This window comes from Lytechinus variegatus, chromosome 11 (genome assembly GCF_018143015.1).
Source record: "Lytechinus variegatus isolate NC3 chromosome 11, Lvar_3.0, whole genome shotgun sequence".
Lineage (NCBI taxonomy): Eukaryota > Metazoa > Echinodermata > Echinoidea > Temnopleuroida > Toxopneustidae > Lytechinus > Lytechinus variegatus.
In genome coordinates, this window is record NC_054750.1 from 296,188 (window position 1) to 368,276 (window position 72,089).

The 72,089-nt window shown below is 35.4% G+C and overlaps 1 protein-coding gene across 1 annotated transcript; it reads left to right on the top strand.

The window, feature by feature from the left end:
* Positions 1–1,521: 1,521 nt before the first annotated feature.
* LOC121423426 (ergothioneine biosynthesis protein 1-like) lies at positions 1,522–51,506 on the top strand. Its single transcript, XM_041618763.1, is given in 20 exon segments — positions 1,522–1,772; positions 7,674–7,793; positions 10,225–10,289; positions 10,739–10,851; positions 17,109–17,177; positions 22,155–22,295; positions 23,216–23,342; positions 24,303–24,420; positions 31,927–32,090; positions 35,084–35,165; positions 35,918–36,065; positions 36,929–37,021; positions 38,062–38,226; positions 40,212–40,374; positions 40,604–40,608; positions 41,409–41,666; positions 42,237–42,434; positions 43,076–43,154; positions 48,407–48,512; positions 50,678–51,506. Coding segments are annotated over 19 exon segments (2,310 nt in total). The 5' UTR covers positions 1,522–1,772; positions 7,674–7,701; the 3' UTR covers positions 50,802–51,506.
* Positions 51,507–72,089: the final 20,583 nt, after the last annotated feature.

Sequence of the window (72,089 nt, forward strand, 5' to 3'; positions counted from 1 at the left end):
TGGAGGAACATTGGTTGATCAAAGTTCCAATGAGGGTCTGTGCCTGCAGACTAGGATGTATGGGCGTGGCCAAACCATAGAGAACAATCGTACCGTACCAGTTTCTCCAAGGCACCCGTTTGATGCGTGGTTTGCAGTGGTATAAAGACCAGTCAAGACCAGACGAAGTTACATATCTCTTTATCTTCATGGATCTTCATTCATCTTTCAGACAGTCATGCAGGGTCTGGTATCATTTAAATTTTCGGCCAAAATAGAAGTCAATCCCGGAAGTTAATATAGGAATTACTTTCAAGAAAATAAATACATTTGATTTCAGGTTAAGATTTTATTTGAGCTTCTCATTATTCCCTGTTTCATCTTGCAACACGCGTACCCATCGTAGGACCTATAGAGCTAATAGCTCTATGATCTGATCATATGGATCCTACTAGTTCTAGTAGGATCCATGATCTGATCAAGTTCGTAGGTGATACTCCGTGATAGGGGATCTCATTGATCTATGCAGTATTCCCACTTTTTACCGGGCTTATTTTATTACCTGATCAAATAGGCCAACATTAAATGTTTTGGCTGTTATTGATGACATAGACATACGAACGTTTAATGTATGTATGAATAAATAAAGTGGATTCAAAATGATTAGGAATAGTCAGTGCCCGGGGGGGGGGGCACTTCCATTCACGAGTGGATACCATGCGCGACCAAGGGGTCTCGAAAAGCACCCTAAACACGTAATTTCCATATTCTGAAAATGTACCCCTTAACAAGTATTGGCGTGTGAATTACCCTATCCTTAACAAGTATTGGAAGCAAAACGATACTCTTGGCAAATATTCCCTGAATGAACCCCTAAACAAGTACAGGAATGTTTATTGTTAGGGGTCCTTCGGTCGTCAGCTTTACGTTATTTGGTTAAGTACGACCCTAGTCTGCTATGCAGACTCTGAATGGCTCATGAGGTGGGATCTGCTACTGGTTTGCGAAGCAAACCAGCCTGAAAGGGCGAGCGTAGCGAGCCATTTCAGACTTCTGCAGCCTCTGTAGACCTAGTCTGCTATGCAGACTCGTTGAATCAGCTAAGGTACACACACTGCAGATGTGGGTCTACATTTGTAGACTAGTACGACCCCACCTTCTACACCTCGCGCAAATCGGACTCTAAACACGAAGTGTTGGGGCAAAAAGGACATCCGGCTTTATAAAACATTTTAATTTTGTTTTATCATCCCCGCAAATTCGACCCTAAACACGTAATTTTCCTAGCGAAATATACCCTTTTTTCATTATTTTTGTGTTTTTGACACCCTTATCACGTTACGTACGTAACGTGCCCTATCGTGAAAAAGACATCCTTTTTACGTGTTTGTTTGGTCGCGCATGGTATCCACTCGTCAATGTAAGTGGCCCCCCGCGCCCCCGGGAGTCGGTGAAATGCACTTCGCCCCCAAACAAACAAAAAACCCTTAATCATTGTTGTTGGGGGATCGCCAAGGGTGGTGTGAAGGCTTGGGAAAATTCCACGCCTCTGATTGGTTGACCAGGATAAAGCGCACGTGCACCGGTACAGCTGGGCCGGTGGATGAACTGCACATAATGCATGCACTGCATAATTGGCGGCGCTGGTATTGCAGTTTCTCGGTGGTTGGGGGAAAACGAAGAGAGGAGCTAACGTATAATTATTTACATGGATTTTGGTCTTTTCTTCATGTTTTGATAATCAAGATTCTGTCCAGCCCTGCTACAGTTCTTCCTATTGTCTTTCATCTGTGGTATGTGTTATTGCTCAGCTCTCTCCGTTAATAATAATAGGTGATGCATAAATGCACATTAAATTAGTTTCCCCTTCCCAGTAATGTCTAGTACCGTAGTCTAGTTTATCGACGTCTGTTAACTGTAAACTTGGTATTAGGACTGCATAAGAGATATATTCTAAGGACTGTGTCATGACTGTGATATATGCAGTGGTTATACTTACCTAACAATATTCGTGTGGTTGTAATTGCCACTAACTTGATTACAAGACAATGCTGTTATAAATGTTAAATTACAATTTAACTTTGGTTTAGACCCTTATATAGCTTCGACATCAGGGAGGAGGCCAGAGGAGGGGGGGGGGGGGATATCAGCAGTGATGGGTGAGTTATTCCTAATGATGTCTCCTTTTCAGTTTTAAGAAGAATTGATTTTTTAGTCGCAAAATTATTAATGTTATGCCATTCAATTTCTTGACTTGATTACTTTGTAATGTATTTTATGAACAAGCAAAATCTTTGACAGTTGCTCCACTCCCTCAGTTCATTACTTCTGACTGTCATGTCCATATTAATTTGAACATGATTTGGCCAAACAAATTCCCGTATGGGGCCTTGTTGCAAAGGTTATCTGTACAAAATGAGTATTTACTAGATGTAAATCAGTCAATGAATTTTTACAAATTAATGTAGAATTTACTTTACCCAAGATTCTGGAAGAATGCTGATGGTGTATGGATCATTTATTTTAGAAAATCTTTATTAGTACAATTGTAGTCCTCATTTTATAATTCGAAATATTTTATCCAGACATGCTATCATGTTCAGAACTTACTGGCCAACTCCCAGCTTTTAATGTACCAAAAGCCTTGTTGCATTCTAAGCAACATTCCATTCAAACTATTTAAGGAAAATCAATATTCATATAAATGTAAATCAATAGAACAAAGTATAACTGAATATTCAAATATACAAACAAAGGATACATTGACTATTCAAACTATATACAAAATCAATCCCTACACAATCATAACATTCATATTCATCTTCATAATTAAAATTGAGTCTGGCATGAGTGATTTATCATTCTCACAACTACCAGTTACATAGTAGTTCACATTATTACTTTAATTAATTACTGAATCTGACATGTAGCATGGAAGTCTAACATCAAACATTAAGGTCTGGGGATGAGGGTGTATGCGTACAGATCTTCAACAGCCATGAATACGGGACTAGTTACGACATTGTAACATTGGCCCGTATTCTGAAGTCAGGTTTAACTTAGACCACGGTCTAACTCTACAAAAATTATGGGAAGCCAAGAAATCAAAAATTAAGTTTATATTTTATATTTCTTATGTGTAATATTTTGTTTCCGTTTGCTTTCATAATGAAGAAAAAACTTCAGTTATCATTCCCAGACAATTGTGATTAATTTGGGTGTCATATGACTGAATGTTTACAGTTAGGGATTTATGCTCCAATTGGCTCTCCATACTTAAACCACAACTTTAAACCTGAGTTTAAGTTGAATCCGACTTCAGAATACGGGCCATTGAGTTGACTAACGTTACATGTAATATCACGACATATTAATCGCTGACTACCTCTTTTATAAGCAAAAAACTCATTATGCAGACTGCAGAGCAGGCAAGGTCTAATCCCACCGCTGCCACCAAAATATATTAATGAGCTAATATAGATAATGTAGTTTATTTAGCCAACTGCATGCTTAGAAAATAATGATCTGGTACTTTAAGAGTTAAATTAACAGGTATTCTGGTGATTGCATTTTTGTCTGAATATAGTCTGAAGTAGTGAGACTGTGACTGGGTCTACACAGAGTTTGGACAGACCCACTCATTCAATGAACAAGGTTACATAGTATGATATCTCAATGTGTGGCAAAGTAAGGGTGGCAATTTTGGCTTATTTTCTTCGTTTCTATGGGACAAATCCTTGATTTTCTTACACTGTCAGTTTCCAATACAGCTATTCATCATACAACTCGGCTCTTATGTAAATTTGATTCTTTAAATTATTTTTTCTTGATTAAGATTAGAGATTGAAAAATTAAAATTTTCTTGCCATATTACTTTCCACCAATAGAGGGCGTACACAAAAATATGCCCAAAATTCAAGTTTTTGAGCGCTCTGGTGAATATAAAAATTATTCCCAAGTTACTAATGAAAAATAAATTGCAACTGTATGGAAATTAGTAATTCTGGTCACAAAAGTGATATTTTAATGATTTTTAAGATTGTGTGCTATGTGCAGCACTGGCATACCATAGTCCGACCTGTAGATTCACCACAGGCAGGGTGGTAGCAGTGAAGTGGACAGACATAGGCCGTGTTTATGCTTCCACTTTTCATGCCAGAATCACGGTTGCGTCCATGCTTACTTTCATTTAAACGCTGTTTCAAAACACCGATCGTAAACTCACAAAAAGGTGCGTTTGTAAACGTTGTTTGACCAGAATCAGGTTTTCTGGGGAAGTATAAACAGAACCACGATCGTAAACATGTTTAAATGACGTCATTTGATACATGCTTCCGGTGAGATGAAAATCCGCGGGCAAATACAGTCGTATTGCTCCATGTTATCTCCACGTAATAACAACAATCGGAAAAAAACTTTCGAAAAAAGGCGCGCCCAATTTGACCTCGCTTTAAGATGCGAAGCCAGCTGGAGATCATGATTTGCTCTGAAAAGTTAAGCATAAACAGCACTCCCAGAACCACGTTTACGATCGGCGTTTTGAATCAACGTTTGAACTCGCTGATTCTGTCCTTGCAATGGAAGCATAAACACATCCATAGTCTTCACTCAAAATATGATATTGGTTGAAGTGTGAAATTTGAGTGTGCTTAATACAGACTAGTCTGAATATGTAACAAATCAATGAAGGTACTTTGAATGACAATAACCTGGATTTTCTGCTAGACTCTAGGCACTGGTATAATCAATGTATGATGTAAGGACTTACATGTGCAAATGATACACCATTTGCCATGGTTTGTTGATAATTTATCCTAGAATTGAATTCATCTTTGGTAATTAGTCTTACTAAAGATTCTGAAGTTTGAAAAACAGGAGCAGAAATATCCACTGTGCATATATATACATGTACATCTCTTATGTAACATCTTTTGTCCTAGTCACACACAAAGAATCTAAATAGAGCTACATGTACATGTATTTGCTTTTTTTCTTCACCGACTCTCTGTTTCAATATGACCGGGCGACTGTGCCAAAAAGAAGATACATGTATATTTCTTTGAAATTTAGAAGTGTCAAGATCAAAGAAGATGTCACCAAATAATGTGATAGACATTTATGACTGCAAATTATTGTAAAGAAATTATTGTGCATTGAGTTTGATTACATCAAGGAGCTTCTGCTCCTTGATTACATGAGGGAATGTTGAAACGCGATCATATGTTAAATATTTCTCTGAAAGTAAATTTGGTAGAATTGATTTTGAATTCTAATCTTTTTCATCATTCACTATTTTTTTTAAAAGTAGTCTAGTGTCTCTTTGAGGTGAATTAACCAACAAAATGATGATTTTTTTTTGGTTTGTCCTTTTCAAATGGTGGTTTACTCTGTATGCCTACTAAATGAATAATCTGATAACATATACAAGAAGCTCTATAAAACAGTGACTTTTTATAAATAGGAATTGAAGAGGCTGTATAATGATCTATTAGTTATTTCTGTCTTGAACCCATAGACATAGTACATGTACTGTATGTTGTATGATTAACTTACAATGTAAAGAGTTGTTATATGACAAAAGTACAAATATTTTGAAAATGGCAGGAAATCATTTGATTTTATGATATTATCTGTTGACTGTTGTTGTTTGTTTCATTGTATTTGTATGGCACACTTTCTTGGGGTTTGTGTTGAGGCTACATGTATGGTTTTCTTGGAGTACATCATATATACCCACTGTCAGGTGCATATGCTGAATGGCACTATATATTGCATAATGGTATCTGTACTCACTGTGTTTTTCTTAAATTTATATTCACATATTGAATAATAAATGATGTTTTTGTGGAATTACATATTGATTTATTATGAAAAGAATAATGGATTTTTCCTTATTCATGCCAGTAATCTGTGACTGACGGAAGCTTTTCAACAATCATTAGAATCAAACCATTGAATATTAGTTCATGGGGAAACCCCATGGTACAATGACGTATCCTGTTTAACTAGAAAGAGAATGATTTGTCTTTTTCTTTCCTGTAAATTCAATGAAATGAGCCTTCTTTTTTTCCATTGACTTGAGAAAAGGGATATATCTTCTGTACTTACATACATATTGACATCATTGCATTGGAAAAGAGAACAGCCTTAAGACACTGTGGTTTTATTATTAATCTGAGGCAGTTACTGAATGATAAAATTGCCGTCATGCATCCAGTCATATGCTTTTTAAACATCCGAGTTCTTTGTTCACCTGCATTGTGTGACTGTCTGCTCCATTTCACATGCATTGTTGAATGTTATACAGATGAACACCTCCCGATCATATATTGAGAGAAAGTAACACCTCTGTAGGAACATTGATTTGTATTTCTAGGAGCAAGTTGAGATAGGGTTGAATTCAGTGATGGGTCCAGTATTTTGAAACGGAGGGGGTGCAAAGAGCAAAGCAAATTTGAATATTGAGAGTCAGAGTGCCTGTCACTTCCAGGCTTGCACCAATGCCTGTCCCTAGTCTGCAGGCACAGACCCTGATTGAAAATTTGAGGCTGTTCTCATTACGCTTTCTAAAACTAGTTTACTAGAAGCTGATTCAGGAAACCACTTTGGAAGATTGCTTTGCTAGCATTCCAACTTGATCACACAAAAGTGGTTTTCAAATTCACTTCACGTTATGGAAACGGTCTCAGTGGGGTGACACGCTTCGCGCGAAATTTGAAACCGCAGCATAGGCATTCTTCACCTGTCATGTGGAGTAGCGTGCTCAAAATGTGCAAAGATCGCTTCCCGAAGAACGGTTGTGTCCTCACGCTAAAACCAGTTTAACGAGGCAAAGCAGTCTTGAAAACTACATCGCGAGGTGGTTTTCCAAACTGGTTTGGAAGATCGCTTCCAAGACCTCTTTGACCGTTCTCACTACACGTTAAACTGGTTTCCACTAAACTAGTTTTCAGTAAACTAGTTTTAGGAACGTAGAGAGAACAGCCTCTTTGATCAACAAGTGTGTCTCCACTCTCCAAGCATAGACTAGCACAACTGAGTGAGAGGCCCTTCAGTACACAAGGCATGAGTAGGCTGCAATTCATACCCTTAACTAATCTTTGCTCTGCCGAAATAATGGTAAACAAAGCAATTGAAAATTGTAATGACACTGTGATTTAAGTTTTTTATTAGTCATTTGTTTTTACTCTTGATCTATTTCTCTTTTTAAATTATATGGTGAAGTAATGAAGCTAATCATTCATTCAGTTTGAGTTCAGCAGCTAGAATGTTTTTATAATCAATATTGAAATAAGTTGCAATAGTTTGGATCGTTGATTCATATTTTCCCAGAATTTACTCAATGGTGATCTATCTTATTTTTATATAGGAAACTAAAACTGGACTTAAGTCAAAACCTAGTGAACTTCCATTTCTATATTTATTCATTACACATTTAATATGGAATCAGTCCTTTGCCTATGTCTTTTAAAAACTGTTTTCTCAACTAGTCCTTGAACATACATCTACATAAATCTTGTAATAATGGCATTCAGAAGTCACTGGGTGTCAAGAAAGTCTGTTGATTTATACACTGTCTTCTAGCTATTGTGTATGATCGATGTTGGGTTGGGCAGAGGATGTGGTGATTTTTTGCACCATCATTGTAGATGAGTCATTCTGTCTTTATTCTCTCTTTATTTTTTTCATTCCAGACACATTCTGTGTATATAACAAGTAACCATGGCAACTGAACTAAGGCTTGAAGATATCCTCTCTGGTCCTTACACCTGGAAATCAATGCGACCTTGTGACCTCTCCAATTGCACCAAAGAGTAAGAGAATCCTATTCAAATGTTATGAAAATTAAACATTGTTTATGAATGAAAATCAATGTGAGATCTACATGTAGAAAATGTAGCATGGAGGTAGAAAGTATAGGCTACCGTACATGTACATCACTCATGAACATGAATTATTTAGGTCTGTTTCTTTCTACCTCCATCAATTAATTCACAGTTCAACTGCACATGAATGACATACTGTCACCTTGTACCACACAACATCTTTCTGATTTTTGGGCATTCAATAGATGTGTGTGCACATTATGTGGTATACATGTATGTGGATATATGATGCACCACGCCGTACACCGGGGTACCGTAGTACCCCGGGGTACGGCGTTGTGCAGCGCCATCTCGTGTTGTAATAGTGTACAGTTACATTGTTGTCATGGTGATCACGGTCGTACGATCAGTGCGACAATCATGACAATGAATGGGGACAATGATCACAACGCCTATTTCCTTTCTTTGATACAATCTAATGCCAATAATACGATCCAATTTCATTCAAATATTCAACTAAATAATTGAATTGAATTGAATTCAAAGACATAAGATCAATAATGACAATTACAGGTATCATTATTGAACAGTGAAGATTAGAACAGAACATGAAAATTAGAATAAAGTTATCATTTGCATGCATTAATTGTTACATAAGATCACTAAAAAGGAAAAAAAAATCTGTACAAAACATTAAAATATACTTGTACACATGTTTTGGTAACCCAGGGTACAGCGCAAAAAATAAAATAAATAATTCAACAAAATGGCAGATTATTATTTGGTACCCCAGGGTACCAAATACTGCATCATATACTGTACTACACATTTTTTGTAGTATGCTGTGTGGGGGATCATGATGGAGATCATACGGGAGAAATATAAAGGGTGATGAGTCATCATCTCAGTATTTTTAATTTTTAAAGGGATGGTCCAGAGTGGAGATATAATATATATATTTCAATAGAGTAAAATTTACAGAGCAAAATGCTGAAAATTTGATCAAAATCGGATAACAAATAAAGTTATTGAATTCTAAAAATTTGCATTATTTTGGTGAAACAGTCCTGCATGTAAATAAATATTTTCTGCTTGCGCTTTGCGCTCACATTATTAATGTAAGGAAGATCTTCAATTATTCATCCTTTTCATGATTTACAAAACATGAATAGAGTCTCGTTTGGTTGGTCTAAAGAAAGGCCTTTATCTAGCAGTGAGGTTATGTTGTGATTTTACACAGACCTTGGCCTTCTCTTTGAAATGTACCGTATTAATTGTAATACACAGCCTGCACGAACAGACCCTTTGTTTTCGCAATTTGCAAAGTGCCTATAGATTGAAGTAGATTCTGTATTGTGGCTGGCTCTTACTTGACACAGACAGAGCCCTTTGGCACACCAGTCTTTATTGCAGACCTACATGTATTATTGTGTCAAATATGAGGCTGTGCTTTATACATTCTAGTGTAATACAGGAAGTGTGATATGAATTTTCGTTCTGAATAATGATACTCTCCTCAACAGAGGCACTAGCCAGAATAAGGAAGTAATCAGTATTACCCAAAAATGATTCTAATACTTGAAGGTCAAGTCCACCTCAGAAAAATGTTGAATTGAATAAAATGAGAAAAAATCAGACAAGCATAATGCTGAAAATTTCATCGAAATTAGATGTAAAATAAGAAAGTTATAGCATTTAAAAGTTTTGCTTATTTTTACAAAATAGATATATGCACAATTTAGTCACATGCAAATGAGAGAATCGATGATGTCACTCATTATTTCTTTTGTTTTATATTGTTTGAATAATACAATATATCAATTTTTACCGATTTGACAATATAGACCACATTGACTGAACCATAAAATGTTAGAAAATAGTAATTCCTTATGTTCAGGGTGAAATAAAACTTTGTTTTGACACAGGACAATGAGGAGAATATCAGAATATTTCATGTCTCATATAATAAAATACAAAAGAAATAGTGAGTGAGTGATGTCATCACTTCCCTCATTTGCATACGGACTGTGATGTGCATACATGTATAACTATTTTGTGAAGTCAAGTGTTCAAAACTTAGAATTGTCATAATTTTCTTATTTGACATCTGACTTTGATAAAATTTTCGGTGTTGTGCTTGTTGGACTTTTCTCTTTCTATTGGAATAAACCTATTGTTGGGATGGACTTATCCTTTAATGATACAGTAAATGATGCTGAAGGGGGGGGGGGAGGGGGCTCATTGAATCATATTTCCCATTGACACATGAATTACATGAACCTGTCGTGAAAGACCATCCTCTCATGAATAAAGAAATACTTTTCTTGTATCCCTTGGGCAGTCTTTATATGTTTTGGCAAACATATTGCATGTACATATATGTTTTAATTTATCTTGATTATTTTATGTGTCATTACAGGGAAATCTTAGCTTATTTTGAGAATAGTTACAGTTTGAATGAGAGCATCTTTGCTGCTTTGAGAAGTAAGTATCAGATTTTGTAGATTTTTTCTATAACAATATAATGAGAAGAATAACAGAAAATTACTTCAGAAAAAAATGTTTGTCTATAAAAAACATTTTAAGCACTTTAATTGTTCAGCTGAATGATTTATTGCTGATGCAAAGAAGAACCATAATATATTAATTCTTCCAAATGATAAATTTTGGGTGAACAGTATGGTTTGTTTTATCTATCTATCTCCCTACATGTTTAATATCCTTTTGACTTGTAATATGGATCTTTTTTTAAAGATAAATTTATTATGCAGGGGTAAAAGCATGTTTACACTTGATTGATTGATTCCATTAAAACAAAGACAAATCAATATAACATCAATTGTGGGGATCGTAAATTGTGCAAGTAATTGTTTTTATAATAATGCTCAGGACTATCTATTCTAGCATTTATTTATCTCTCCTCTATTCATCAGCAAAAGATGCTTTCTACAGAGCACCAGATAGACTTCGCCTTCCACTCATCTTTTACTTTGCCCATACTGCCACAGTGTACATCAACAAGCTTATGTTGGCTGGACTTATTGAGGTATGAAGCGCTAAATCTCTTTGGGGGTGGGGGGGAGGGGATGTGGCGAGGTGTATTTGGTACTTACTTTTTCTTAACTTACTTGCAAAAAGTAGCATAAAGGGCCGTCTGCACCATCCCGAGTTTTCAAATTAGCACGCTATTTCTGATCTGGCAAATTATCCCGATCTGAACAATCTCGAGATTATTTGCAATGCAGACGCAATTATCGCGCTATTTCGTAGGATTAATCTCAAAATTGCAATCCCAAGTCAACTTGGGATTATTTGCAAAATAGCGCGCTATTTCACGAATTATCGCGCTAATTCGTAGGTGCAGACGCACTCGGGATTATTTATACACGGCAATGCATCGATGCCTCGCTCGAGCAGGAATTGCTCTTCTTGCGATGGTGTAGACGGGGTTTCTTGAATCTCGAGATTAATCGCGAAGAGGGCCGATCGGGGTAAAATCTTGAGATTGGGCAAACTCGGGATGGTGCAGCACCGCCTTAAGAGAGATGGATGGGTCTTTGTGGATTGTGTTCTGTATTCTAGCATGCATGACACAGCAGGTTTTAAATTATTTTTGTATGATTCACAAAGTTTGAATATATCACTCTGTCAATATTTATATGAATCATGAGCAAATGTTATCCCGTATTTTAAAACAGTTTGTTATTACATACTTGTCAACTATGTCAAAGTTTGGCAGGTTCTTTTTTTGCCAGGTTGTCAGTGTAAGGTGCTGGGTCATCTTGATTGGTCTTACTTACATTCAACAATCTGTTGCAAGCTTTGTTATACCTGCATATCATAACAGAAAAAGTGGTCCTGTATTTACCAAATCCTCACAATAAAGACAGGCAGCTCTGTCTACATCCCCCAGAGCAAGGTTTGATTATCATTATGATGTTTAAAAGATCTTGCCATCCATAGTAACTCCAGTTATTGATAGAGTCTTGTCTGCAATACAAGCCTCTGAGTAAACCATCCAAGCAAATATTATGCAACTCTTACTTTGTTGAATAGGAGTGACCTTTTTTCATATTCTGTGCTGGTTGCCTAGTGCACTGTCCTGTTATTTACTCCTGGTAATTATCTCACTTTCTTACAGGTGGCAAATGAATGAAAAAAAATAAGTTTCAGAATTCTAAGTAGCTAGATTTCATTAGAATTCACAAACTGTGTACTATGATTTTAGTGATTTCAGGGCTTTTGTCTTACATTTTGCTCTTGTTAATAATAATACATGTATCTGCACACATGAGCATTGATTCCAATGAGCTAAAATTTGTCTCTACTTCTTCTCCTCCCTCATCAACAATTTTATTTTTAATGCTATAATATTTTATAGAACTAGACTAATGTGTGGAAGTAATTGCTTCATGAGTATCTCCAGTCAGTTTGATGCAATTTATTTAATGTGGTTTATATGAATGTTTGTGTCCTGAGAGAAAGTAATTTCTACCTCCTATCCTCTGGTTTCCACTTTCCACATACTGTAATTCTGCTAGTTTGGCGGTCCCATGACATTTGCACAGATAACAATTGCTCTGCTGTACATAATGGAATGACCAACTTCAACACTGGGTTTAACACTATACCCTAATCCTAACATAAAACCCAATTGCAACCCTAACCCCAATGCTATCACATGAGCAGATGTGTCGCCAGTTTTTCATTACCATCCAATTATAGGTATTGTATTAACTCCAGGCTGAAGATATTTATATCTGATTAAATAGAGTAAAATTCACAGAGCAAAAAAAAAAAATTCATCAAAATTGGACAACAAATAACAATGTTATTGAAATTAAAAATTAAGCAATATTTTGTTAAGACAGTTATACAGTATGCACGTCATGAATATTCATCAGGTGGGCTGTCACATCCCCACCTTCCTTTTTAAAAAAAATGTTATTACAAGAAATCATCATTGTTTCATTTTTACATACATAAAAGATGTGTCTCCATTACAATGAAATAAGTTGCAGCAATAAACATTTAAATGCAAAATGCATGTAATCATTTGTCTATCCAATTGTTTTAGTTCTTGGTATCTACATTTTGAATAAACCTAGTATGTATATGTAATTTCATGTAATAGAATACAGAAGAACAAGTTGGGATACAACATCATAAATTTTCTCATTGAATATTCATGAAGACATGCATGTTTCACCAAAACAATTCAAATCTTTAAAATTGAATAACTTTGTTATTTGTTATCCGATTTTGAACAAATTGTCAGCATTTATTTTGCACTGTGAATTGTACTGATATATAAATATCTTCAGCCTGGACCATCCGTTTAAGTCTATTGCTTGTTGCCAAGCAAATTTCCCTTTCTGTACTCTCTACACCTATCATAGTGATATTTCTCTTTAGTGTTGATTAATTGTAGTGTTCCTGTATAGTCCCCCTTGCAAATAAAAAAGAAAAAAAAACGAACACGAAAAGAAAACACTGTGGTTACAATGTATCTAAAAGGTGAATGTTGATAATGTTAACATTAATGTAAATATTTGAGCAAACTATGCTAAAAGTGCTGAATCATGTTACTTGTTTGAATATGCTTCGTGGGAAGCCTAGCAAGCCTAACTGGTAGAAGTATTAGAAGAATATTATTCATTTTCGTAGAAAATGCCTTTAGAAAAAAAAACATTTACAGGACTCCACACTAACCCATTTTTTCTACTGGTCCAACCTTTTCAGGTCGGACCAGTAGATACCCAGTTTTTCAAATTTTTACTGGTCCGAACCTAAAATCTACTGGTCCCCCAAAATAAAGAAAACATTAAAAAAAAGGCGCAAGTTTATTTTTCTAGCCTTTCGTTCCCCCCCAAAAAAAAAATAAAATGAAGGAATGAAAGACAAAAAGAAAGCAAGACAGAAACAAAGAAAGAAAGAAAGAAAGAAAGGAAAGAAAGAATAAAAGAAAGGAAGGAAGGAAAACAGAAAAAAAGAAAGAACTAAAGAAGGAAAGGAAGGAAGGAATAACGAAGGAACAAAAATAAGAAAGAAAGAAAAAAGAAATGAAAGAAATGAAGCAAGCAATACAGAAAGAAAGAACAAATCCAGAAAGTAGTAAAAGAAAGAAAGAAGCAAAAAAGAAAGGTAAAAGGAGATATGGAGAGGACAAAAGAAAGAGAGAGAGAGGAAGGATTGAAAGAAGGAAGAAAAGAATTAAGGAAGAAATAAAGGAAAGGTAAAATGATAGATAGATAGAAGGAAAGAAAGAAAGAAATAAAGGAAAGAAGAAAGGAAGGAAAGAAGCAAGCAATATAAAAAAGAAAAGGTAAAAGAATAGATGAAAGGAAGAAAAAAAAAGAAAGACTGAGAGACAAAGAAAGGAAGGAATGAAAGAATAAAGGAGAGAAAGGAAGCAAGCAGTCAAAAAAGAAAGGAAAGGTAAAGGAAGGGAAAAGGGAAAGAACAAGACAGAAGAAAGGAAGGAATGAATGTAAGAAAGAGAGGAAGAGCTGAAAGAAGAAAGAAATAAAAAACAAGAAAGGGATGGAAGGAAGAAAGTAACAAAGAATGAAGGAAAGAAAGGAAGAAGAGAAGAGATGAATATAGAATGAATGAAGTCAAGAATTAAAAAAAGAAAAATATCAAAAAAAAGAAAGGAAGGAAGAAAGGAAGAAAGGAATGAAGGAAGGAAGGAAGAGAGAGAAAAAAGAAATAGAGAAAAATATTTTCAAAAGGACAGAAAGAATGAAAGAACGGATAAAATAAAAGGGAAATTAAAAAAGAAAGACAGGAAGAAAAAAATGAAAGAAGAGAGCGAAGAAACAAAGAAAGATTGAAAGAAAGAAGGAAAGAAAGATAAGAAGAAAACAGAGGAAGAAAGCTTAAACTATCATCATAAATAATATTTATCAGTTTCTTTTTGGCTCAAAATAGCTAGGAAAGAAAGTCAGAAACCATGTGTATCAACACACACATAAATGCATATGTGGGGCTATTATGAATTCAGACAATATCACCCGAAACCCGATCTGTTTGAACCAAAACAGAAGTGAAAATTTCTCCTTTTACTGCTTACAAATGACAGAGTTATTCCAATTTTTAGGAAATACGGACATTATAAGAGCCTCTCATGAGTATGAACTGTAAATTTTGACAGTTCTGTGAGAGATTTCTGCCAGAGTTTAGCCAAGCTTCGTTCGCGCAGCCAGTAGAGAATTTACTACGTGGGCTGTGTGGCTGGCTACATGTACACTGTACACTTACGTGCGATCCATTCTGTGTGTATTCTGTGTGTGAATGGGAGAATTTAACGGGGGAAAATAGTTTGCAGTGAATTTGAACATTTCTGGAAAAGTTATTGGCCCAACAATGGATTTTATTACTGGTCATGTCGGACCCTTAAATCTTGCTATTTTTGGAAAAATTACTGGCCCGACAATGATATTTTTTACTGGTCATGTCGGACCAGTAAATCTTCCTATTTCTGAAAATCTACTGGCCCAACAGGGATTTTTACTGGTCTGGGACCGTCGGACCGCCGCTAGTGTTGAGCCCTGCGTTTTAGCCAAATGCTTCATTGGACATAATGAAAATGTTGATTATCATCTTGATTGTTGTAGGTCTTGCAATTATACACTTTTTTTACATTTGAAACATTTATTATTCATTGATTATTACTTTTATTTAAAATTTTTGTTTGTACTTTTTATGTGTTGATTGATTAATTAATACATTTATTTATTTTATGTATGTATTTGTTCATTCAATCATTCATTTACATTGATTTATTTATTTTATTCATTTTTTGAGGGATGGGGGCAAGCTAGTATAACATGGAAAGGAGCATCATGAAGAGTCCATGTCCTTGAAGACTTTTACTGTGTGCTTCTCTGGCGTATTTCCTGTTGCCTCCACTTTTCAAAATTAACCCATTGCCTATTGATTTGATCTCCTGGTGACCATTTCATGAAAGGACTCCCCCCTCACATATATTGGTGGTATGGAGACGTGCCGCTTTGATGACCCTTTTTTTTTTTTTTTTACTTCATTTATTCATATTTGGCTGACATTTGTTTTTGTATGACATGCTAGAGTATAACAAGTTTGTTTCTCTATAGAAGTTTGCTCAGCATTTGGTCCAGTAATACTTTAAAACATGTGTTTGTGTGGTTCGTGGTTGTGGTATGCAAAAGAGTATAGTGCAAACATAATAAGTAACCACCATGAACTATTTCATTTGTTACACGTACATGTACTGTACAAGTAAGTGTATATTAATGCAACTTTACTGCGAATCAAATTACTCTTTCTAATACAATTTCCAAATGGCTGCTAAACAAATAGATGGTTTATAAATGATTTATGAATAGCGCAAGGACTTGACTTTTATTTGTAAGGGTATTGAACTAAAGGTTGCACAGGAATTAGTTTTGGAGTTTGTGAGAGCTGAGTTCCACCACCCCATCTTTACATTTGAGTCTGAAGCCACTTTCATACTGACAGCTGAAGTGACTTCAGATACCAGAAGGAGATACTCCACTTTAGAGGGCAGAATGAAAATTCTAGTCCTGATCATTGTGATCTGGATATAATGCTAGTACTCAACCCATATCAATTTGTTAGCGCTCCTTTTCGGTGATTATGCAGCTGTGTGCATTTTTACATTACACGACATATTGGAAAATTCTCAACATCTTTTTACTTTTTATTACATTAAAAATTGAAAGATAGAAGAGAACATTTCCTTTCCATTCCATATCAATCTTCACAATCCAATGAACTATTTTGTACTTATCATGCATAATTTCCATTGATCGGTCGGACTGTGCTCTATTGTCTTTTGGTATACTGATGTTCCCCTTGGCGGCAGCGCGTTTTTGTTAGATTTTTAAATCCTTGTTAGCAGATAAGAATTTGTAATATGTAATCTTTTCATTCATAAACTCTTGTCAATTTTCATGTTAAATCATGCTTTTCTCAGTTTTAGGTATGAATGATCCATGTGTGCATACGTACGTGCAGCGCATTGAACAGTGTATGTACATGTCATACACGACACAGAATACGCGGAATACATCTCTATACAATGTACACTTACACACACAATGCGCGCAGTAGTAAACAACGAGTTGCTAACACAACTGAACCTCGATCGAGGGAAGAGCACAGAGTCACTTAAAATTATTTCACTTTTTGGTCAGAAATATATCTTAACAGAAATAGAAGTGGCTCCATTATCCTTATGTGATACCACAGTCAATTTCATAAACAAATTACAATGATTTATTTTATTTTGTGATGCAGGAAAGAGTAAACTTTGAATATGAGACCATGTTTGAGACGGGCGTTGATGAGATGTCTTGGGATGACACTGTAAGTATACTACTAAATTTTTGAAAAAAAGATATCCATATTCCATATTATCCATCCATATTTTATTTTATTGTTCGAGATAGACACCAGAAATGAAATACTCCGAATATTTGTTTTACCCAATTGATCGTGGGCTCGGCAGCCACTGTGCAGCGCCAGATCGACGAGGCTCTATCTCTTTAACTCTTGAACGCCAAACAGGGCAGCAGCAACTCCCAGCTTTTTACGTCTTTTGGTCTGACGCGGCCGGGGTTTGAACTCCCGACCGGTGTCCAACTGAAAATATAATGAAAGCATCTTTTATTTCGAAGATTATTTCTTATATTAATTCTTCAAAAATGGTATAATAATAACAATGCGTCCATTTATATTGCTCAGCACATGTATATACTCAACTGCGCTTTGATACTTGGTATCATAGTATTACCCTGGCCTTAGCTGAGCCACCAACTTTGCGTAAAGTGTCAAGGAATAAATCCTATCGGGTACCAATTGAAGTCTCCTGGGTCGAGTAAATTTCTTGCTGAGTCGCCATGGCTACGATTCGAACCCATGTCCCTTTTAGTGAAAGATGAGAGCTGTAACCACTAGACAACTTAATATTGGACTGAAAAGTTGCAGTTTATAATAATATAAATAGATAAATTATGTAAAGTACCGTACAATATCCATGGAAGTATTTTAGAAGTAGAAAAATCTGAGCTTATTTTGGGAAACTAGTAGGCCTTCATATTCTGTTTACGTCAGGTTCTTACTTAATTTGTGGATCTTGGTTGGTAAAGTGCCCCCCCTCCCCGAAGTTTATTAGGGTCATTCAAATATTTGTGATGTGCTGTGGGTGCAGATGATCCCATTCTGCTGTTACAGTTAGTTTTATTTTTGATCAGAATATATGCATTTTATAAGGAAAGGCAACTTGAATAATGTTCACATAAATTGTTTACATTTTTACTGTTGTCACATAAATTGGTTTAATGTGTTACACTTTACTACATTATCATGCATTTGCAAGGCTGCAAGGCTCTTAGCTAACAATAAGAAATTTGAACATGTAAAGGCTAGGTCCCACTGCACTTTGGGATGCAGACAGGATGTACAGTGTAAAAACAGAAAAGAATCTTGCCATCCATTGGAAAATGTATGTATTCGTTTGGTACCGTACTCTTTGCATACGTGTTTCATACTCTCTATATCCATCGAGCATCCGTCTACTGTGATTTCATTGTTTGCCCATTTTCTCCATTGTCTGGAGTGGATTAAAATGGATGAAGCCACCCTAAAATTTTGCTTGTCCGTTCTCACATAATCCTTTTCTTAAACAGATAAACACACATGTATATCTTTCAAAAAGTACATGTTTTTGCCCAAAAGAAAACAATTTTTCTACACTAATAGAGACTTACTATTTCTTTAGTATTATTATGCATCTCTAAGAACTGGTTATTATTTATTATCTGTTTTTTCCCTGGATTCAAAGACAGTGATTACACCTATTAAAGTAAAGTTTTGGATATGATTTATATTAGGGGCTCCGAATTCTTCAGTTGCTCTATAAAGTGCGTATCAAAAAAAAGTTTACACTTTGAAAAAGCCCTGGGAATTAAAAAATATACAACATGTGGGTAATTTTTTGACATATAATCTTGGGTTTGGGTCTCATCTATCCAATGAAAGTAAAAGTTTTGACAGAATATTACACTTGAGTGTATCAATCCAAGGATGTACATGTAGGCTAGGAGGGGGTGCACTAGGTGCATGTACACCCTCCTGCTGAGGCAGAGGAGTTCCGATACTGGCAAGCAAATCAAGAAAATAAATACCCTTTCTTCTGCTTTCAACAGCTGATTTTCCAAACTTTAGTTCCACCTCCCCAAGATGTGTCCCCCCCATACCACTGTACATGTAGTTCCACCTCGCTGTGCTTCAGTAGTGGTTGAAGTCACTTTTAACTTTATATGAACAGCTTTATGAAACGGCCCCCAAATGCACTATAATTTCACACTTGTTTCAGACTGATATACATGTACATGTAGGTTTATAATCATTCCAAGTTGTATTTCCTGATTCAAACAACTATGGTGAGTATATTGGCTTTCTCCCTTTTTTGACCTTTGAATTTATTTCATCGTATCTTGAACGAAAGCATTTTGGACTTAAAGTGTTAATTAGACTTTCATAATTGCTCAAGTTTTGATGTTTTTCTTATTCCCTGTTCCTTCTCTAACCATGTCTCAGTATCTGTGATGAAAGGTTACAAGGCCTCCAACAGAACAGAAACTTGTTTGTGGCCCATTTTGACATGAGGTCTAAAACCTTTTGTAACTCGAGGACATGTATATTTTCTTGGGAATTAAAGTATAATCACATGATTCAGACACCTTTATGATAGTTTATCACTACCTTTCTAAAACTAGTTCAGTGGAAACTAATTTAATGTGTAGTGAGAACTGTTTAAGCGATCTTGGAAGCAATCTTCCAAACAGATTCAGAAAACCACCTCGCAATGTAGTGTTCAAGATCGCTTTGCCTTGTTAACCGTACTTCAGAAAGCGATCTTCGTACGTTTTGAGCGCGCTACTCCACACGATGGGTGTAGAATGCCTTCACTGTGGTTTCCAATTTCACGTGAAACCGTGTCGCCCCACTCAGAGTGTTTCCATAACAACACGATCGCTTTACGTGAAGTGATTTTTAAAACTGCTTTCGTATAATCATATGGGAACGCTAGCAACGCGATCTTCCAAACTAATTACCTGAATGGGTTTCCAGTAAAGTAGTGTTAGAAAGCGTAATGAGAACAACGCCTAAGTTTTTAGGCAAGAGTGATGTTTATTTATTAATGATTTCTCATGCTAGCTCATGCGTCTTCCAATAATATGCCAGACAAAGTGCAAGTAAAAAAAAGTGAAAGAAAGTGAGTTTAAAGAATTTGATCAAGTTTGGATCAAGAAAATAATTTCACGAATGCCATTTCTTGAACAAAAATCAACCAATTATTCATTACTCTCTTTGGTGGGAATACTTTTCCTTTATTATTTCCTTTACATTTTTGAATTCCTCTATTAACATTTGAAGAACAATTCATTCATGGGATGTGTTTATGTTACAAGGAAGTGAATCATTGACTATAAGTACTCTTGTAAGTATCATATTAAATGAAACTTGTTGAAAATGAAAGTGATCACTTTTATAGTTTTTTAGAAATAGAAATTACAGACATGTCAATCATTCAGTTCATCTAGTTTTCAGTGTTGGACTCTAAAGGCCTACACCTGTAAAGAAAAAAGTCCACCATCAAGATAAAATATGCATTTTAGTCAGCAATTTTGTGAGTTTGAAATCATGTCCTGTAAGTCAATTTGAACCATCTTGTGCAGCTGTAAGTTGTGATCATAATATAACTACATGTATGCACTGTATAAAACATTCTCATTGGGCCATGTCTATCCCATCAATATGTTGATTTAAACAAATGGAGAAAAATCAGACAAGTATGAATGTTCAGGCATTTTAAGCTTCAATTATATTGATAAAACGTTAAGCACATCCTGGTTAGTGTAAAGGGAGCTGCTGATATCGCACACTCACTTTTTTCTTTTTGTATTTTATATAGATTTGTTGAGGAGGATCTCTACCATATAATTATAAATTATGGGGATTATGATTTTCAGACATACATTGTACATGTACCAAGTCTGGGGCATTATGCATGAGACATTCTCATCATTTGTTTGGCATATAACCTGTGCCCGGGAGGCGAAAAGCGAACTGAATGACTGTGACACGCAGATATCTCCTCCCAATATAATTGATTGGGGGAGTGCAGGTGGACCACTACACCGGGGTTTTCCCTAACGTGCAAAGGTGGTGACTCTCCTCTACACGGGGCCTCCATTTAACATCCTATCCAAGGGAGTGTTTTCCACTGTATAGCCTGCATCTATGGAACAGGAGAGACGTTTACACACAACACACTGGCTTCAGTCATCCGCCTGTGTTGGACTCGACCCCACAATCTTTGGTTCGACAGGCAGACACTTTACCGACTGAGCCAACATTAGGAACATTGCCCTTCCCCTGAAATCTCTTTGTTATGCATGCATGACAGCCTACCCCCATTCATACCGCGCCACAGACAATCTCACTCTTCGCTGGTATTGAACTTGGATGTTTCTGGATTTTGCATGCTCAATGAGGAAGCGAACAAGTTTTAATTATTGAAGAAAAAATTAGTGATGTGGAGCAAAATGCAATTATTTAGAGCACATTCCACCTTCTTGCAAATGAATGTGTTTGAAAATTGTTGTGCTCAATTGGAGCAATCAGACATCAATGATGGTTCACTAAAATTCATAGTCAGTCTGTTTTGACCTTTCATGAGCAAAATATACAATAGATTACAGTTAGATGACACAAGACTCTGACCTATGGGTATACTTCTGATCCATTATGATATTCACTCCTCTTTACACTATAAATGATGGTTAAACCAATACCAGTCTGTCATAGTTTATTGGTAGCTATTGATGATTGATTTGCACAAATCTTTTTGCTTTACAAGAATTCTATCTTGTTATGATCTTCATTGAGCTTACTTTAGCATTTAGAATCTTTCAAATCTGTTGCATTGTCTCAACAGTGATAACAACTTGAGGTACATGTACATGTACCTTGAGGTCAGTAGTTAAAAAATCCTTTTTATTTCCTAAAGATGGACATTTCATCAAGGCAATGTGCCACTGATAACACTGATAACTGTTACAAGCTACTGAAATGAAACAGTATTGCTGAAATTAAGCACAATTGGTCAGTAAACAATTACTGAACTAAGCTTAGAGCTAACACTTCGTTAAAACATGCCCTTTGATAATCAACCCTATAGCATATTTACATAATGTCTTTGTTTTATCCAACCCTATTACATAAGAAATGACATGTTTGTTTGAAATTAAACTCTGACTAATATACAAAATGCAGGAGAATTATCGCATGGGTGGTAGCTACCAATGGCCCTATTTGGAAGACGTTGTTCAGTTCAGACTCAAAGTACGAAATGTCATCCGGAAGGTTATTGAAGCCACACCCCTCGAGCTTCCAGTGACTCAAGATAGTAAATGGGTAGGTATAGCAATGATATAATGTAATATGTGATTTGGGATGGGGGGGCAAGCCTGGGCTCCCCAAACCTTTGTTTTTCCAGTAAAGGGAAATTCTTTGAGAAAACGCTCCTCCTGACTGATGATATCCCTTTTAAAAAATGGAAGAAAAATTTGGCCCTTATCCAAGTCATTAATATGTCAGATTGTTTGTAATATATAGGTCCCTAGACAATTCTGAGGGTTTGGACCTACATGTATTTGTATGGAATCATTTTGGATGCTACAATTTACACCCTTTTATTATTCTCACCTGTCCATGATTTACTATATTTCCTTGGGAAATTATCCTACAATCTTACAAAGTCTTCCGATTGATCCAATCAATCATAATTATGGAAAGCCATGCAGCAATGCCAACATCTATGGAAAGCCAACATCTAGAATGCAAATCATTGTGCTCCTCAATGCTTCTAAAGGGTGCGATAGAATTCTGACAGTAATGGATATATAGACTGATCAATCGTAACTCTGTGTAAGATAGGGCCCTGATGCCAGGCTGGTTGTAATTATAGTATAAATACATGTACATACCTGTACCATATACTAATTGGGACAATAGTATGGCCTAAACAATTCATTATTGAATATTTTGAGAAAATCTCAAAGAATATCGGGAGTGTTGAATCAACATTTCTTTCTGACAAGTTGTCAGATCTGACAACTTTCCTTGAATCTGATTGGCTGAGAAGCACTGTTACTATGGTAATTCTCAGATAAAAGTAGACCTATCGGATTAACGTCCGACAGTTTCTTTCATGAAATGATCCCCAAAGCTATTAATTTTTCATTAGATATCCTGTTTAACACATCATTATAAAAGCAAAGAACTATTTAAAACTATGAATAATTATATGTTATACCTGTTTCTTATCGTTGCAGTGGGGCCTTTTCATGGGCTTTGAACATGAGAGAATCCACATTGAGACCTCATCTGTCTTAATCCGTCAGTTACCAATATCCATGGTCAGAAAGCCTGCTGACTGGGTCTCTGGACCCGTCACATTTGGTGAGGTTTTGTTTGAACTCTCTCCATTGTATTCTATGAATGTTTAATATCTATATGATATTAGATGAGACCCCAATTGCTGCAATTTACTTTATATTACATTGTTTTAAATCGAGTTTATGTAGTACAGCTTGATAAAGTCTTGTATGCATATCAATTGAACTTATGTCGACCTAACACACATATAGGATATGTTTACTCTGTAGTTGAACACACCCCCAACCTTATCATTACGTTTGTTTGCATTGTGGATAATTTTTCTACAAGTAATGAAAGATTACATAGTTATGATATATCATACCTTATGTTATCTGCCGCCAAGCATGATTTAATAACAAATAAAACAGTGATTACATGCCTCCTGACTCTTCCCAGTCTCTAGTGTTATGGTCCTGGCCTTTAATATGTCTTCAAAGGAAAATGTTGCATTTTGATCTGGCAAAGTCAGCAAAACGTCAAATAATTGCTATAGGCACCCTTTTATATCACATTGGTTGAGTGCATCTTAATATGGTTGAATTCCTTGATGGCAACCCATACTCCTCAAGATGAAGGGTGGGGGGGGGGGGGGGGGGGGGGGGTGGTAATTTTTATGCGTTATCCCTCTCCATAAATGATATGACGTCATACACCAGTGGTGGCCATGACCATGGATGTGATAGAAATTCAGGTTCAAAATCTTATGAAAAGAATAATTTAAGAAGCATGAACACATTATCTCTCTGTTTCTAAGAATGCATAATTATGTTGTGTTTGCATAAAAGTTGGTCACTAAATGTGCAGAGTTTCAGTTACATGTACATGTAAGTGAGCCAGTGTTGGTTGACATTAGATGACTTTAACTGGATAAAGATTACTGCCCTTTTCATTGAACCCACACTTGAGTTACAACTGTGTATGCTTCTAGTAATGAACTAAATGATTAAATAACTAATTTATTACTTTGGTCTATTCTACCAGGTGAGAGCCCTATGAAGAACCCCTTTATACCAGTGGAGGCCACAGAGGTGATGATGGGCAAACCTAGGGATTTCCCCTCCTATGGCTGGGATAATGAATATCCACAACTTCATACCAGGTATGATAATAATACACCAGTTTATACACACCTGTATTTTATAGTGATTAGAATTTAATGTCTAGCCTCCTATTAATTGGAGTTTATGAGAGAAAGAAAGAGAGTGAATTTTTCTTTAGAAACGGATGTAAACTACACGCTAGATTTTGCCCAGATTTGTAAACATGTTATGAGCAACAAATCGGCTTGAAAACAGGGAGCTGATCATGTCATATTTTATTTGATATAATTGTATATTTTATTTAATAGAATTCAAAATATTCCATTGCTTCAATATCTTAATGCGATAAAATGTGGTTTGACTCTTCATTAAGCATTTGGCTCAATGTTACTGTTAATTAATGTGAGCATAGACTTGGCCTTGAACTTCTTGACATTTACCAATATATTTTTTTTTAATAAGAAAATTGAAACAGCTTTGCATGTGTATGAGTCATGTTAGTTACTGTTATTTTGTTTTAGTATTTTGATTTTGCCCCAAAATTATCACCCCAAAATAACTGCTTCCAACCATCACAATACTATGTTGCTGTTTAATGCATAGCCATCCCTCTATATGCAGAATGAGTCTTTCAATTGATGTGCTTTATATCACAGAAAAGAGACAGAATCTTGAATCCTCATTGTGATAATGCACAATAAAAAAAATTCTTTAGAATCATCAGACCTTTCACACACTCAAAAACTGTGATTTGAATTCGAATTCCTGAGCTGACTTGTCAATCGAAGCACTGCATCGCAAATACAATCTACGATGAGTGCATAACAGTTGTACTATCTAAGGAAGTGATTGAAAGGTCACATGAGCCCCGCCCTCAAAAAGATATTTTGGAGGTCAAGCCTCTTGCACTCAAAATTTGTACCGTATTTGGAGTAAAACTTAACTGGAATTCACTTTGGAGTAGAATTTGAATTTGTGATTGTGATTAGCGGTCGTGATTCTAATCATGTTCTAGTTTGGTTTCACACGTACTAAATATTCATCATTAGCCTTATTTTTCACTGGAATCATTCAAATTACAATTTTTCAACTGTGTGAAAGGGCAGTAAGTCTACAGAGCTATGATATCTAATAGGCCTGTGATTCAAATTTATGGATGTTTGTTTCTTGGTAATCTCCAAGGTTTACCATTAACATGGTATCAATAAATAGATTACATGTAAAAGGACTTGTGTTTTACATTATTTGTTTTTGTGTCTGGCAAGCCTGTAGGAGCTTTTAGGTTGTCAAGTAAAACCTTGGTTTCAAATAGATTAATTTGAATATCCTGGTAAATCAAAGTGCGCTGATTTATGATATTTGTCCTGGTTTGAATTGATAACACGGTACACAACTTTTAATATGATAAATGAATTATATAAGAATGATAAACTCTTAAAAACTTATCAAAAGATTCTGTTATGAATGCAGAGAGTTTGAATCGGCAGAATCCATGCATGAAGGGGCATGATGTTGTACAGCATTCCATTGCAAAGTATACATTTTTTATCTATTAGTATTCACTAGACCATATCGACAAGTTTACATCATCTTGCAAAACCATAAATCAGAAGCTCATAAGAATAGTAAAAAAAAATAAATGTCATGCACAGCTAGGTAATAGTCCTCGCTTCAGTAATTGCTTTGAAAAACTATTCAAATTTTGTAAATGCCAGATACAAAGGAGAAAAATAACAAAGAATTGAACAGGTTTCAAAGCAATCATGTATGAAGGGGCTACCTTCGAGGTACCGATATATGGACAATTAGTCCAGTCAATATAGGGTTTGACCCACCACTAATTGCAACACTTGATATTCCACTGCAATACTTTCCAGGAAGGTCCCCTGAACAACATACTAAAAGTCCCCAAAAATCCAAGCAATGGAAATTCATGAAATTTGCATATTATGCAAATTAGCCATAAAAAAATCGAAAAATAAGGAAAATTGTCCAAAAATTACAAATTAAGTGTCCAAAACAATTTTATTTGAGCGGAAATTCATGATAAATAACTTTAATCAATATTTTTAATAAAAAATGCAAACAAATTTACCTCATTTGCATAATATGCAGATATAGCATCCATATGGAAAAATTGTCAAAATATTGTGAATTTTCTCTCATTGACTGCTTGAAAATTTCAATAATGTTGAAATTACTATGCTACTATCACTAAGGACGTTGAATACATTGATATTAAGCTTAGTGTCTGTAGTGTCATTTGCATATTATGCAAATAAGTATCTAACATGTAATAAATATTCAAGAAAACACACTGGGGATACATTCCTCAAAAATTGCAAGTAGATCATCTATTGAAATTGGAATATGGAAATGCCTTAATTACAGGAAAGTAATACCATATTAAAAGTCATTAAATATACAAGCATAGGAAAATCACAAAATTTGCATTTTATGCAAATTAGCCATAATAATTTGCAAATGAGGAGAATAATAAAAAATTTGGAAATCAAGTGCGGAAAACAATATAAATTGAACGGAAGCTCATGGTAATCTTTACAAATTTAATAATTCTTCAAATAAAAAAATGGAAATAAATCTACATCATTTGCATATATAATTACGAGCATCCTGTATGAAAATCCCCCAGAAATTTTGTTTTTTCTCACACAAACAGTTAAACCCCCATTCAACAGAGAGCAAGACCTCTGAAAAACTGCTGTAAGATGATAAAACTTGCTTGATTTTTCAAGGGTCTTTCAACGAACTTTCAAAGATCTCCAATGTCGTTCATGATTCCTGATAGATCTTTCAATGGTCTTTATGTTCCTCGTGAGTCCCAAAACTTTTTGAAACGGTTCAAAACAGTCTTTCAGTGGTCTTACAGGAAAATTGGTTTTTGATTATTTTTCAGTGGTCTTTCAATAAACTTTCAAAGTTCTTATTAGTCTTTCTATGATCTTTCGACAGTCTCTCAAGATTTTTTAGGAGATTACTGTAAGACTCATGAGAGATCATTGAAATATCATCGAATGATAATTGAAAGACCAGGCAAAGTCTATGGAAAGAATTTTGAAAGATCACTTGATACATAAACATCTCTGAAAGACCATTGAAAGATCTCTATAGGACAGGTGTCTTTCAGAGTTCTTTGAGGGTTTTTGAGTCATTCCACAACAGAGATGACAAATTTCAGTGATCTTGGAGACTGCTGTATAAGACCTTGCCAATTTTTGGTCTTTAAAAGGTCTTGTACAGGTCTCCCCTCTGTGGATCTAGATCAATATATGATTACTAAAGTACATTAATTATCAGCTTAATATCTGAAGTGGAATGTACATGTTATGCAAATAAGCATCCGGCATGTTATAAATAATCAAGGAAACTTGTGATATTTTCCTCTAAAATTCCACGTAGATTATGTGTAACCTTGATGACCTTGCTTGGTTGATATTGACTATTTTCATGAGCAGTTACCACCGGAGCAGATACCCCACTCATATTGTGCAATGATGAGTCAGTTCTACATTGGTCCCACTGTTTGAATGCTTCATATTTCTATCCAAGTCTTGCTCCTTGACTTCGTAGAGTCTTTGCGTTTCTTGCTAGTATAGTCCACGCTAGCATGCTCCTTGATTGTCAAGTGATCAGCACAAGATGTCACACCCAGTACAAATAAAAGCTCGTTAGCTTCGAATATTTGGTCCTTGTAGCACACCACTTGTCTTGGTGGTGAATATGAGTACTTACTTGAATCACGAGATCTCTGGGCATGGTTTATAAGAGTACCAATGAGCATTTGCCCATACGAGCGACATGAAAGCCATTCATAAAGTCATGATAAAGGCTTAGTTAAAGTGTATATAGACATCTTTCCCAGATACAAGAATCATGATTAGACGTTCTTGCTGAATCCAGTTGCTGCTTCAGGATGAAGCATCCATTTTCTGTTCTTTTCTCTTTGATGAATCTCCTAAGGATGGCAACTATCTCCAAATATTGTAGCTATAGTTTCTAAGCAAATGGTATGCAAATAATATCAATATCCTAATATTTATGGCAAATGGAAATTCCTCAGTGAGACAATGAACAACCAGTAGACGTTAATAGATGAAGGACTAAGCCAGGTTATTGCCTTTCCAAAAGAGGACAAAACATAACGGAACACCGTTAACATCACCATCAAATACCATCCAACATTGATAAAGTGTGTACCCATTCCAGGATTTGTTTGCCACTTTGTGTTACTCATTGGTATACTGTGAGGGTATAAGAGGAATAAACCTTTCAGAAATTATGGTACGACTGAGGATGTTATTCTGGAGGAATGCTGACATTCATAGTGTCATGTATATAGATGTACTTTGGACAATCATACAACTCTCTGTACTGAAATCCGACAAGTCGAGCATAGGAGATTGGATATCAATCAAGAGGACTTTGACAAGAACCAAACCATTACCCATGTCTTCTTCCGACACAAGATGCCTCAATTAGACACTGTACATCAGTTGTGTCAGAACAAAAGTTTTATAGGAAGGCTTGCGCATGTTGAGCTCCTAAAGCATCAGTAAGGTGAAGCTCAGAATTTCTACACTAGGACCATAGAATGGTTTGTAGACAAGCCTATAATACACAATTTGTTGACCGGATTGGCAATGATCCAGGCTGTAACAGCTAGCATGTTGGAAGCCCTTAATATCATGTTATCATGCTATGACTACATTGGAAGACAACTGATTTTTATTCTTAGTATTTACCACTAATCATGATGATGATGACGCTGCTCTGCAAGTCCTGGAACCCTGTTCTGACCCAGACATGGCCAGAAAACATATTTTTTAGTCGAGCGGGTGTAGCCAAACTACTGAAGAAATTGTTAAAGAAAACAACCTGCATGAAGCTACTAGGCCAGATGGAATCTCTGCTACACTTCTTAATGAGACTATTCATCAGATCTCACCTGCTTTTCTTGGCCTTCCTTTTGTCTTTCCCACCATATAGGAAAGGATTTCGGCTCTACCAAACTACTCACCAATATCAAATACTGTGCTTTGTTCTTGCCAATCGCATCATCTTGTCAGACTAACAACATGGCTTTAGGACGTGAAGAACACATTTCCAGTATTTAACCTTAACTACAAATTGTATTAGGATGAATATGCATGCTTAGAGATAGCAGCATATTGATTTGAACAACAGTCAATGTGAGAACATCAAAATTTCTTGACATTTCCATATATGGATACTTATTTGCATAATATGCAAATGAGGGAGATTGGCTAGCTTTTTAAAATAAAAACATTGTACTTATATTCATCATGACATTTGTTTAAATTGCTTGCTTTTGGCATTTAATTTATAATCCTTGGGTTATTTTCCCTATTTTCTATTTTTAATGGCTAATTTGCATAATATGCAAATTAATTTTCAGGCATTGTGATGAATTCTCATGCTAAGTGATAGTAGCAAAAATGTCTACATAAATGAAATGTTTTCAAGCAGTGTATATGAGAACAATCACAATATCTTGACATTTTTTTTCCATATAAGGATGCTTATTTGCATAATATGCAAATTAGGTAGATTCGCTGGCGCTTTTGAATAAGAACATTGAATACAGTTATTTATCATTACATTTCGCTCAAATTAAATTGTTTTGGACAATTAATTTGTAATTTTTTGACAATTTTCCTTATTTTTCTAAATTTTTATGGCTAATTTTCATAATATGCAAATTTCATAAATTTCCACTGCTTGGATTTTTCGGGACTTTTAGTATGTTGTTTAGGGGACCTTCCTGGAAAGCATTGCAGTAGAAAATCAAGTGTTGCAATTAGTGGCGAGTCACCCCCCTATTCTGGCTAGATTGACTGGACTAAATTATACATCTTTGCAAGAACAAAGTTTGACTTGCAGAAAACCTCTGATCACATGGGATGGCTATTTCGATTCTATTCATTCAATTCAAGTCAATCCAATTCAATTTATTTCTTTATTTAATTTCCCATTCAAACGTAATACAACGTAATGGTACGCAGGATTTTTTAAGGGGGGGGGGCAGTTTTCAAGCTGAAAGAAATGTTGACAACCCCCTCCCCAAAAAACTCTTCACCATAAATCTAATAGTATCAAAACAAATTTAAGGGGGGGGTTAACATTTTTAACACCCCAACCACGACCCCCCCCCACCCAAGAGCCAGCTTCATGCCAGAGATAAATCACAGCCACCTTGGGCTCGAGGTCAGAAATTTGTTGTCTAGATAACAAAAGGCCATTTTCAACTCGCCAGGGGATGGCAAAGTATAAGGATAAAACAGTTATAGCATTAATAATTTCATATCACGCAGGGTTCCTAGGGAAAATATTTTACTTTTTTCCAGTCAGGGAAAATTCAGGGAATTTGATAAGAAATAACTCAAGTCAGGGAAAAATGCCTCAAATAAAGAAAAAATCAGGGAATTTTGATCAGCCCAAAAGTCAAAAGCTCGGTAGAAAGTCAGACTCTGTTATATTTTGTTGCTTATCAAAACAACATCCATTGAGTGACTGGTTATGGTGGTACTAATTAGTTTTACCATGACAAGAAACAGACGAGAAAAAGTTTGAAAATGACTCTTAAGTTGTAATTCCATGTAACCCTGCTTGTATGGCAGATGTATTGCTATGACATCAAGACAAGAAGAGGCTTGAATTAACAACTGTGCACAAACTAATTTGAAGCTCAGTGAGACTCCAAAACATGTATACAGAAAAGTGATAAGGGGTGTAGAAGAGTGTAGTAGTTTTATGGTACACCATGTATTCTTTGTAGGGTATATGGTATGTTGGTCCTGAAAATGACCACCCAAACTCTGCGTTTCTACGGGTCTGTTCTTGTCTCTTCAGGAGAATGAGCAATTTTTTTTTTTAAAAAGCAAGCCTTTCAACACTGTCAAGGTACGCCGTGTACCCACAAAAGAATACATGGGCCCGTATTCTGAAGTCGGGTTTAACTTAAACTCAGGTTTAAAGTTGTGGTTTAAGTATGGACAGCCAATACATAATCACTAACAGTAGAGATATCATACTTCAGCTCATTCGGCTCTCAAATCATTTATAATTGTGTAAGAAGTATAAATAGATGATTGTCTTCACCATCAATGAATCAGGAAAGAGCACAGTAAACATAAGAAACATACAACTTAATAAAAATTTTGATACTTCTGGCTCTCCATACTGAAACCACAACTTTAAACCCAAGTTTAAGTTACAGCCGACTTCAGAATACGGGCCATGGTGTTCCGTGAAACCACTACACTTTTCTTCTTATCCATGGAAACATTCGAAAGTTTTAAGTAATGGAGTTAAAGTCTGACTAAAATTCACACTTAATCTCAGTTCTGTGTGTTATATATAAATTTAGGCATTGACTTCACAATGGTCAGATCATGTACAGAAGAGGTACATAGATGTAGTCATTGATTGAGTTACTGAATGTGTGTTGGCATTACAGCATGACTTTAAATCACTCATAACTCTTTGTGAAAACAACCTCCTATTCTCTTTTGATCTTCTTGCAGTGTACCAAGCTTTGAGGCCAGTAAATTCCTGATCACTAATAGAGAGTTCCTAGGATTCGTTGAGTCCAAGGGATATGAAAATGAGAAGCTTTGGAGTAAAGAAGGCTGGAAGTGGAGGACATTCCGTCAAGCAATTCACCCAACATTCTGGGTGTGTGATAAAGGTAATATATGATGATAAGATGTTCAAGTGGATCTTTAAAGGTCAAGTCCACCTCAGAAAAATGTTAATATATACAGTCGTCCTCAAAATTATTCATACCCTTGTTGATATTTGTGATTGTTCATGTTTGTGATGAAATGAATGCACTTTATCAAGTTTCTCTAAGACTTATGTGTGACCTACTAGTGAAAGAATAACAACAATGCACAATTCAAGAAATTTCTGTTTTCAGGGGTATTTTATTCATAGATATTCAAACAATGTCATGTTCAAAATTATTCATACCCTAGGTTTTCTGAGTCCAATGTCTTTCATTAATAGTCAATAGCATAGCCTTTGTTTCTACGACTGCTTCTAGACGATTCCTGTAAGTGTCCACAAGCTTCCTGCACGTCTCCTGCGGGATGTTGGCCCATTCTTCCTTGGCGTAGGCCTCAAGCTGGGTCAGGTTGGTCGGGTTCCTAGCCATCACTGACTTTCAGGTCTCGCCACAAGTTCTCGATCGGATTCAGGTCAGGACTCTGACTTGGCCATTCTAGGACGTTGACATCATGGTCCTTGAACCATTTCCTCACCAGCTTGGCGGTATGCTTTGGGTCATTGTCTTGTTGGAACTTCCAGTTGGGGCCAAGCTGGAGTTTTTCGGCAGATTCCTTCAAGTTATCATCAAGGATCTGGATGTAATCCTCCTTTTTCATGATTCCTTTGACTCTAGCGAGGTTCCCTGTGCCACTAGAAGAGAAACATCCCCATAGCATTATGTGCCCACCACCATGCTTGACAGTTGGCACAGTGTTCTTTGGATTGTATGCTTCCCCTTTCTTCCTCCAGACGTATTCAACATCCATATGGCCAAATAACTCCAACTTCCTCTCATCAGACCACAGGATGTTTGACCAAAAGCTTGGATTTTGCTTCAGATGACCTCTAGCAAAGGCCAGTCGAGCCTTCCGGTGTTTCTTCCTGAGCAACGGTGTCTTCCGAGGCCTGCGTCCATGGAGACCTCCTTTGTGCAAGACTCGCTCGATGGTGGACCGGGACACCTTCGTCCCTGCCCGGTCAAGCGTTTCAAGTAGGGCCTTGGTTGTGGTCCGGGGGTTGTTGTGGACCTCTCTGCAGATTTTCCTGGCAAGTTTAGGGGACACCTTGCACTTCCTGCCACGCCCACTAAGGTTCTTCACAGTGTTGTACCTCTTGTGCTTCTTGATTCCACTCTGGACTGTTGCCACAGGGACATCATACTGCTTTGAAATGGCCTTGTAACCTTTTCCTTCAATGTGGGCATTCACAAGACGTTGCCGTAGGTCCTCACTGAGCTCCTTCTTCTTGGCCATGATTATCAGAGACTGAGAATATCCAGAATGCTTTCCTCTATTTATACCCTTTAAGAAAGATGCTATTTTCCATCATTGTTCAATGGCTTGTTTAACAAAGAGGGTATTTAATTCATTGGAACATCTTGAAATAACTATAGAACAAAGAATAGCACATTCCCAGACAGTAAAAATAATGCGCATTGTCATAAAAGGACATTTTTGTTTAGGTATTGGCAAGGGTATGAATAATTCTGAACAAGTGCAAAAAATAACTTTCGACCCTATCTATTATTATGCTAATGAAGACTTGCCAGCTTATATGTCAAATCATGCATAGCAACAAGCAGACAAAAGATACAAAGAAAGTTACATCATAATAGCTTTTACAAGTAAAGAATCTACCAAAGAATGTTTTTCCACAAGGGGTATGAATAATTTTGAGGACAACTGTATAAATAGAGAAAAATCAAACAAGCATAACACTGAAAATTTCATCAAAGTCGGATGTAAAAAAAGGAAGTCGTGACATTTTAAAGTTTCGCTTATTTTTCATAAAACAATGATATGCACAACTCAGTGGCATGCAAATGAGACAGTCGATGATGTCCATCACTCACTGCAGGGGTGTATTTCTTTTGTTTTTTATTGTTTGAATTATACAATATTTCATTTCTTACAGATTTGACAATATTCATTTCTTACAGATTTGACAATAGGGACAAACTTGACTGAAGCATATTTTATTAAACCATGCTAATTCCAAATGTTCAGGGAGGAATTACATGTAATCATTGTTTCACCTGAAAATGAGAAAATTAGAATATACCGTATTTCTTATTTTAAAATACAATAGAAATAGTAAGTAGATGACGTCATCAGTCTCCTCATTTGCATTCCGACCAGGATGGGCATATAACTATTTTGTGAAATTAAGCGAAAACTTTGAAATGTAATAACTTTTTTATTTTACATCCGATTTTGATGAAATTTTCAGTGTCATGCTTGTTGGATTTTTCTCTTTTTATTCAAATCAATTTTTTTGTTGGGGTGGACTTGACCTTTAAAGTGTGATTGGTTGTCACCTATTTGGCCTAATACATAGAATCGGGTATTTTGATGAGAAAGGCTGCATCTTGAGGCCGTCACATGGAAATTCATTATTTTTCCACCATTTTGAGTCGGATTTTTAAATAAATATCTGTCTATGTGTATAGTCTGTGTTCGTTTTGTATCTTATTCTACTATAATCGCGCAGATACGTAAGTGCGCAGACAAGGGGGACTGCGCAGACTTGGGGGAACTTGCCATACTTCACCTTGCTGCCCATGTTGAAAATGTAACATACATGTAAGTGTTTGTAATTTATCTTACAGAAATATACGGTTTGTATTACTATCATTTATTATGATTCTCATCTTCCAATCCTAGGGACATGGGTTCAATTCCAAGCCATGGCTTGTTTTCCTTCAGCAAGAAATTTACCCACGTTGTGCTGCACTCAACCCTGGTGAGGTGAATGGGTACCTGGTAGGAAGAAATTTCTTGAATAATCAGGGCCTATATGACAGCAAAGCTAAAGCCAGGGTAATAATAGCAGCGCTTTGTACCTCAGGCAAAAAACACCTACATTTAGTGAATCCAGCTATTATTATTATTTTTCATTCTCTTTATATTGTAGGTTGTGTGTCAGGCTGTGGAGGGGTATTGGCTGGTTACTCACATTGCAAGGCAGATCAAAACCAGAATGTTTCCACCTATAGGTAATGAAATAATCATCTATAAGCCAGTTTGTAGTTCCATTCTGCGCATGAATAAGGTCATTCGTAATGAAATGACATGGTGATTTGATTTAATGAGATAAGCACCAACTTTGATGTCGTGATTAGTGATATATTTTTTTGAACTGTTTTTCATGAGATCCACAAAAACAACAATCCAATGTATGTCTAATAGCGACTGATATTTCACAGATGGCTAAATACATGCTAATGCATTCAAAGTAGAAATAACTTCTTAGAGTGTTCATCGGTGTGCTATTCCAGTCACCGGGTCTATGCAATTTCTGCATCCTGCTATGTAGGGCATGCTTACATGATATTTTATTTTGAAATCTGCCCATCATAATGAAAGAAATGAAAGGTCATTTGACGAAAATTGCCCTTGAGGTAACTACGAACAGGTCTATTGAAATATATCTCCTTTTCTGAAATATTTACGACTAATAGTTATGAAAATGAAGTGTGTGTCATTCTAATATTTTTTTTTTTTCATTTTAAATAATTAATGCAAGAAGGCTCAGAGTTCCATGCTCATGCCATTGTAAAAACAGTATTTCCATGCAGTTATAAAGGGCAAAACATGCCATTAAGTATATTTTTGCAATACCACATCAAATATTGGGCTATATCAATTATGTTATTGTAACCATGCACAAGTCACCCAGATACAACCAGATACAAAGTGTTGTAAAAAAAACCCTGCTTTTTGTTTGAATGTGAAATCTGCTCTGCAGGTACCGATCATTTTGTGAAGAGACTGCTATTCCGTGGGACTGGCCTGTGGAAGTGAATTATCATGAAGCTAAAGCGTATGCAGCATGGAAAGGTTCAGACTATAGACTGCTAACTGAGGCTGAACACAATGCTATTAGGGATAGACAGGTATTGTTATATCTTTCATTAGGGATAGACAGGTATTGTTATATCTTTTATTGGTGACAATATATTTGCTCCGATCTTGATACATCGCAGAGGACATAGGCCCTGGTTAGAGTCAGGATTGTAATTGTGTTTTTGGTTCAGAATGATGTCATGATAGGGATTAGGGTTTAGTGTAAGAGGTTAGATGTCATGATTTTCTCAATGTTCAGATCTTCCATCAGAGCAATTGTTGCTGGAGCAAGTTTCATGGAACCCTTTTATCTACCTATATTGCTAAACAAGTGGACTGAAATATCTGATAATTGAACTTATGATCAGGGGGGCGTTTCATGAAAGGACTTGTCGGACGTTTTATCCGACAAGTCCCATTTTATCCAACAGTTACCATAGTAACAGTACTTTTCAGCCGATCAGCATCAGAGAAAGATGTCAGATCTGACAACTTGTCGGATGAAAATGTTGATGAAACACTCCCCACGAGAGCTTTGTGAGTTTTGTTAACTGATTTTGGAAATAGTAAAATGCATAAAGTGAAGAGTAATATGCCATATAGATATATATTCCTTAGTTTTAGTCTTTATTGAAATTTCCTTCAAATTGATGAATTCATTAATCACATACTGTATTATTTACAGAAATCAAGTCACAATGTCTTTTATTTGAAGATTTCCTTTTCAATATTTCAGTATGTAAAATGTTATAAGCATATCGAGACAGAACATTCAATGAATTTCGCTGTCAAAGGAATTACATGTAGGTAATATTGTTTCACATCAATTTGTGAGGTTTATCATGCCCAAACAGCATTATAAAAACAATGAAGACAGATGTTAATGCAAAGTTCATGTATCTTTTTTAAACAGGTTCCTGTCTCCAAGGGGATTGAATCAGACCTTATTTATGACAAAGAGCTCCACAAGAAATGTAACCTCAATCTTGTATTCGGCACTTCTACAGTAAGTATGCACGTATAGGCTCACAAGTAAGAAAATATTGTGGAAATCACAACTTTGTTGTGTTATTGCTTTGTGTTATGTTCTCAATATGTTTTTTGGGTGACCCTATATCTTGTTATCATAGCATATTTATATAATATTGACTGGCCTTGAGGGGAACATCAAATATGTTGCCAGCAAAAGAATCATATTGGCCCGAGTCTTTAGACGAGGGCAATGTGGGTCATTTAAGGGCAATATATTTGATGTTCCCTGAAAGAAGAGCCAGTCAATATTCTTATCATCCAAATCAGATATCTATAGCAAAAATCATGATAATGGGGATATTTCTTTTAAAGATAGAGTTCTATTGTGTCATGTTAATATCGGTCTAGGCTCTGCACTTTACCATTATGACGTACTTGCAAGCGCTCGGATTCAGCGTTGTCTTTATTTTGACGTATATTGTTGGTGCGCGGATCCTTATGAAGCGTATCTCTTTATACGCATCCACAAGTGCCCGGATGTGAGACCAGGGAAAATACAAAGGTATATTTTGTGTCGTCTCTGCATGCAAAGTAAATGCACGCATTGAGACCGAGGAAAATACAAACAATATACCTACCCTTCCCGATATTCAGAAAATGTAGGGCAATACGGTTTTGTAAATGACCAGCTCAGATGTCTGATACGGGTGATAATTCACGATATTAACAAATTTTGGTTGTAGGCATGATCAATATTGGATTTGTCAATGAAATTGCCCTCAAGATAATTTCTTTCAGAATAATGTGTATATCACATTCAATGAAGAATACTTATATATACTATATGAAATGTATGAACTGTTATGACCCAAACTTTCCTTGACAATTAGCCACCTTGGTTCTATGTCTCTTAGCAGCAGCCATACAGCCATACTGGGTTTTTAGACCAAATGTGTAGACCAGACATCTGTTAAGAATAAAATGGGTCAAGTCCATGTGGTATTGGACTATCTAAGAAGTAGATCAACTGAAGACTAAGTGAATATATCCTCCTTCCATTCCTATCTTCCACAGCCTGTTAACATGTACCCAGCCAATGAGAAGGGTTTCCATGATGTCTTTGGTAACGTATGGCAATGGGTAGAGGATCATTTTAATGGACTACCAGGCAGTGAGACACACTATCTGTATGATGACTTCTCTTCTCCTACCTACGATGGCAACCACAATGTCATTCTTGTAAGGATTTTACCTTCTTCCAATTAATGCATTTAAATATCAGATAACAGGGCCCTATAAGACAAAGGTTAGTGATTGATCGTTAAATGAAACGGCCTATCATGATCATTGTTGCATGTGAATTTTGCTTAGTAGATGGACTAGGAATTAAACAGAACTGTTCTTTCATATTATCAGTATATTTTGTGTTACAGGGCCCAAGTCAGTTTGATCCTCAGCATCAGCATCACCATGGAAAATTAATGAATAAATAGAATAATAAAATTTTCACCACAAATTTCACAATATTCTTTTGTAGGATTTTTTTGTAGGTATAAGTTTCTTGCCTTTACCTTGTTAATTCATATTTTAATAATTTTTTGTAAGAACTTTCTTGTTAAATTGTATATGCCAACATGGTTTCTATATTTCATTAATTATGGTTTATGGTCCACCTTTTTTGATAAATAAGGGCCACCTTTTATTACATTTTGATGGTAACAAGGCCATAAGATAAAACAAACATAAAATAGAAAAATAGATTATGATGTCAATGATGACTATGATGCAGACAAAAATGTTAGGATATTTAGTTCATCTGATAAAGGAGAGGCAAATCTCAGGGAAAGCATGTGCAGGAAACCTCTCCACATCATAGTGTTCAAGATTTAATTGTTCACAAAGTACAGGAAATTTATGGTCCCTTTGATTAAATTTGCTGACCCACTTAGCTCTTTTTTTTTTACTTTGGAAAAAAAAGTGGTATAGCTTGCAATTATCTGGCAACTGAGAATGCAAAAAGTGACCAAACCCCTTTATACTTTGATACTACAAAGTATTGTGGTAACAATGACAAAAGTAATGACAATAAATAATAATATGCAGCATTCAATGTTTCTGAAGTACTGCATGTTATAATCTGACTTCAACATTTCTACCCTAATTAGGGGCTTGACCATTCAAGGAATTCCTTATAACCAGGTAACCATTTACAACACCTGGGTGAAGGGTTACAATTGAAGATAAACAACTTTGCCAAAGGAAGCGAATTGATGCGATGGGATTTGAACCCTGGACCTTGTAGTGCAAAGTCCTGGGGGTGTTTCACAAAGATTTAAGCATGACTCGACTGGGCTATTTCGACGCCTAAGAAGACTGATTCACCCCCCCCATGATCTGCCGTTGATCGCGCGATCGCGACGAAAATTGGCACACGCGTTACCCATGGCATTATCTACAAAACTATAACATCAAATCTGCAAAAAATCTCAGTCTCATTAATTATGCTAATTTATGCGTAAAATCATAAGTTTGCTCTAATTAAATAAATAATCCCTGAAATGCTAATTTTTGCTTCATATACTCTAGATAGGCATCTGATCAAATTAATTTTAAAAAATTTCAAAATCACATTTATTTTCTTATGTATTCTATTGTTTTCTAAATTTCTTATGTAATTGTTTTTTTACTTTTTGTTTTTTTTTCGATGGAAATGTCGGGGACTTTATTTTGACCATCAACAAGATAAAATTAATTGATTTTAAGCAGTAAAGGAAAAATAATGATACATTTAGGAATTTTGGCTAAGAACACTATTTGCATTGGATTTGTACACAAATTCACGTTTTTGAGTAATTTTTGTCTGCATGCACTTACGAAATGTTGCGTAATTTTGGAACGCTTACCCCGCGGTCACAATTTTGGTCTCAAAAGTTGCGCGAGACTTGAAATTAAAAAGTCAGCGAGCGACGCGGTCAAAAAATTTCGCGCGGCAGATTTATCGCGGAAAATGTCGAGAATCAGCCCCCCCCAGTCTTTTTAGGGTTAAGTATGACCTAGAGTCGCATTTAAATGCCAACGGGTATATGATTACAGTGTGCAATCTTATTGATTAATACGCAGTAGTGCTTAAGTGAGACTTTAAGTCATACTTAAATCTTTATGCAACACCCTTCAAATTTATCCACTGGGCCACAATACCTGTAAATAATTTATCTTTATATCAGGGAGGATCATGGATATCAACTGGTGATGAAGCATCCAGGTTTGCTAGGTACGCCTTCAGGAGACATTTCTTCCAACATGCAGGATTCCGTTTGGCTCGTTCCATATCATCAAACCAAGAACTACCTGTCAGACTTGTGCGCAACCCAGCCCAACAAGATCACGGTATGTATTTCAGCTATTCAACATCTGTGGTTGTAGAAAAGGTTTAAAAAATAATGTAGGGAAATTTAAATAGCTTACCCAGAGTTAGTCCTGAATCTGCAAAAATCGCATTCAGTTTTGCCTTTTTTTCATGCTTAATATGGTGGTAATTCTTTGGCACACTTCTACAGTATACAAATACATGTAAGAGCGTGCAAGCAGGGCCAAATAATGAACGATGTGCGAGAAGAGCCTGTTGATATACCGCACCGGGGTCCACAGGACCGAGTGCAGTATGGCCATTTGGCAAGTCGAGCACCGATTTCATTACTTTGACCCTCTATGCACAAGAATGCATGCATTTCTTATACATGTACAATCCCCTCCCCATATTAATGAGTTTCCCCGAATGCTATATTTGATCTAAATTCTAGATAATTCCAGACCTCGCACTATCCTGCACTCTGACGTCAGAGTGCAGGATAGTGCATTTTGGATGTCATAGTGCAATTGCTGAATATTATATGATTCCATATGGACCAATCAGATTACAGAACATTCTTGGGAGTTGTATAATATATTTCATATGAATTCATGATGTATTTCATTCATTGGGTTGATTCCTATTATGACTTTTAAGCACAAAACATATTTGTAGCTGTCCAAGTAAAAATGAAATGATCTGCTTGTTATATTTGAAGAGATGGCAGAACAGATTTCAAGATCTTGCATATTCTCTTCAAAGAGTACATATAAATTTTCTGTTGTGGCTTTTATCCTTGTTTATTTCAATTTTTATTCAGTCCAAAAATTTAAATGATTTGTAATTTTTTTTAACTCTAAGGGTCATTTTCCCAATACTTGGGCTCCTGTCCACATTTAAAGCATGTCACCCAAATGTACCTGTATATTTTCCTGCAGTTGAATTCAAAAAGGATTTTTTTAGATTTCTTTATTTTGGGGCTCTTATTCACATTTGGGCATGCCACCTGTTATCCTTGTGTATATTCCACCATTCTCTGACCAAAGATTGTCTTTTACTATGGATCTTTCAGAGGTAACCCTCCCCCCTGGACGACATCAGTAAGAAGCTTGTTCTCACCACCAATAAACAGTTACACATGGAAACCCAAATCAATGCCGAGGAACGTCTCTTTGAGGAGTATGTCCTTGATGAAATTAACCTCTCCACATCCCTGCGTAAGATCTGTATGGCTGCTGCTAAGAGACATGGAACCAAGGTGGTAAATGCCCTCGATATAGGATGTGGGTGTGGCCGATTGACCTTTGAACTTTCCAGAGAAGTTGAGCATGTGAGTATGAATTGATAGATATATGCACCTCCATCTACCCATTGTGAGTTCATTTAATTTGACACCTGTTTACTTATCAATAGAAGCTCTCAAGCAACAAAGAATGAAGTTTTACGATAAAAAATACAATGTCCATTTATGATTGTTAATCTTCTTCTCATCTCATGTTGGTAAAGTCATCTCATTAACTCCTGACTTTGATTTAAGTAGAATTATGCCAGATATGGTATGTTAGAAGGGTTGATGGTAGAATTTGTTTTGTTAATACCTAAATAGGTAGCTATGAATTCTCTGCAAATTGCTCTTAAGATGGACTGACTCTTGAAAATAATTATGAAGGTAAAAATTTCATCAATTTGTTTTTCCTTGTTTTGGATGTGAGTCACTTTTCAACTTTTCAACAAGTTAAAGAGGGGGTATGCAACATTTATTGCTAAATACAATGTGTCTAAGAACAAATTCCTTCCTACCAGTACTCATTTACTGCAGTGGGATTTGAACCCAGGACGCTGTCGTTGAACGTTCAAAGACTAATTCACTGAGCCACAACTTCTCTTTGACTTCATTCAGGTTATTGGTTTAGAATACTGTGATGTGTATCTGAAGTCTGCTGAGGAGCTCCTATCCAAGAAACAGAAGTTATTCTACTGTCCTAAAGGTGACTGTCGAAGACCTGCCAAACGTCTAAAGAGATCAACACATGATGGATGCACCATTACTGCCAAACTTCCTACAGATACCAACCCTTCAAGAATAACATTGAAACAGGTTAGCTTTCTAACAAACAATTCTTTATATCAAATGAGAACCATGCAGAGTGATAAGAAAGTTGTCCAACTTCAAACTTTGTTACTTACAAAAAAGGGATATTAAAGGATTTTGTTGATTTTATATATCTATTCATCTATTTTATTCATTTATTCCAAATCTTCGAACTTATATTATATTTATAATATTTAGTTTCGATAAGTTCACAATTGGCCAATATGTAGAGGTCCTAATTGATTGAAAAGGTAATTTTGTTGTTGGTAACAGAGGATTTTACTGATCTAATAATGGTCTAGACAATTTATCTTTTCCCTCCAGTGAGTATGATTAACACTGATTAAGCTTCTGTAAGTCATGTAATTTACCATCATTAGGAAAGTAATGCTTGGAGTACAGTTGCCGTCTATTACAGTATTTTAAACTGAAGAAATCAACATTGTTGGTTGATAATAGAACTACATGTATCAGAGGACTTATTTTCTTGATGCATACAAGCATAGTCCTCTATCCTCAAGCTAAAAAGAAGTCATTTTTATCACGTTATTTGAAAATTTGCACATAAAAGAAATATGCTATTCAATTCCTGCGAGTATTTGCCATCTCAACATTTTTAAAAATACAATGACTATTTTTCTTGACAGTTTACTTGGATTCCCAACGAGCTTAGTGGATTCGATCTGGTTGTACATCATTGTTTGGATAGAGTACAGAACAAGAAAGGTAGGACAGAGTTTTGAGGTTTGTCTGCTACGGCAGCTGATTACCATTCAATGAAATCTAATAAAGAGGAAACATACTAGCCAGTTTCTGATCACCACAGTCACTCCAAGCTATGTAGCCTGAAACAAATCAATACCTTTCTTCATGTATAAAGCAAGCTAAACTTTTCCATTCACTGATAATTAGGACTATCAGGGGAGCATTCATGAAGCAAAAAGGTAGTAATTTAACATTTAACCTGTGTGAGTTGAGCTGATTATGCCATAATACACATATTGTCAATAGATACGTCACACATTTGTGCGCTGTTAGCCTTGAACACACGAGCGTCCGATCAGGGTAGCCATGCCAAAGCCTGGTAGTTGCAGCATTTAGAAACATTGTATTAAGCGCTATATGAATTTTGCATACTATCATTATTTTTGTATTAACAGAGATGTAACACAATTCAATAGCATTAATGGATGTACAAGGAGAAATAAAATATTCAAACTACTTTTTTCTGTATTTAAAGAATGATAAATCTGTTCATTTATGATAACTTTTATCAGCAATGCTTTTCATCTGGAATAATTTTGTGACTGGATGGTATTCTTGTACAAAATTTCTGTTTATTGGGTATCCATTTTTGGTATCAAAGTATAAAAGCACCATATAAAGGTCTTGGACCCTTTTCATGAAGACTTACAAAAATGGTAACTTCTCCATTTTAGTATTACCATAGAACCGTATTGTTATTGGCTTCTGGGCCTTGTTACCATGGTAATGGCAAAGTAACTTTTGTTGCAACTCTTTATTAAACATGGTCTAGAAGAGGTTTCCTTTCATTTTTGTCTCGCCTGCATAGCAGAGCAAGACTATAAGCGCTGCTTTTCTCCCAGCGGCAGCGTCGTCAACATTGAAATCGTAACCAATTTTTTTGAAATGTCATCATAACTTAGAATGTCAAGGGCCCAGTCCATGAAACTTGGACATAAGGTTCATCAACTACTACTGAAGATCCTGTTTGAGTGTCAGGTCAAATCACCAAGGTCAAAGGTCATTTAGGGTCAATGAACTTAGACCATGTTGGGGGAAACAACATCAAAATCTTATCCAAAGTAAAGTCTTTGAAATGTCACAACTTTAGAATTTTATGGATCTAGTTCAGGAAACCTGGACGTAAGGGTAATGGTGTATCAGTAAACACCCTGCCCGAGTTTCATGTCACATGACCAAGATCAAAAGTCATTTATAGTCAACAAAATTTGGCCATTATAGGGGTATTTATTGAATTGCCATCATAACTTTTAAAGTATATGGATCTGGATCATGTAACTTAGACATAGGAGTAATCCAGTATCACTGAACATCCTGCCTCATCTATTGTCAATGAACTTTGGCCATGTTAGGGTCAATGAACATTTTTATTATCATATGAGTTGTGTTTTTTTCAATAATTATTAAATAGTTATTTTAAAAGGCAGCACTGTTGCTATATCTGCGTAATGCAGGCAAGGCTGCCAGATGCGTTCCACTTAATGAAGAATAGCATTTTGAACGTGAGTTTTAACACGGTGTTTATTCATTCATGGTTCACCTTAACTTGTAATATTGTTTGTGTGTATATCTTTTGTGTATCCTTTTATTCATCATTCTCATCTATTGTGTGCTTCAGATGACCCTTGTTCATTTGCTGATTTTAATACCAGATCACTTAACTCGCTGTACCTTTTCTTTCCTGATTTTCTCCCTATTTTATACAGGTCAAAATGTATGTAAAGCGCAGAGTATCATGATCATCCCTGCAAGTCTAAATATTCCTTAAATGAAAGTTAGATTGAATAGTTGCCCTCTAAACAATCCAGAACCCACTTCAAAAGAACTGAATACGTCATTCAGATATCACATGTTCCTAAATGATTTTTTCCTTTGCAAAGTCACTATTCTGCTTGTTACTGTGTTATAAATTGGACCTTTTGTACCATTTTGGTATTAGCAGTGGAATATGTCTGTAAAAGTAGCCAAGGTCTACGTGTTTATTTTTGAAATTTCTAGTTACATGTAGATGATTAATATTTGTGTTGTATTGGGGGAAAAAGTTGTTAAAGATATCATAAATTTGGTGGCAGCAGTGGGATCAATAACATCAATGTATATAGATGAATTTTAGAACCTAAATCGATATTAAAAAGCTCGGGTTTTTTTCAAGACAATTTCAAGAAAACTGCCTTTTCGCCCATTTTGTCAAATTTCTGCTTAGGTTACATCCGCTTTGTCTGATAGCCATGCGATTTAAAATAGCTTGAAATATTGTCCTTACTGGTTTATACATGAATTTTCAGTATTTCAGAATTTTTGGGCAGTTCAATGATGTTGCCAGCAATAGGATATAGATGAAACACCGGTCAGTAAGGACTTCAATCTAAATGATAGTCAACTTTAAGCTATGGCCTAAAGTAATAACTCTAAATACTGCTGCAAAATTTTGACTATCAGTCACCATGCTATTCGGGATACATGTAGCTTATCAGTTTTGATGTAGGCTCCTACTTAAACTAGTCTTATTAGCCTATGATTTGGAATGTCATAACTTTAAGTAGGTAGTCTTCGAGATTTTGGCCTTTATGAATTAAAGATTGAAACCAAAGTTTTGCTAAATAAAATATAACAGTAAATTTTAACTGTATTTTTGACACAGTTTTTTCCCTGTCTAGATAATACTCAAATTGTTACTTTTTATTTGTTATAATGAATAATTATGCAACACATTTGGGTTTTATGTAGGTCCAGACATTATAAATATGTTGAGTAGCTTCACAATTAAATCAGTCTTTTCCATTATGCAGGATAGAATATGTACAAGTCCTTATTAAGAAGATTTTGAATAGTACCATTGTGAAGGATGTACATATTGCATCTGAAAGAGAAGTTCTTAATAATTCATACTATTATACGCTTGAGATAAAACAAAAACAATAGAATTGACTGTGCAAAGGAAATACTATTTCATTTTCATGTATTTAAAAAAGAATTCATTAGCTTGAATATCTGCTGTGAGTCAAGATTTTGCCATAGAAATCTTTTTTTTTAATAGAAATAGTCGTATTTCATGGTGATATGAATATTTTGAAGTGGGTTGTGGGAAATCTTGGTTGCTGAGCAAGAAGTGACATGGAGGATATCAGTCATCCCTGCAAGTCTAAACGTCCCTCTAAAATAGTTCTAAAATATTAGATTAAAAAATGTAGCGTAATGAAAATGCCATATGGATATGCGAATACACAAGAGATATTTCAATTAAAACCGAATGTGATTGACATGCAGTTCATGGAAACAGAGAATTTCATATATTTCCCAGAACAGGAATAATCAATAATGTAATATATCTCCTTTTACTATGAACACATCCAAGATGACCTTTAGTGATTAGCACACTTTAGGCATTTGCATTTATTTTATCTTGGATGAGACTGGACGTTGGACAGATGGCATCGCTATGATATCATTTACACTGGATGTGATCATAGCAAAGGGAGGATTTTACTTGCTAATAGTTGCAATATAATGTTTTCCTTTACTTTTTTAGTTGTGAACACTTATACCAAAGACACACAAAAACCATAAAGCACCTACCTAAAATGGACTCCATCAGCAAATAACAAAAAATGTTTCATAAATTTCTCATCAATCGAGAGTATTTCCATATGGCATCCATCTGTGTTGGTCAAACTTTGTCTTGTGAGAAACAGATTTTTTTATCATCTTTTAAACAATGATTTATCAAATTATCCTGAATGAAATATTGTTATATACATGTCAATGTGTTATGTCAAATACTATGACAAATCCTCATCAAGAACATTAAGATTTAAATCAATGATACTTGATAAACCGGCATCTTTAGGTCTAAATGTAAGTGTTTACACATAAAGTAGGAAATGCTATGTGGAATATATATAAAAATAAATTTGGTAATATGTATATATTTAATACAATTTTGGATTGAAAATGATTATGTTGAGAGAAGTAGATGAAAGACCAAGACAAGGTTTGATGCTCTGTGGACTTAACAAAGTCTCAAAAGCGTCAGCACAGAAAAAATAAAATATAAAACCTAAATCATTCTAATAATATTAAAACATAATATTTAGTATAAAATCTCATCAAAACTGATGGAGCATGGTAAATGGTAAGAATTTTTCGATTTTTTCTTCATTTTCATTGTATTCTATTATTGTGTGTGTGTTTTTTTTTCATTATTTGTTTGCATGTCCATATTCAAATATTTTAGAGAAAACTGGTTCAAAGGTATTATTGAACATTGTAAGTAAGCAAGCACTGCATGAATAAGAAGTCAAAGCAGCTGTACGCACAATTAAAGAAATAACATACTAATATTTTTGCAAAATGTTAATTTTTACATATTTTGTAATACATTTGACAACATCTGGAGCATCTTTCCCAAAAGTTTTGATGTTCATGCCATTCTTCTCTCCGGTTTGGTTACTGTCTTTTACTATATTCACTGATATCTTTGAACTTCTCTGACATTGTGTTTGTTTCACATTTGAGAAGAAGGCATCTGCAAAGTACTCATTTGTGTGCTTTTCTTTTTCAAAAGTTTTTGCCACATTTTCTTTTCTTTTAATCTATTAATATTCGACTTGGCAACTCGAAAGTTTGTTCATGTTTCAGAGTTAGGCATTACGAAGAAGGGAAATTATTGTCAGATGTTCTGGGCCATTTTGATGATCCAAGTCCAGAGTCTTTGGAAATGCCAGAGGCTACTGGACAAGACTGCAATCGTAAAGTGAAGCAATAGTTGACGTTGCTCTGACATTAAAGCATGAATAGAGAAATATGGATTGAAATACTGTTAAACAGGATACTGAAGAAAAGGTTGTTTGATCACCAAGGATATATGAGAAATAATTTTCAGTGATATTGAGGTTTGCTATTTATGATGGAAAATAAAGAATGGGAATCCATTCTGTTGAATGATGAAGAAATATGAAATTTCCAGATAAGATGAAGGAACGTCTAGAGCCAACGTCAATTGTTGCTTTACTCTCCCATTCATCTTGTGATGGGCAGAGCTCATCAGTTCTGCTAACCATGTGATGGTCATATGATGTGCATGTGATATTCATGTGGTTAATTACAGAACAAGGCATATTTCCTGCATGTGATTTGCATGTAATGATCATGCGCTGAACTTCCATCTGATCCTATCTAATGCATGTTGTTAATCCACATTTTCTACTGCTTAGCTTGGCTGATTCGACTATGGGAGATTCTTACTCCAAGCGGAATTGCAGTAATCTCTGGCCTCGGTGACTGGACAAGACAGAAGCTAGAACCCATCATTGGAGACAAGTAAGTTCTATCACATGTTGTTGCTGAGTGGTCTGGGGTCCCTGACTCAGAGATGCCAAGTTCAAAGACCAGCTATGCGTGAGATTTTCTGTGAATCTGAGTGAGATCACAGACATTGTGTGCAATGTATATGGGGATAGGCTGTGATAGTTGCGTGAGACAGAGATTTGAGGGGATGAACAAGAGTCCAAAATGCTCGAGTCTCATGCATAATGCGTGAGACTTGGTAGCTCTGCTGACTAAGTATATATTAATTTATGGGGTTCAATCCATGGCCAGGGCACATATACAGTGTACACAGTTAATCGGCAAAGCTCCTTTATCTTACATTGAAATAAATTAACATGGTATTATAAGTACCAATATGTACTTGAATTTTCTTTCTTAGAAGTTCTATTTCATAAATTTCTAATAAAGGCTTGTGATGTGGTTTTATCAATAATGTTGTATTAATATTGTTTATTAGTTGAATTGAGTAATAACACCAACCATAATCATCAATCCTTGGTAAATCCTAAGGCTAAGGTCACAACCCCAAAAATTAGCCTGCTCAGTGACTGGGCGACAAGTTTTTAGCCAATTTTGGTTGGGCACCCAGCAGCGACCATCCGGGCACCAGTGGTTTAGGGGGAATCGTTCGGTCGCTGCTCGCGATTTAGGGCGGAGTTAAAATTCTGGTGGCACCTGCTCACTTTTCACTTGCCACCCTAGATATGGTGCCTCAGTGTTCAACCAGCTAATCAAGCAGTCGAATGATTTAGGTAAAAACTAGAACTCGTTGCATTATAGGACTGGGCTATTTGAGATGCATCGAGGACGGGATGGGGGGGCCCTTCTGATCTTGGCCGCTGTTCGCGCGATCGCGCCAAAATTTGGCATGCACATTCTTTACCACATAAACTACAAGCTAGTATTAAAAAAAATCTGAAAATTTTATTTTTTATTATCATAAATAAAAGATGCAAATACATTCATGAAAAACATTATTTGCATATTTAACACCGTATTTCACTTCAAATTTTCTTCTTTTTATTGCAGATGTCATATTTTTAATCTAATTTAAAGGTTTTAATTAACACAAAAATTTTTTTCCTTATGTAAAATTCTTTGGTTTTAGAATTTCTTATGTTTGTTTTTTCATTTTTGTTTTTCATTGTTTTTTTCAATGGAAGTTATTACAGACCATTTAACAACTAAATTAAACCCTAAATTTAGCAGATCTGTTAAAAGGAACAATAATCACCCATTTATGAATTTCATCTCCCATAGACTTTGCACACAAAATATAAAAATGAGCCATTTTCGGCATGACATTGTCTCGTAAGAAGTCACGTGACGTTGCGATGGTATACCCGTATGTTGTGAACTTGGTCTCAAAAGTTGCATGAGACTTCAAAGAATAAAGTCATAAAATTTTGCTGCGCTTTCTTTTTGCATTTTGGAAATATTCTGTGAAGCATCGAGGGGGGGGGCCATCATGGGGCCCCCCAGTCCTTTTAGGGTTAAAGGCTGTCGAGCGGTCACCGGCCGGTTGCCAGTTGCCGGTCACTGAGAGTTTGGTCAATGATCTAACAGTGATTTCAAGATCGGCCAGGCGATTTCTTAAAAATAGGCCGGTGACTGCTAGGAGACCCCCAGGAATCGGTTGGTCGTCAGCCGATCACCGCTCGGATGCCAAACAGAAAAGTTCCCGGATTTGACCCATCTTTAGCCTTGAGTAATAAAAATACTTATCGGTGGCCAAGCAGAGCCCTGTTGATTACTCAACAGGGCTCTGCTTGGCCACCGATAAGTACTTTTACAGCCCACTTAACTTCTCCACAAATCGTTGGGCGATGCCTAAATTCCAGCGGCGCCTGAGCAGGCTACTAATCGGTCGGTCACCGCTCTAAGATTTGACTGGAGCCTTACACTGTCAAAGCTTTGCACTCTGATCTGAGTAATAGCAAAATGTGTTGATTGTAGCAATAATAAAGAAAGCTGTTGACATTGAAAATGATATAAATTTTACTTTGTAAACCTTGGTCTCTCTTATTACTTGTCTAATTTCTTTAATGCTCTCATCATTCTGTCATTTCTGAATTTTCTCCTTTCATTCAAACCCTCTCATTACCAATGTTTCTATTATCTCTATCAAATTTTATGCTTTTTTTATCTCTCTAAAGATTGCGGTACCTAGACACGGTTCCTGTTCATTATGGTTATGATTACTGGCTGACTGAACCAGATCAAGAAACATGGGTTACTGTCTGGTGTCTGAAGAACACAGAAAATGGGCAGTCCATCTAGATGAAGTACTCATCTGCAAAAATACAAAGTCAGGCATATCATGTAAATACAAGTACAATTATTCTTAATTGCACTCTAGATGATCTTTCAACTTATTCTTCCATCATGAGGCAGAGACGGTTCCTATGATATGGGATGTCATAAATCACCAATGAGAAATAATCAGTGGCTCAAAATATGTAGTCTATTGATGATTTGCCTTTTCAACTTGTTTCTTGAAGATGGTGATCTCATAGGTTGTGATCTTGGGATGGCTAATGCTTTATAATGAAGGATGAAAAGCTGATTTATAACCCTTATTATTTCCTTCAGATTAATTTACTTTTGGCAAATCAGTGACATTGGATATCCCTTCTATTTTACATTTGGCTCTATGTCAAAGCATAAAATTCCTCTAATTCATTACAAAATTATTAGGGCTATCATTTGCCACCTTGATTTTTTTTTTGTCGGTTTTGGGAGTATTAAAACAGCACATAAATCCCATGTATGGGACAACATATAATCAGAATGCATTAAATGGGCTTTCTTGGCAATAGTAATCAATAATTAATTCCTTCACAGTTTTTTTTTAACTGTAACTTTAGGAGTTAAGCCACATGCATTATTGTTTATATAACTACAGTAGGGACACATTGTTTTTGAAGCACTGTACATGTTTCACATCAGTTGCCATAGATTTTCACCTTCTAACATTATAAATTGTTTTGAATTGTAGCTTTAAGCATGATGTCTTAATTTTGTTTTATGAATATGATTATTGCTTTATAAAATATGTTTGATAAACACCATTTGTCATAATCTCTTATTCTATGACTGATAAGTTCTATGGAACAATATTTTTTTCTGGAGTTTTGAATGTATATATATATATATATTATCATACTTTATTTTGACACAATTATTAATTTTTTTCTTGTGTTAACTGTTAATGCTTGATATAACAGTATGTTGTTTACTAACAGTATGATTTTAGAACATGATATATCTGTTACTACTTGTCAGATGAACATTGATCTTACAGTAAGAGCTCCCTCTTTGTTGAGACTTATACAAGGTAAGATGTACAATGAGTCAATCAGTCTGAAATGATTCCTGTATGATTACATGAATTCATATTTATTATAGAAAGAAGGTTTATTCCAAATAATCATGCTATAGAATCTGAATTTGATCAATCAACTCAATAAGTATTACAATCTAACTTAAGAATTACCTAAAGTATTCTAAAGAATACTTCATATATTATAAAATAACTACATGTAATGTACATGTATGAAATATTGATGTGTGGGTTTACTTGCATTATAGAATTATGTAAATATTTGATGTCAAATCTTTCTCTTCAAGAAATTGTATTCCAGTCTGTTGTATTTGTTTTTTTTTAAAGAAAATTCTTTGCACATAATGGCAGATTGTTTAGTGCTTTCTCTTCATGTATGGTGAAAACAGTATGCACCTGATTATGGTTTAGAATTAAAAGAATATTTATATATTTCTACAAAAAAGTGATTTTGGTAGGAGCAAATAAAGTAGAGTGATTCCTTTGTTTTTAAAGGAATTTTGTTAGATCAGTATTTATAGAAATGATGCATGTGGCATTACGACTTGTGACAGCTGTTTTTTGTACATTTTTGTCATGTAGTATGTTTTCTAAAGCAGTCATGTGTACAACAAAAACAAAATGAATTCCTTTCTGTGGGATTATTCTTTCTGAAAACTTATGCAGAATAATATTGCAGATCAGAGACATTTGCTAATTTTCAGTTGTTCATACGATATTATCCTAGCAGGAAAACAAGCCCAAAGATGGCAGTAAAATTTCTTCTAGTCAGCAACAATTTTTGTACAAGTATTTTCGTGTATATCATGTGTGTTTGTTAGTCATTGTGTTCATAAATGTGTTTATATTATGATACTTATGTGCCATGCACAAATGAAACTATACTATAATTGCAATCATGTTGATTGGGTGAAATGATTTTGTGAAATGATCACAATCAAACTATTGCCTTTATCTAATTGCACTCTTCCTAAATCACAATGACTAAGCCATCTTGTGTAAACTGTAACGATATTACATATGCCAATGATGTGAAGGGTCTCCTTAGTTTAATTATTATTATGTAGTAACTGGCCATTCCTGAAGGTACTTCTTCCTTCTTGGCTAGATGCAATAATTTGCCATAATATCTTCTGAAAATTGATGTTAGCATGCTCTTCTGAACTTCTGGTTTTCCAATTGAAGACTATTGGCATGATGTTAATAGCTCAATTTTCACCAGAAGTGGATATTTTTTTCCGATTCAGATTTATCATACATGGCCAGTGTCTTTTATGGCACTTCATTGCATGAAAATGGATATTAAAATATTTATGATGTGTTGGTAGTTCTAACATTCTTTATATGGGGGAGTGAACTGTGTGTAGTCTCTCATTGACTGTGTGTTATAAATGCGTTGTCTTAAAATATATACATTTTCAGATATCTACTAATATTACAGAGAATAAATTGACCTACAGGCCTCATTGTAATTGTATAGAGAAACTAAAATATTTTGAGAGGAAAAGTAATTGTTTTTCTACTTGGTAACATATTTATTGCGGTATAAAAGTATTGAGTACTAGTTAATTAGCATGTTATTATTCAAATGGGTCTATATTACTGGACTACACTAGCATTATGGGTCAGGAAACTTAGCGAGGTATAAGTAGGTGAGTACTCGAGATGGCGCTATTGGTTCGTATTTGCTTTAAACCCAACTATCTGAAGTAAACACAATGTAATGTAGATGTCTATATCACATGCGTCAATTGGAATTCTGTATTGCTAATATCTGTATCTGCTAATAAGAGTAGTCTAATTGAGATTTCAAGACTGGTGATATTAAATAGCGGAGAAAAGGATTTTATTGTATTATACGATAGCAGACCTAGTCCAGACTAACAAATTTAAGTTTGAATTATTTAGGCAACTTATCAAAGTATGTACAATGGCATTTCACATGAATCCTGCTATAAAAATACTATGTGTATATACATGTAGGCTTTCCTGCACTCACAAGTATTTTATCTGTGATGAAATGTGAGTGATGGTAAAGAAAAAAGCTGTTTTTTAGGTTCCCTGTGGGAGACAAGCAGCAATGACTTCTTGCAAGGTGCTTACAAGGCTAAAACTTCCTCATTTGAGTATTCAGAAGGAAGTTGATCTACCAAAGAATTCTTGAAATTTATACTTACATTCATTTTCTTCACTTCAAGTTCACTTCAATCTTTTCATTACTGAATTTGAATAATGTATACAAGGTTATTTTGACAACATGAATGGCGTTTCATAATGCTCTGTAACTCATGATGTTATGCAATATTGTTGCTGCTTCTTTTGCTAAATGGCATTGCCCCAATTTTACCTGTTGTATTATCATGGGAGTGAATTTCATATGACCTTAATGAATGTTGGGCAGTTTCATTACTTTTCATCTGTGGTCCTGTAAGGTTAGCGATTGATTGTATGCTTCATTTGTATGATTGATTATAGTCAATGCAATCAATCGTAAAGATATTCTTGATTGCTAAGCTTTGCTTTACGGGCCAAATATTTTTATTCTCAAAAAAGAAATTGAATCTTCCAAGATCTGATTTTAACTTTAACTGATTCGGAATCTGATACAGGTTACCAGTCATGTGGCAAGTCATGTGTTAATCACTCAAAGCTTTCAAACAGCTTTATGAAACATCACGTGACAGTGTAGAAAAGTTTGAACTCAAAGTGCTCATGCGAAGTGCACAGTTACATTGAGTTCTATTATCTTGAGATATAAACTACTCAAACACTCCCATAATACCAACAAATGCTATATATTAATCATGTTGTCATATGATCACTAGCATACATGAAGGGGGAGGGGTTCAGAATACCCCTCTTGACCAATGTTGACCTTTTTTCGTGCATGCCAGAAATGTTCATGTTGGTTTCGGAAATGATGGCAATAGTTTGACCTCTTCTTTTTAGTTGTCATAAAATGTGGTTAAAGCAAAAGTGCTGCCAGAAATTATGGTGACCTTTCACCCCCTTTTTTTTAATTTTTAGAAAATGTGTGACCAGCCACCCCAAATCAATAAGTAACATTCAAGCAATGAATGGCTAAAATAAAGATGTTGGTATTCAAAAAGGAAAAATTGGTTTGTGTTAAAGAGTCATCTCCATTCTATCAAAATGTGTAAAAAAAAAGTTGATGAAAGACGAGATTCAGGTGTTTTTTAAATAGAATTTTCCCAGAATACTAGATTGCACAGTGTGGACATTTCATGCTCGAGTATCATTGTTCAAATTTTACCAGTTTTAAAAAGTCACGTTAACACCTAGGATGTGCTTTTTTAAGCTTAATAAGAATCTCAAAAATTCATCTTTGGCGACTTACTAGTAATGTTTTTTTTTTGGAAGGGGGGGGGGGTTGTTTTGCCGGTCACAAGTCATATTGACTCTCGTGATATTTTCCAGGTACGCCACTGCTTATGATTAATTTCATAATTTTTTGTTTTAGAAATTCCAACTGAATCCTAACCATTTTGTGGCTGTCATGCTGCCACATATGATTACAGTTTGACAAACAAACATTCCTATTTTCTAATGAAGACCAAAATGACCAATGTAATATGACGCTTGATAAAACATTTTCATTTACCTTAATGAAATACTTATTTGTATTTGTTTTTGATGAATATGTATAGCAGCTGTTAATGCAATCAATCTAGTTTAGGTTTGTAAAATCTGAACTAAACTAGAGACCAGAAACAGATATTCTAATTATTATCATCAGTCAGCTAATATTTTTAACATGCAACACTTTATATACAGTAATTGAATAATAACTACTTATTTTGGATAATAATAATAAACTTCAAGCAGCTCTATAGACCTCAATAGTGTTTGCGTATTTTGTTTTATTTGTAAGTTCTATGAATTTGTAAAATTTTTGGCATACTCCTATGTGTTTAAGATCGCATGCTCGATCTGTAGTGAAAATGTTAAGTCAGAAAAAAATTAGAACCAGTGAGATTCGAACCTGCCATCTCCTGTTTGCCGGGCAGCGACTTAACCCATAGGAGCAATTCCGAAAATTTGTGTGCAAATGATAATAATGTGCTTATATTTATATTCTGAGATATAACTAAATATTATCCACGTAGTTCGGTACTATTAATACTTTCGCAGATAAATGATAGTTCATTCAAACCAGGTGAATATTTGTACTGATATTTTGAAAGTAAGAAAAGAGGTAAAGAGAGGAGAAAGAAAGAGGAAACTAATGGGAATGGGAGAAAGAGAGGGGAGAAGATAATTATAACATTTTTAATTAAATCAGCCCCTTCCCTTTAAGTGAGGGGGGGGGAGGTTCTTCTTGTCAGAAGGGAAGGCCCCATTGATTCCACCTATCCTTTTCTAGTATTCTCTCGTACTTTCTATGTGGTTTTGTAGCTGCTTTTGCTCGAGTCAATCTAACCACGGATGACTAGCAATGATGCGGGTTCTGATTGAAAACCAGTTTGATTTCATTATCACGCATTGCAAGACACAAACTACATGCTGCTTTGAAATTGTGGTATTGTGAAGAGAAAAGAGACAGCACCTCAATAGATGTATGACACTACTATTGATCGAACTATATCATTCGTAAGAGTTCTATTTAAAAGTTTTATATATTTATTTTTTTTATTTCATTACCCTCATCATTTCGCCAGGTACGTCAACTAAATTCTTGCATGCACTTTCTAATAAAATTGTAGGTGAAAAATTAGAGTTCATCTCTTTAAAAGTAACAGAGAGATCTTGCTTTATCACACAAAAGGGAATTCCACAAAATAACTATAAGTGATTTTTGTTTCTTTTACTCATAGTCGGGAAGCGTTTTACATGCATGATTTATGCTCCTTTCTGTTGCGAATTCTAAAAACACTTTAAAGTTGATTAAAAAAGATTGCAGGCTTCAATTTTATTTTTCGGATGGGCAAGTATTGATTTAGAAGAAAAAACAGAAAGAAAGGAGAAATAAAATGAGAAAAAATGAGGGTCGGAAGGGGATGGATAGAAATGAAATAAAAACAGAGAGATGTGGGGACTCTGAGTCAGAGCAGACTCGTGTGTATGGCTGATCGAGATGTAGAAGGGTAGGGATGAGGAAGAAGATTTGTAACAAACATGACCAATATCATAGACTCTTATTTGGTTTTATTTAGTATTATCGCAAATTGCCTCGATATTGGTGGCTGGAGGGTAACCCCAGTGGCGTTGCGAGGATTTTCCCCCATGTTTATCCCGATCGGCCCCTCGCAGTCATTTCTTAGCTATATTCTTATAAAACAACATACAAATGAAATAATCTCATAAACCCTAGTATTTTTCTTTAATTTCTTGTATTTTGTCCTGAAAATTTAACATTCTGTGCAATCTTTTTGATCCTGAACAAGAAGCATATGTAACTAGATAATTACTGCGAGGACCAAGCGCGAGCAGAAATTTGTAATAAACGTTCTGGCCTGATCTATTTCAACAATCAAATAATGCGAGCGCGAAGCGCGAGGTGAAAACATTTGACATTCCGATAAATCCGATTTAAAAAAAAAATGGGCATTCTAAGCAATTTTTGTAAAGGGATAGGTGTGTTACTAAACAATTGATGCGAGTGCGAAGCGCGAGCAAAAGCTCCCCCGTCACCATGGGCGGAAATCCCAGGGGGACAGGGGGGACGTGTCCCCCTACCATTTTGGAAAGGGGGTACATAATATCAAATGTCCCCCTACTATTTGTGCTCTTTATTATGGTAAAAATACATAATTTAAAATCGAAATTATACACATGTATCCTCGAATTTCGAAATATATATAAACAGATAGTTTTTGTTAAGAACTTGGTTAGGAAAAGAAAAGGCATACCGGCCCAACTATTCTCGAACTCTCATCTAGCCCTATATGCCAGCCAAAGAGTGATGACATTGATGACATCGATGGCCATTGTCAATTTCATAACTAATAAAAATGACGAAAAAAGAAAATCGCCTCTGGATACTTATTTTATTTATTTATTTATTCAATATTTCACCAGGGTAGTTATAAGTAAATTTAGTGCATAGACGGTTAGACGAGAATGTTCCATACCCAGTAAAATCATACCTTTGTTAAGCCAATTCACTTTCCCTTTATTCCAAATTTACTTGGAATATAAGAATATTTTCATTGTTCGCGTACTCAGTATAAAGAATAGTTTTCATGAGTTATGATTAATCCTTCGAAGTGAACTTGACCTATGTTTAATCCCCCAAAATTTGTTTTTAAACACTCTATTAACGAGACTTATATTCAATTTTTACAGAAAATTCCTGCCGTGGGAGGGGTCATCATAGGTAGATCAAGGCTGAAGGGGGCGAAGCGCCGGCGGAAGGTGAGGCGAAAAATAAGAAGAAAGATAGGACCGGGAAGAATGTTGAATGATGGAAGGGAGGTGAATAATTGGGAAAAAAAGAAAACTTTCAGGTCAAAGTATAAAAATAAAAAAATCGCTCGCGCTTTTGCATAAATACACAGCCATCTTTTATTTCAAAACGTGCTTGATATTTTTTTCACTTTTTAGATCAAAATATATAAAATCAAATCATTTATCTAAGATATCCATCTTTTTCATAATTTGTAGGTTTAGATATTAAAAAAAATCAGCTTGCCATTCGGTTCTAGTCTGAAATGTATTCATTAAAAGGTTAAACTTTTCGCACTGTAATAAGATGGAAAAGGGGCTTATCAAAGGTATGTTTCACAGAGGAACTGTTCGTCAAAAGACGCGAGGCTTACTATGATAATGTAATTGCCCCGTCGGGGGCAAAATTTTTCATTTTTGACAATGGAAATGACTATTTTTAGGCAGAAAAGTACCTTCATCGTTTACTTTTGTGCTTAAATAATTTATCATTTTTCTACTTTCAGGGGGGCACATTGGGGGGGGGGGGGGCAAAATCTCGTTTTGCCCCCCAAAAAATTTCATTTGGGGGGGCAAGTGCCCCCCTCTGCCCCCCCGCTTCCGGCGCCCTTGAGGGGGGCGGGGTCTCGGTGGTTTCATGATACATCACTTCTCTGAATAAGCGTGTACAAAACGTAAAAAGGACCACTTTTTGAGGGGGGGGGGGTGGGGAAATGGTCAGCCCCAGATTTAAGATTGTTCCACAGCCCCTCCTCCTTCCTGCTATAAAACCACCCTGCACAACAATATAAAAACATTTATAACATTATCACAATGGTAAACGAGACAAAAATAATAAAAACATTAAGATTTTAGAAGAATACATCGGTCATTAAAAAAGGACTGCCACAGAAATGTGACATTCTAATTTAGTTTCCGTCGACAATCTGATTCACATTTCCTTTCCCCGATCTAAATTTTGACATGTTGACGTTCGGAATCCAATCATTTTCTGTATCAATAAGCAACGTTTGTAACAATTACATCATACAAATACGAGGAAGGTCACATAAAATTCTCGTGTCCTAAGAGTAATCTATTTTGCCATGGTATTAATGTTCTTTCTGCTTCTGATATGAATTTCGTAGTTATGTTGTTGATTTTAAATACCCCAAACAAAATGGAAGATTACTTTAGAAGTGAAAGGAAATGCTGGGATATCACCGTAATAAATTGGATCTTGTATAACATTTGTTACAAAAAATATAACGAAACGCCTTTAGCGAAATCCTTAAAATTCCCTTGCACTCGCAGCGGCGCAACATATTTTATCGATCTGCTTTCATAGAGAAAAGCAAAAGAAAAGTATTCCATTCCTTAAGGAGAATGACAGTTACAGATATCCCATGCTCAAGTCATTCTCCAAATGTCTTGCAGTTTTCAAAAGTGACAGTGACATATGCCAGAAAGAAGACACCGGGCACCCAGCCAACCCTTCACTTGGCCCGGGGCTTCGGCGACGTTGCCATCGCTCTGTCGTCTAAAGCAGCCTTGGATGTGAAAGGCTGCATTCGTCTTGATATAGGCCTATGGCAAGTCGGTTTCAATTTGGGTGACAGCGTAGACAATGGTAACGGGTTTATAACACTAGCAGAGGAACGTGTATGAAGGTGAGCGACTTAATTACCATAAATATGATGAACAGGCTAAAATGATAAAATCCCATTTCATTTGCAATTTTTGTAGAACGATTTATTTCATTAAAAAAAAATACTATCATCTTGATTCCCCTATCCCACATCTTTCTTTTAAAGTTCTGATTCAATGTATCATCTCGCAAAAATAACCCATGTCTTTTAAAAGAATTTCCTTACATCTGATTAATATTCTAGCACTAATTGTAAGGTGGCTTCATACACTGTGGCAATCAGCGCATTAATACACTCTAAATTTCTTAGATTCACACATCTACATTGATTAAAGTCTGGAAACGAATCTCAAACCATTCAGCTTGTTTACAGGCTTAGCCTATCATGAAATGATTCAATCTTTCCGGTACGCTATTTAATCAATCGCACACGATTTTGACCCACTCAAGCAATCAAATACAGTCAAATCTTAAATGTCTCATTTCGATTGGCTAAAACCCTCAAAAGTGTTAGAAGCTTGGAGTTGCGTTAAAATAGAAAACTTTGCATCACAAGGGTCTAATTAATCAAAGATCCATAATCTCCCCGCATTGAATCATCTTTACATGCCTCTGCCAGACTTGTGTGTAGAGTAAAATACAATTGATTCCACGTTCATTATAGTAGAAATCTGAAGAAGATATGAAGTGATTTTGAATTATTACTTCTATATCTTATACGGTTGAATGGGGGGGGGGGGGGTGATGATGTGGGACAAGCCGAAAACAATTTATTTTGGTTTTTTAAACAGACACGATAGAAAAATAATATAATAGCAAAAAATATGGGATTGATTGATGTATCTACACTCTAAAAATAAAGTTCTAATTAAGCTCCATAAGGAGCTCGTATAGTGAACTAGGACACTCAGCACTTCAAATGCAGTCACTATACACAAGCTCTGTAAGTGATATATTAACACTTCATTTTTTAGAGTGTTTAGGGAACCTCACAAGTTACTCCGGTTAATAAAATCAATCTCAAATCAATCATAATATTTACAAGTGATCCATTATCGGGAACAATCATTAAAAGTATCAATTTTTACTGCGGTGTATATTCTGTGGCGTTAGTTCAACGCCCATAGGTGCTATTATATGTATATACCTTGAATATTACATTTACCGCGGCGCTTTCAACTCCTAGCTAGGATGTAAATTTAACACCTCATAATTTTTAGTGCAGTTTCCTCCCCCCTTCGTTTGTTCTCCTTTTTAATCACTTTACAATCTTTATCTACCATAACCATCTTTCGTTCCTCTTCAGAATGTCCTCTTTCATCAATTGACCAGCTATAAAGCATCACTCCTGCTGTAATCTTTGGAGCTTTCCATGAACCGTATTGTCAGTGATTTTACCAAAAAATGTTATAAGCTACTGGGAATCATTGCATCTGATTGGCTGATAGCAAATTAGTCAGTAAAAATCACTGACAAAATCACTTTATGAAATAATCCCCCGATCGTCGTTTGTCTGTTCAATCATCATGATCAGAATGACAGCTAGATCAGATTGCTTTGCTGTACGTCACATTCTAAGGGTGCTTGACTGGTCAAAGCACCTGGGGGATGTGAGGGCAAGGTTGTTCTCTGTTTCACTTTTTCATGTTTGGGGATATATCTAGAGGGGAATTGCGGAAGAGGGAATGGGGGTGGATGCGGGGGCTGGTGTGAGTGTGTGTGGGTACGGGTGTGTGAGCGCGCGCGTGTGTTGGTGTTTGTGGGGATACGTTCACGATTATGTGGGTTAAGACGCCTGATAAGAAACACGGAAGTCTGCGATTCGATCCCCGGTTGGTACTTTCGCTATTTAGCTAGACTGTTCAATTACAACTCTTACAAACTCCAGCAATGAATGATAATTTTAAAACAATTCAGTATGTTTATCTTTATTATATACTCTAATCATTTTAAATGCAAGTAATGATGTTGAAATTTCGAACGTCATAAATTGCTCTATATCTCATGCTTACCTCAAAGCATTTACAATGCAATGTTTACTTCCGAGTTATCCAGATCAGAAAAATCCTAAAATGATAATCTAGATGCTTCTTTATCATTTTAAGAATTGTGTATTAGGTGTCTAAGCTCGAGCCTCATTTTCCTGTTACTATGACAACGCATTCAAGAGCATCCTTCATCCCCCACATGAAACGGAAACATCGGGTCAAACGTCACCATCCTTATTTTTCATCGCAAACGTCTTAGGATATGAGATTTGGCAGACGATGACAACTTCTGAAGGAAAAAAAAAACTACCGCGTTTTTGACGGAAAGCACCTCTTGGGCACGTAATCAGATCTCAGAACCCCCAAGCGTAGATAATAATAAAATCTCTTATCATTATTTTGTTCTTTCCTCAAGAATGCAACGATTGAGGGGTTATAACGTTAACTTTTTGTCGACAGAAGCGCTCTTCAGGGAATTCCCATTTCCATCAATAGTTGGGTTTCAGTCTTCTCAATTCATTACGTTTTGAAACGAGCCATTACAACACAAACAAGGAATGAAGAAAATTTTTCACAAATTCTTCTTTGCTAATGGGTTTCAAGTAACATTGTAGAGAATTTGAATGAAAACATCTGTTCATTTTTGTTCTGAGAATAGTGTAACCTGAGCGAAGACAACATTAGAACGATTGCACTTCTTTGTGGGTGTATATGAGAAATGAGGCTTTCTAATCTTCCAATAAATGCAACACTTTTCTTGAAACCATGTCTACTACAGCAAAGCGCATCCGTCTGAGGTAAATTGCCAATTCGTCCACTGCCGATTCGTTTACTCACCACATGGTCTACTTTATTCTAATGCAATCCCGTCCCTCAACATTTCGCCCAACAACCATTTACTCCAATAACTATTTGGTCCAATCATCACTTTGTCTAATCACTACTTAAATAATAATAACGTTTTATTTACCAAGGGTAGCCACTTCAATCATAAGACTGCTCTTCCAGCGGGCCATGCATAACATAATATGTTATTATTACCCTTCTCCAATCTTAATGCTGAGCGCCAAGCAAGAAGGCAGAAGGTCCAATTTTTATAAGTCTTTGGTATGACTCGGCCGGGGATCGAACCTACGACCTCCGGTTCATGAGGCGGACGCTCTACCACTGACCCACCATGCCCGGTAACTTCGTCTATTACCATTTCGTCTAATAACCAGTTTGTCTAATACCCATTTTCTTTTCATTCATTTTTGCACAATCAACACTTTAGCTTAATTAGACCTCATATATGGACTAAATGGCTATTGGACCAACTGGTTATTAGACGAAATGGCATTAGACTAAATGAAAATTGACCACGTGTTGAGTGGACGAACTGATGGTAGACTAAATTATAGTAGACGAGTTGGCAATTGGACAAATTGGCATTAGACGAATTAGAAATAAACCCCGTCTGGTGAGTGCTACCAGGACATTGTGTTCTTTCATTTTTCGGGGTATAAACGCACTTATTGCTCTCACCAGATAACCGTCCGGCGATTATACAACACACTATTGCTGTTCCTGCAGGTCTTAATAGGAGAAATCGAAGATACGAAAGTCAGAGGTTGTTCGTTCTTCATGGAGTAGATTCCCAATGGCGTCAATATGTTTGCCGCAAAAGTAGATTTATACATCATAATAAAATCATTCTTCTATTGTCGAAATACATTCCAGCAAAGCTTTTTACATTTTTTTTAAAAATGGAGCTACAAAAGTGTCGAATGTAGCATTTTAAAATATCAAACGTTGTAACAGAGCAGTTGCTCGATTGCAGAAACACAATTTATAAACTAATTAGATACTTGACGAATAGCCCAAATTCAAGTAATTGATTTCATTGGAATTTTAGTGTTATCTAAAGTTACGTGTATATATGTTGAGCATGTATTACAGTTAAAGGTCAATTCCATCCCATAAAAATTTTGATTTGAATAAATTGAGAAAAATCAAACTAGCATAATGCTGAAAATTTCATTAAAATCAGATGCAAAATAAGGAAGTTATAACATTTTAAAGTTTTGTTTATTTTTCACACAACAGTAATATGCAAATGAGATAGTCGCTGATGTCCATCACTCACATTTTCGTTTGTTTTTTTATTGTTTGAATTATACAATATTTCATTTTTTACAGATCTAACAATAAGGACCAACTTGACTGGACCATATAGTATTAAACAATGCTAATTCCGCATGTTCAAGGATGAATTAATAGTTGTTTCACTTGACAATGAGGAAAAAATTAGAATAATTCGTATTTCATATAATAACATACAAAATGAATAGTGTGTGGATGACGTTATCCGTCTCTTTATTTGCATACCGACCAGGATATGAATATATTAACTGTTTTTTTTTAATCAAGCGATACTTTAAAATGTCATAATTTTCTTATTTTACATCCGATTTTGATGGAACTTTCAGGGTTATGCTTCTTGGATTTTTCTCTTTAATTCAATGCAACTTTATGGCCAGGTGTTCTTGTTCTTTAAGCAGTTTCGAAAATTAGGAAATAATTATCTTAAAGTAATTGATTGGCCCAATAACAGAAAATCACACTTAGGTAATGTTTAACAATTAGATAACATTGATTAAGAATGGAAAAGTTTATATCGCCTGTAGAAAATGGGAGCACTAGATGCCCAAAAGATTCAACCGCCAAAACAAAAGGAAAAGCAGAAGAAACAGAGAGAAATGGAAAGGAGCAATCGTTAATTAATAGGCTATTTTATGAAGGTTATTGTAAACTATATGACAACGCATCAGGGTTTCCATCATAAAAAGGATCGACACTTTCGCAACATTTTAAAATTTGGCCCCACACACCCTGAGTGTTTGGCCCCCTCATTATTATTTGGCCTGATTATACTCCACCGATCGCGCACACAAACTTGCCTCTAACTCTGACACATGCCTATCATTATCATCCATTGTGATCAGCTTTAATCATCTCCAACCACCCTCCCTCCTCCAATCCCGATAAGAGATCAATACATACACCATTCATCATGTCCATCATGATGATCTAACATCTCATCTCTTTCGGTGATTGATGCGTCAGGCATAACTCTGTCAATATTTGGTTAAGAATGCTCGGCCTCCGAGCAACAAATTAAAAACACTTCTGAGCCGAAAAATTATCGACTTCAGATCATTTATTTCTGTGTATGACCGCATCTTGATATTTTACCCCCCCCCTCTCTCTCTCTGTCTCTCGTTAATTGGAAGAAGTGTGTATCCGATAATTTGCGACTAAATTAAGATACACTTAGAGAATGCATGACGATATAGAGGGCGGCGTGATGTCATTGCCGCGTTAAAACAATCGTAACGGATGCGAAATCTATATCTCTCTGGTTATATTCTTCGTAAAACATCCGGTACGGGTTTAACGAAAGACAGTGTCGTACGCCTATATTTTGGAAGCTATAAGTGAAATATTCCCCACGGGAGTGGAGAAGAAATAAATCTAAACCAAACTTAATCATTTTAATATTAACCAGATGGGAGGCCAACATCCAATAGACGCGAATCTAACCTTATTTCGTTGGCAAAAAGGAGATAATTGTTAATGAAGTTGAGATGTAAACCAAAAATATTAAAAAGAAAAGTCATTCTCTTGCATTTTTTTTCAAACAGTGCACACTTTCCAAAGATTACATTTGTTCATTTTTTCTTCTATTTTTGTACTGAACAGCGAATTGGGGTAGAATTCACGATGTACTGTTTTACAACATAAATAAATTATTCATAGAAGTACCATTTTGCGAATTTTCTGTTGGTGGAAGTAGCATTTTGTCCAGGTAATTCAAGGGTCATCTACAATTCATAAAGAAGTCCCCAGATTTCTGAAATAGTACTTTGAAGTTATCATGACTATATGTAAAAGGGATTTATATTCACCTGCCTATGAAATTTGCTCTCTCAAAACAGATGAAAAACACGAGTTGGCAAGATAACTTTTACGCCTGAAGGTACATCTCATCAAACATCCACCTCATATTATCTGACAGGAAGAGTACGATTTGTACTTCGAATCTGTGCTAACTAATCTCAAAAGACATTCTGTGTATTATAGAATAACATATTTACCTTGCTTTATCGTGCTGTGGGCTGTTTTAGTATATACATAAACTGTTTTGTCCATGGATGGAAAGTGTTTGTGTCTTCCTCTTTGGTTATTATTTTCACCTTACAATAATGATGATAGCCACAATCTTGAAAAATATCACGTTGAGTTAATTTGAAAGCAAACAGAATCATTTGAATTGAACCTATTATAATTAATATTAACAATAACATGACAGTCCCCCAACTCGATCAAAAACGTCATTATACAAAACATTTACTAAGTAAAAATTAAAAATAAAGCAATTCATGAAAATAAATATGTCAGACAGCAGTATATTTTGATTTATATTGTGCGTGTATAAGATATTATGAACAACACGAATGTGTAGTGCGAGGTGAAATAAAATTATCTCGTAAAAAATGGCCACGAATTATATTATTGCAGTTTAAAACCGAAAATCCAAATTTTCTTTTAACACGGTTGATAACCCTTAAAGAAGAAGAAGAGGGTGAAGATGAAGAAGAAAAAGAAGGAGAAGAAGAAGAGGAGGAGGAGGAAGAAGAAGAAGATGAAGGAGGAGGAGGAGGAGAAGAAGAAGAAGATGAAGAAGATGAAGAAGGAGGAGGGGGAAGAAGAAGAAGATGAAGAAGGAGGAGGAGGAGGAGGAAGAAGAAGATGAAGAAGGAGGAGGAGGAAGAAGAAGAAGAAGAAGAAGGAGGAGGAGGAGGAGGACTCAAAGAATCTAGTGACATGCCGATCACGAATAGCGTTCAAACACGCGAGGTACCATCACCTTTGTCACTCGAACTGAAAAACCTGTCCCGAGGGAGACGCCCCCCTACAGGGGACCAACCCCCCCCCTCAAGCCCAGGGTCAAAGATCACTCCATTACGTCAGAGAAAGTTCTTGGCGACGACCAAAACCATACTTTCGTTACATTTGCTGGCAAAAATGTATCTGCCGCAAATTTTATTACTTCTACTTTAATCTGCTTTCTCTTCAATATATATTCTATATTAGAGAGCATGGTGAGTGAATACGTTTTTCTGATTCCTTTTAAAAATTTGGGGAAACATTTGCTGATTATTTCTTCTTTCTTTCAAAGAACCACATACTTATCATAGGCGAATCCCGGGGGGGGGGGGGGGACGTTGATTAGATGTTAATTTGATTATAAAATTGTCCCTTTTTCAGAATGGAATATCAACAAGTTTCATCTCGCGCTTAGGAAAATATGATGAGATAATGTTCTTAGAATGTGCCGGTCCTATGTCAAAACTCAAAATAATGATAATAGAATATATTATAAACTATATCTTGTGTTTTCGCATACATTTATTAATGTTGGAGTGTTTCCAATTACTCATCCTTTTCATGATTTACAAAAAATGAAGAGAGTGTCCCATTTGTGTAGATCTCGAATTTTTGTGCTCGCGCTTCGTGCTCGCATGAATTGTTTATTTATATACGATTACAAAAAGTGCTTAGAATTTCCATTCTTCAGGTAAAAATATCAACATTTTCCACTCGCGCTCGCATTTTTTTATTCTTTTCTTGAAATATGTAACGTCTTCATGGCTAACTGCAAGCAGCCGTTAACAGATCCCTTTTTGATCAGATCAAAACGAATATATTAAAAATTTCTGCTCGCGCTTTGCGTTCGCATTAACTATTTAGTTGGATACACGTCTCATTTAAGATCACAAACATTTTTACCAGAATGATTTGAATAAGGCTTATGAGATTTATATAGGCCTATATATATTATGTTGTTTATAATAATAAAGCTTAGAAGTGACTGTTAGGACTACCCCTTCAAAGGAAAAAACTAAAATGAACTTCGAGAGCAAAAGGGGAAAAAGTGGCTGAAAAAAAATCCACCCCCTATCGGCGAAGGCTGGATCCGCCCCTGCTTATAATCATTTGATTGAACACAGAAGACAACTCGCCCTCTTTGAGTTTTCAAGTTATTCGAAAAAAATATAGAACATGAAAAAAGAAAAAAGAAGAGTAGGCCTATTGAAATGAAAGGTCTGGTTTGTTATGAAACCAATGTTTCTTTTTTCTCTTTATCATGATATATAGCCGCTGCCCCTGTTAAACATTTACTATAATTCAAACATATATTTAAAAGACCGTTTTATTAAGCTCAATTTTAATATAATTATCTTTGTTTCTCATATAGCTCATCTATCATTTCTTGTTTAGCATTATCTTTTAATAATATGCTAGACAATGGAAATAATACGACGCAATCATCTTTTGCTTTTCTCTATAGACATGATATAAAGAGAAAGAAAGACGATATGTATGCTGTATATTTAACTAAATGATTAGCATGGTAGATATAGTACACTATTCAATTTTGCTATAATTAATGAAATTTATTTTCCGGCTGAAAATTTCGTCCATTTGGTTATTTCTGAATGGCAGAATCTCTTCAATCTGTTTATCATTGATATGAATGGATAATACTGTTTTTAGAAATGAAAAAAAAAAGCTGATTAAAATCCGAGAAATGATAAATTGAATAATTCGAAAAAATGCCCCAGAACAATGAGTTCGTGACTGGGCTGTGATTTGTCTTTATTTGATGTTGTGATTGTAATCGGTTTGAGAGATAGTCGAGTGTCTCAGTATGTAAACACTAACTTGTTGCTAAACGACATGACCGCTTTTCCCCTTTTCTCCATTCCACGTCACAGCCGCCATATTTTCATTTTCCAAGTGCACATAATGAGGAAAGACAAAGTACACTAGATTCCCTCCATCTCTCATCCCACTCCAAAATGTCATCTCGTAATTATGAGTTTTAGAGGAAGACGAATGCTTTTGTTGGGCGGAATAAAATATTTCGGAATCTTGAGAATAAAAACAAAATGAAATTGCTTTTGTGTTTGCTCCTATAACAACCAGACAACGCACAAATCTGAATGAAGTACATGTCCTATGTTTATGTGAAGGCCATCATAGCAATAAATTAATGAGAGCAAGATACAAAAACACTTCTCATTTATGCATTCTTACCAAACTTACGATGGGTGAACTAAAAGCGTCTCAAAGGCTTTTTAAATAGTTGATTCTGTATTACGCAGCGAAAGCTGTGACGTGACGCAGGAACACATCTAATATTATTTCAAATGATGAAAAAACTATCAAAAGTTCTATGTTAAAATGCCTACAAATGATGGTTTCAAATTTCATTCTTAGTAAAGCTAAAGGTGCATGATTTTGACTCAAAAAGCCTAAAAAAAACCACAAGCCTTGTCGTTATTCTGCCAAACAAACACCCTCAGATTCAATTTCAGTAAATCAGTTATCATGGTTTAGTACGAACTTTGACGAACCGTCACATGTATTCAAAGTCACAACATAATCATTTTATTGTGAGTAATGTAGTCGTAATTATTTGGGTTTTTTATTGATTTATTTATACTATTTGAGCAATAAGTTTGCAATAAAAGTTAAAAAAAAAATTTTTATAAGATCAGGGGCAATATTTTGTTAGTGCTAATTGATATAACACAGGTAAGGCTATATCCTCCATGATTTTTCTTTTTATTTCAAATATTCATTTATTTATTCGTTTATTTATTTTATTTATTCATTATTATTATTATCTATTTTATTACTATTATTATTATTTTTTTTTTTTTTTTGGGGGGGGGGGATTTTTTGCTTTAATTAGACACTAAGAAGTTAAGGGTTAAATGTGATTTGCATGGAGGGACACTCATTCATATCAAACGTGCGCGATCACATATATCGAAGTCTTCGCCAAATGCTTCGTAGTATAATGGTTACGACCCTCGTCTTTCAATCACAGGAACGTGGGTTCGAATTTATTTATTTGATATTTCGAAATATTATTGTGACAGATCTCCTTCCCTCCCCCCCAGAGTAAAATTTTTTAATATGCACTGTCGAATTTTATAGATGTACGTATGATCTTACATTTAGCTCAACTCTGAATTATTAAAAGCCCTCGATTTTATCATTGTCATTGGAATTTTATCGCAATGTCAAGATCATGCAATATTGCGATTATTTAAGTTGAGAAAAATATGAAATCAATATGAAAAAACGGAGGCACCAATTTAATCTTAACAACCAAGCAATGGTTCATAATATTAGTACTTACATGAGTTCCTGCTATTCCAGATACCGAGCGGATCTTGAACACAAGCTTGGTATTTATTAATAAAGTTAATTTCTTATAACTTCCAGATATGTTTCAGTATTTCCCTTACTATTTTTGGTTATGCTCAAGAGAGAAAGTCGTTTCTGCTAACACTCCTTTCCTGAAGGTTATCGGAAACTGTACATCCGGTTTGTTATATACTCACGGAAATTATGCCTCAGTCACACATGTTCGAAACCAACTCCATATCGACAAAAAGCTGTTGCGTTATTACCAACGACAGACCAACTGTTGGTGTTGATTCGGTTAGGTTGGTGTATCTGTACTATCATTTTAAAATAGCTTCATGGTCAAGGCGGTAAAAGTTTTCAGATATTTTGCTTAAAGGTCCTTCTACAAGGTCGCAATTGCATCGGTAGAACTGAGTAAAAAAAGATCGATGGAATGACTAAATATAATAGTTTTAAATGGTCTGGGGTTGGCTTCGTTCGTGTTACTATGATTTAATGTTTAAAAGATTTTAACATTTTTCGGCTAAGCCCCTGCCATTTTTATTCTGATGTGAATTATTTATTTTATGTCTGAAATATTAATCTCTGCTATATTTACTCCTGGTTGGTAATTTTGTACTTTTATCTGTAGCATTTTTTTTTTTGTTTTTGACAATTCAATTAGGAAAAAGAATGGTTATGATTATTATCAATATCTATCCCTGCTAATTTTTGACATTTTCCTGTGGCGTTTCACCTGTTGTATCTTTTTATATCGTTTAAACCACTGGTATTTTTACTCAACACTTGTCGAATGAAAATGCTTCACTGCTTGTAACACTAATGATTGCTACGGATTTATATCCTGCCATCTTTATACCTTCTGTGGCCTTTTCAACTCCTGCATTCCACTCTTCACCTCTCTGGCATGTATTTTCATTCGACTCGTTAAAGAAGAATGCTTCATCAGTTTATTCGATTACTGCCTTCACTCTATAACACGTAGTAATTAGCTTCTCTACAATCATAATGATACCAACACTGACCTTCTACATTAAATTAAAAGTGGTGACATTGTCTTCAACAAATTTTTTTCTCGAAGTCCTTCTTAATAATCCGAAGAATTCTAAATATGACCTATACCCTTGTAGCAGCCAGAATCTCCAAGGCAACGACGAATATGAAAACAAAGAAATAAGCAACAACAATGGCATCGAAATACTGATAGGATAGAAATGATAATGACAATTGATGTAGACCGCGATAGAGTAAGTGTTTAAAAGGGAATACATTACATGAAAACTAGACTGTCGTTTTCAAAGCTCTTTTTCAAGCCTCATAAGACACTTGTGTGTAGGAAATGTCAAGGGCGTGGGGAATAATTACCCCGCCTGGCGTAAAGGGTTTCTTATCATCATACGTAGAATATTATTCACAAATATGACATGAGTGTAGTATGGTCAGTCCTGAAAAGAAAGGGAAATTGGTAAAAATACTCAGACTTAAAACCATGGTGCGGTCAGGGGTGTTGGTTGGTGACTGCGCTACAGAGCATTTCTATAAGCTTAGTATTCACGTAATTATCCGCACACAATTAATCGGTTTAATATCATTGATCTTAAATATGGACAACCATAAATACACTATACAAAATAATTGAGATAATAATATACGCCCCAAACTCTCATTTGCTGATACAGACAAACTATTAAATTTCTCTTGATTAGTTATTGAGTGGACTAAATACCATTGCAATAGGGCCCCATGTGACGGAATATGGAATTATTCCAGACTATTTCGATTTTTAACATTATACATAAGCAGATGAAATGAAAATAGATTTGGTCAACTGTTATACAGAACAGTTTACCAAAATATGAAATACATATTCAGTATCATAATCTTCTAAATTCGATGTACAAAAATTGTGATTTAGTTTAAATGATTTTGCAAAATTT